At 42.1% G+C, this 72,089-nt stretch overlaps 2 protein-coding genes across 2 annotated transcripts in view; both read right to left on the bottom strand.

The window, feature by feature from the left end:
* The window catches only part of LOC137650936 (zinc finger BED domain-containing protein 5-like), a 28,332-nt gene extending 25,936 nt beyond the window's left edge, over positions 1 to 2,396 (bottom strand). Inside the window, exon 1 of the mRNA XM_068384080.1 lies at positions 2,250 to 2,396. Coding sequence (XP_068240181.1) covers positions 2,250 to 2,396 — 147 coding nt within the window. The remainder of the gene's footprint in view (positions 1 to 2,249) is intronic.
* A 23,544-nt stretch (positions 2,397 to 25,940) lies between these two features.
* On the bottom strand, positions 25,941 to 57,068 carry LOC137650591 (uncharacterized). Its single transcript, XM_068383798.1, has 5 exons — positions 55,706 to 57,068; positions 51,009 to 51,086; positions 46,074 to 46,247; positions 31,114 to 31,233; positions 25,941 to 27,432 (listed from the first exon to the last, which is right to left on the bottom strand). Exons 1-5 carry the CDS (start codon positions 56,777 to 56,779, stop codon positions 27,346 to 27,348), a joined length of 1,533 nt encoding a protein of 510 aa, XP_068239899.1. The 5' UTR covers positions 56,780 to 57,068; the 3' UTR covers positions 25,941 to 27,345.
* Between the last annotated feature and the right edge of the window lie 15,021 nt (positions 57,069 to 72,089).

Raw genomic sequence — 72,089 nt, 5'->3', positions numbered from 1 at the left:
ATCCTTTTATGATGTATTCAGACCTTTCTTCTTATCACACAATTTTATCCACGCAAATAGGAGTTATCAAATAACACCATATTTTATATAAATCCTAAATTTACCTTTTAATCTAAAACCACTTTTTAATAAAGGCAAATCAAATTTATGATAAAAAGAATAATTAAATTTTAGAATGTTTTTTCTTTTTTTTAGTGTGAGAGAGAGAGAGAGAGAGAGAGAGAGAGAGAGAGAGAGAGAGAGAGAGAGAGAGAGAGAGAGAGAGAGAGAGAGAGAGAGGCAAATAAAATTTATGATAAAAAAATCAAATTTTACTAAGTGTTTTCCCTTTTCTTAGAGAGAGAGAGAGAGAGAGAGAGAGAGAGAGAGAGAGAGAGAGAGAGAGGAGAGAGAGAGAGAGAGAGAGAGAGGCAAATAAAATTTATTGTAAAAAGAAAAATTAAATTTACTAAGTGTTTTTCCTTTTTTTTTAGAGAGAGAGAGAGAGAGAGAGAGAGAGAGAGAGAGAGAGAGAGAGAGAGAGAGAGAGAGAGAGAGAGAGAGAGAGAGGGGGGGGGGCAAATAAAATTTATTATAAAAAGAAAACTTAAATTTTACTAAGTGTTTTCCCTTTTTTTAGAGAGAGAGAGAGAGAGAGAGAGAGAGAGAGAGAGAAGAGAGAGAGAGAGAGAGAGAGAGAGAGAGAGAGAGAGATTGTTTAGTTGTGGTCAGTGGTTTAAAATAATTCTATTCTATCTACCGAGGCCCTTTTCCCAAATTTCTCAAACAAAAGGGAATTTTTCTTCTCTGTTCCTCCCAGCCTGATGAGGGATTCACTCCTATTTCTAGCACACTCTTTTGCATACTCTCACACTTATCCTCACATCACCTAAAGCTTTCTTCCCTCCACCCGTTCACTCCCTGGCCTTCCTCTTGTACTTCTCCATCAACTTGTGCATTCATCCCCTTCTTCAGCAGTTGGCCATTTCAAATTCACTTTATGTGGCCAAACCACCTCAACATATTCACAATCACTCTAGCTGCTAATTCCTTTTTTTACGCCCAGTCTCGTGCTCACTACTTCATTCCTAGCCCTATCTAATCGAGATACACTAGCCACACTCCTCAAATACATTCAATTTGTTTTTACATCACGTTTATTCCCCATAACTCCAAACCATACATTACAATTGGTACAATCACTTTCTCATACCAAACTCTCTTTACATACATTCCCAGCCTCTATTCTTTACCACTTCCCCCAGCACTTTACATCATTCACTCTCTGACGTACATCTGCTTCCACTCCACTATTTGATGCAAAAACAGACCCCCAAATACTTAAACTGATCTACTTCCTAGAGTAACTCTACATTCAACATGACATTCTCGTGCATCTCATAACCTAACTCTTACCAACATTAACTCTCAACTTCCTTCTCTCACACACCCTTCCAAACTTTTCCTCTGAGTCTGCAACCAATACATTATCATCCACAAATAACAACTGATTCACCTCCCACTCATGATCACTCACATCCATCAGTTTCAATTCTTGACCAAACACTTGAGAATTCACCTCTCTTACAACTCCATTATCAAAGATTGAAAAACCATGGCGACATCACACATCCCTGTCTTAGTCTCACTCTCACTGGAATCCACTCACTCACTTCATTTCCTATCCTAAAACACGCTTTACTGCCTATGTATAAACTCTTTACAGCTTGCAACAACCTTCCACTAATTCCATATAACCTTATCACATTCTGCATTACCAGATGCATAAATGCAACATACACCTCGTTACCTTTTGCTAAATTTTTCTCGCATATCTACCTAACCATAACTTACCTTTTCTGAAAATACCCTGCACTTCTAAGATTGCATACTCTGCTTTATCCCTACTGCTCAAACTTTTCCAATCACACTCAAACTAATACCCCTAGAATTACATCACTCACACACATCTCCCTTACCTTAGTATAGTGGAACAATACATGCACACACCCAGTCCACTGGTAACACTGACAACATAAAACATATATCAAACAATCTCATCAGCCATTCAAGTACAGTCACACACCTTCCTTTAACATCTCAGCTCTCACACCATGCCTATCAGGTAATTTGCTCTCTCTCTCTCTCTCTCTCTCTCTCTCTCTCTCTCTCTCTCTCTCTCTCTCTCCTCTCTCTCTCTCTCCTCTCTCTCTCTCTCTCTCTCTCTCTCTCTCTCTCTCTCTCTCTCTCTCTCTCTCTCTCACTAGTACCTCATCTGCAATAGCAGTTATATCTGCCTCCCTATTATCCTCAACATTCAACAACCTTTCAAAATATTCAGCAAATCTTTTCCTTGGCTCATCTCTTTTCAACAAGCTTCCATTGTCATCTTTCATTGTCTCCATTTCTCGATCCATCCTTCATAAATCTCTTAACTTCTTTCCAAAAATTTCTTCTCTTCATATGAACGACCCAATACTTGACCACATCTCCAGTCAGCCCTCCTCTTTGCACAAGCTATCTTACATTTTACTTTCAAAATTCACTCTATATCTTTCATACTTGTCTACACTATTACTCTACAGCCATTCTTCAAATGCCCTGTTTTTCTCTTTCACTTTCATCTTCACTCCTTCATTCCACCATTCACAACTCTTCCTCATACTGCCTCCAAGAATCCTCTTGCCACACACATCATTTGCAAGTCTAACAAAATTTTCTTTTACTAACTTTCACTCCTTCTCTGGACCACCAGCTTCTCTCATTTTCACACTGCCGTATATCGACATAACTTCCAACCTTTCTCGATATTCCCTTTTTACCTCTTTTTTTTTTTTCAATGCTTCAGATATAAAGAGTAGATTTTGTTTTGAATCTATGGCTAATAGGAAAAAAAAGAGTATTGAGTAGAGTTGAAAATATCTTATATTATCATTTTTTTTGTTTTTACATGGTTTCCATCAAAAATGCAAGTTTTTTTCATACAAAAGAAAGTTATTAGATCTAAAATTTTCCATAAACTCAATCTTTATGACTTATCCAATCTTATGATCAAATTCCAAACTTTTACTTACATCTCATAGAGAAATAGATATTGATATCAGTGATAACATATTTAAATATTACTTATTATGCATTAAATGGTCAAATATTTCATAATAGACATTGATATCAGTGATAACATATTTAAATATTACTTATTATGCATTAAATGGTCAAATATTTCATAAAAACAAACATTAACACATGCACGTGCAAACATACACACATTATATATATATATATATATATATATATATATATATATATATATATATATATATATATATATATATATATATATATATATATATATATATATATGTATATATATATATATATATATATATATATATATAATATAATATATATATAATATGATATATGATATATAATATATAATATTTATATAATATATAATATATAATATGTTATTTTTATAATAAAATAAATTTTTGAATATACTTACCCGGTGATTATAATAGCTGCAACTCTGTTGCTCGACAGAAAACTCTACGGAAAAAATTCGCCAGCGATCGCTATACAGGTTGCGGGTGTGCCCAACAGCGCCATCTGTCGTCCAAGTACCCAGTACTCAATGTAAACAAAGAACTCAATTTTCTCCTCGGTCCACTGCGTCTCTATTGGGGAGGAAGGGAGGGTCCTTTAATTTATAATCACCGGGTAAGTATATTCAAAAATTTATTTTATTATAAAAATAACATTTTTCAATATTTAACTTAGCCGGTGATTATAATAGCTGATTCACACCCAGGGGGGTGGGTAGAGACCAGCATTATATGTTTACATTATTATGAGCTAAGAATTTTTATTTCATTTTAGAAGTTATCAAAATAACAAAAACAAAATAAATAGGTACCTGGTAAGGAAGTCGACTTGAACAATTACTCTGCCTTTTTAAGTACGTCTTCCTTACGGAGCCTCGCGATCCTCTCAGGATGCTGAGCGACCCCTAGGATCTGAAGTATCAAGGGTTGCAACCCATACAACAGGACCTCATCAAAACCCCTAATCTAGGCGCTTCTCAAGAAATGACTTTGACCACCCGCCAAATCAAAGAGGATGCGAAAGGCTTCTTAGCCTTCCGGACAACCCAAAAAAACAACAATAAAAACATTTCAAGAGAAAGATTAAAAAGGTTATGGAATTAGGGAATTGTAGTGGTTGAGCCCTCACCCACTACTGCACTTGCTGCTACGAATGGTCCCAGAGTGTAGCAGTCCTCGTAAAGAGACTGGACATCCTTAAGATAAAAAGACGCGAACACTGACTTGCTTCTCCAATAGGTTGCGTCCATTATACTTCGCAGAGATCTATTTTGTTTAAAGGCCACGGAAGTTGCGACAGCTCTAACTTCATGTGTCCTTACCCTCAGCAAAGCTTGGTCTTCCTCATTCAGATGGGAATGAGCTTCTCGTATTAACAGTCTGATAAAATAGGATAAGGCATTCTTTGACATAGGCAAAGATGGTTTCTTAACTGAACACCATAAAGCTTCAGACGGGCCTCTTAAAGGTTTAGTTCGTTTTAAATAGAACTTAAGAGCTCTGACAGGGCATAAGACTCTTTCTAGTTCATTTCCAACCATATTCGATAAGCTTGGAATATCGAACGATTTTGGCCAAGGTCGAGAAGGTAGCTCGTTTTTGGCTAGAAAACCAAGTTGTAAAGAACATGTAGCCGTTTCAGATGAGAAACCTATGTTCTTGCTGAAGGCATGAATCTCACTGACTCTTTTAGCTGTAGCTAGACAAACCAGGAAAAGAGTCTTTAAGGTGAGATCTTTCAGGGAGGCTGATTGTAGCGGCTCGAACCTGTCTGACATGAGGAATCTTAGTACCACGTCTAAATTCCAACCAGGTGTAACCAAACGACGCTCCTTCGTGGTCTCAAAAGACTTAAGGAGGTCCTGTAGATCTTTATTGTTGGAAAGATCTAAGCCTCTGTGACGGAAGACTGATGCCAACATGCTTCTGTAACCCTTGATAGTGGGAGCTGAAAGAGATCGTTCTTTCCTCAGATATAAGAGGAAGTCAGCTATTTGAGTTACAGAGGTACTGGTCGAGGATACTGATACTGACTTGCACCAGTTGCGGAAGACTTCCCACTTCGATTGGTAGACTCTAAGGGTGGATGTTCTCCTTGCTCTAGCAATCGCTCTGGCTGCCTCCTTCGAAAAGCCTCTAGCTCTCGAGAGTCTTTCGATAGTCTGAAGGCAGTCAGACGAAGAGCGTGGAGGCCTTGGTGTACCTTCTTTACGTGTGGCTGACGTAGAAGGTCCACCCTTAGGGGAAGTGTTCTGGGAACGTCTACTAGCCATCGAAGTACCTCGGTGAACCATTCTCTCGCGGGCCAGAGGGGAGCAACTAGCGTCAACCTTGTCCCTTCGTGAGAGGCGAACTTCTGCAGTACCTTGTTGACAATCTTGAACGGAGGGAATGCATATAGATCTAGATGAGACCAATCTAGGAGAAAGGCATCTATATGAACTGCTGCTGGGTCCGGGATTGGTGAGCAATAAATTGGGAGCCTCTTGGTCATCGAGGTTGCGAAGAGATCTATGGTCGGCTGGCCCCAGGGGGCCCAAAGACTCTTGCATACATCCTTGTGGAGGGTCCATTCTGTTGTAAGAATTTGTCCCTTTCGACTGAGACAATCTGCCATGACATTCAAGTTGCCTTGGATGAACCTCGTAAGTAGCGATATGTTTAGATCTTTTGACCAGGTGAGGAGGTCCCTTGCGATCTCGTACAGCGTCAGTGAGTGGGTCCCTCCTTGCTTGGAGATGTACGCCAAAGCCGTGGTGTTGTCCGAGTTCACCTCCACCACTTTGCCTTGAAGGAGAGACCTGAAGCTTTTCAAGGCCAGATGTACTGCCAGTAGCTCCTTGCAGTTGATATGCATTGTCCTTTGACTCGAGTTCCATATTCCCGAGCATTCCCGACCGTCTAATGTCGCGCCCCAGCCTACGTCTGATGCGTCCGAGAAGAGAACGTGATTGGGAGTCTGAACAGCCAGGGGCAGACCCTCTCTGAGGTTGATACTGTCCTTCCACCATGTCAGGCAAGACTTCATCTTCTCGGAAATGGGAATCGAGACCGCTTCTAGCGTCTTGTCCTTTTTCCAGTGAAATGCTAGGTGATATTGAAGAGGACGGAGGTGTAGTCTTCCTAATGCTACGAACTGTTCCAGGGATGATAGCGTCCCTATCAGGCTCATCCACTTCCTGACTGAACATCGTTCCTCCTTTAGCATGTTCTGGATGCATAACAGGGCTTGGCTTGTTCTGGGGGCCGACGGAAAAGCCCGAAAAGCTAGACTGTGAATCTCCATCCCTAAATACACAATAGTTTGGGATGGGATCACTTGAGACTTTTCCATATTGACAAGGAGACCCAATTCCTTGGTCAGATCTAGAATCCACTTTAGATCCTTCAGACAGCGACGACTGGAAGAAGCTCTTAGAAGCCAGTCGTCCAAATAGAGGGAGGCTCGGATGTCCGCTAAATGAAGGAATTTGGCTACATTCCTCATCAGCCTCGTAAACACAAGAGGAGCTGTGCTTAGGCCAAAGCACAGGGCTTGAAACTGGTAGACAACCTTTTCGTAAACAAATCTCAGAAAAGGTTGGGAGTCTGGGTGGATGGGGACGTGGAAGTATGCGTCCCTTAGGTCTAAAGAGACCATCCAGTCTTCCCTTCTGACCGCTGCTAGAACGGACTTTGTGGTCTCCATGGAGAACGTCTGCTTTGTGACAAAGACATTCAGCGCACTGACGTCTAGCACCGGCCTCCACCCTCCTGTCTTCTTTGCCACTAAGAAGAGACGGTTGTAGAAGCCCGGGGTTTGATGGTCTAGGACTTTGACTACCGCTCCCTTTTCTAGTAAGAGAGACACTTCCTCTTTCAATGCTCGTCTCTTGTCTTCCTCTCTGTACCTGGGAGAGAGATCGATGGGAGACGTTGCTAGAGGGGGTTTTCGTACAAACGGGATCTTGTACCTCTCTCTGAGCAACTTCACAGATTGTGCATCTGCGCCTCTCTTCTCCCAGGTCTGCCAGAAGTTCTTGAGTCTGGCTCCCACTGCTGTCTGAAGAAGCTGGCAGTCAGACTCTGCCTTTAAAGGAATTGGTTCCTTTCTTCTTTCCACGTCTCCCTTCGGCACGAGCACCTCCTCTGCTGGAGGCTCTGCCACGAAAGGGCGGAATAAATCGGGACGCTGGAGTGTCCATCCTTGGTCTAGCTGACAAGGTAGGCAAAGGGGTGGCTTTGCGAGCAGAGGACGCAACCAGATCATGAGTATCCTTCTGTATCAAAGAAGCAGCAATCTCCTTAATCAGGTCCTCTGGAAAGAGGCACTTGGAAAGAGGAGCAAACAGAAGTTCGGATCTTTGGCAAGGTGTAACTCCAGCTGACAGGAAAGACCAAAGGTTCTCACGCTTCTTGAGGACTCCGAACAAGCAGCAAGCTCATGAGATCCGTCACGTACGGCCTTGTCCATGCAGGACATGATGAGCAATGAAGTCTCCTTCTCTGTCGGAGAGATCTTCCTGCTTAGAGCTCCCAGACACCAGTCTAAAAAGTTGAAGACCTCGAAGGCTCTAAATATCCCTTTCAAAAGGTGGTCCAGGTCCGAAGATGACCAACATATCTTCGAGCGTCTCATGGCTAGCCGGCGGGGAGAGTCTACAAGACTTGAGAAGTCGCCCTGGGCAGAGGCAGGAACTCCCAAGCCGAGAACTTCTCCCGTGGCATACCAGACGCTCGATCTAGAAGAGAGTCTAGCAGGGGGAAACGTAAAGGCTGTCTTCCCTAGACTTTTTGGACTGCATCCATTCTCCTATCACTCGTAAAGCTCTCTTGGACGAGCGTGCGAGGACGAGTCTAGTAAAGGCAGGCGAGGATGACGGCATACCTAAAACAAACTCTGACGGAGGGGAGCGCGGAGCCACAGACACAAACTGGTCCGGAAACATCTCTTTGAACAGTGCTAAAACCTTCCTAAAGTCCAAAGAGGGTTGCGTAGACTTAGGCTCGTCAAGATCCGAATGTGGTTCATCTACGTGTGCAGCACCATCATCATCAGAAAGACCATCATCCGAGTATTGAGGAGGAAGCGGCAATGGAGTAGGTAACGGCTGGTTAGCTGAGTCCGGTCTCACGGGTGCACGCGTGACTGAACCGGACGCAACGTCATGGAACTGTTGCCCAGTCTGTGAGCTGGCAACAACCATAGCAGCGCGGGGACGCACAGCGTCTACTCCAGACTGTCTAGCCTGATGTGGGTGAGCAGTGGCAACCACACTGGGTTGCGGAGGTTGACGCACCGCGTCAAAACAAAACAACTCTGACGGTTGTTGTCCCTCACGAACGTCAACGGAAGGCTCCGTGCGTCGCTGAACGTCAACATGCGGCTGGCAGGGCACACTGGAACGCATGGGTGGCGGAACTCTCTCAACTGGAGTGCGCAAGAAAGTCGCCTCAGCGTCCACAGGACGCACAACTGAGTGTGTGGTTGGTTGTAGGCAAGAGGCTGTACTAGCTGGTGCAGCAGCAACCTTCTCCGCACGCAAGTCCTGCATCAGAGACGTTAATTGGGACTGCATGCTCTGCAGCAAAGACCACTGAGGGTCTGCAGGAGCAGGTGCGGCGACAGACGGTGTAACTGTCTGAGGCGGTACCGCTTTGCCTCTCTTAGGAGGTGAGCAGTCATCGGATGACTGCAGCGAGTCCGAACTGACCCAGTGGCTACAACTGGGCCGTTGGACTTGCGCGGAAGGGACCGACTTGCGCTTCAACGGTCGTGAGACCTTGGTCCATGGTTTCTTGCGAGAAACCTCTTCCGCAGACGAGGTATAAATGGGCTCTCTCGTCTTTGTGTGGTGGGGGCGATCTTGGGTAGATACGCCCGAAACCACAGAGGGAACGTCTGTTCGCTGATTAAAGCCTCTCGAACCCATTTGTCGTACGACATTGCTTCTCCCCTGGACTTGGGAGCTTGCAAGAGGTCCCGGACTAGGAGGACGACAGGCACGAACAGACGAACCCTCAAGCGCAACACTATCCACAACACTATCACTCACTTTGTCACTTCCCACTGCACTTTTACACTTCAGCTCCTTGACATCTGCCATGAGCTGATTACGGTCACTAGCCAGTGACTCAACTCTCTCACCCAGAGCTTGGATGGCACGCATCATATCAGCCATCGAAGGTTCCTGAGTGCCAGAAGGGGGGTTAGAAGCAACCACTACAGGGGAAGGAATAGGTTGTGGGGCATGAGGAGAGGAAATGTCAATAGATCGAGAGGAACTTCTCCTAACTCTATCTCTCTCTAGCCTACGTGTATATTTTTGGAATTCGATAAAATCGAATTCCGAAAGCCCAACGCACTCCTCACATCGATCTTCCAATTGACAGGTTTTATCCCGACAATTGGAACAAACAGTGTGAGGGTCGATAGAGGCCTTCGGAAGACGCCTTGAACAGTCCCTAGCATTACACTTCCTAAATTTTGGGACTTGAGAAGGGTCAGCCATTTTGAATTGGTCAAAGGGGAAATCAAAAACTATCCAAAGTCATCAACAAATAATCCGTAATCAACAAGAATAGTGTACTTCACCAAATAGTTGTGAAAACAAATTCAGTTAGCAACAGCGAATTAGTAGGTCTTGCCGGTAGCACGACAGAGAGAAAATTGAGTTCTTTGTTTACATTGAGTACTGGGTACTTGGACGACAGATGGCGCTGTTGGGCACACCCGCAACCTGTATAGCGATCGCTGGCGAATTTTTTCCGTAGAGTTTTCTGTCGAGCAACAGAGTTGCAGCTATTATAATCACCGGCTAAGTTAAATATTGAAAAATACATATATGTATGTATGATAAATTTTGCACATTAGTAGAGTAGGAGTCATGCTTCCCCCCTCAGAGGAGCTTTCTTCTCCATCTCTTAAACCCTTAAACACGGTTGTTAAGAATACCTACAGGAACACGGTTTTAGGGTAAATTTCACCCCAATTTCGGAAAATTATCAAAACTAGTAGTAATCACAATTCAATTAATCTGAAATCATTGACAGAAAATACATTAATACTTTTATTTCTCCTGGTATCTAAGTTATTACTACGGTAAACTGAATCTGTTAGGGGTGACTAAAAAAAAGATACTAAAAATATAAAAATTTAATACATGGGTATACAAAATAATCTATGAAAAAAATATTACAGCTATATCTGTAGCGAAGATCCATCCTTACCCAGGTCAAACAAGCCTCGGGTATAGGAAGCACAGCCTCCTGGCAGCAGCACACACTGTATGGGAGAGAGTAAAAAATAGAGTGAAAAAAATGACCAAATTGCAAGCAAAAAATTCTTTACATTTTCTGATCACTAAGAACATAGAATGACCATAAATTACTAGTCTTATGTCCTGAGAGTCCAACAACAACATTTGAGAAGCAAAAAAAAAGTGTTACATTTGTTTATAAAAAAGAGAAAGATTACCAAAGGGGCGCTGGAGAGACATCACGGGCAGCAGAAGCAATGAGAGCACGGGCAGCAGCAGAGACAGCATGGGTAGCAGAAGAAAAAGCACGGGCAGCAGCAGAGACAGCATGGGCACCAGCAGAGAAAACACAGGCAGCTGAAGAGACAGTACGCAGGCAGCAGGAGTTATTGGTTTTGTAGCACGTTGAACATCCACACCACAGAGCCTTTTGTATTCCCTAGCAACAGCTGTCACAGCCAGGCTAGCAGAGGGAGAAGGCAGGGAGGGGTCTTGGAGTTGTGGGTTCATGGTGGAAGGGTGGTGTGCTAGGTCAACATGCTGGACACCAGATGGCTTGTGAGGTGTTAATGAATGTCTTTGTCTCTTACACGCACTACTCTGTAACTTCATTTCCTCGACCTCATCACTGGCAACATCAGATTCCAAGGGTTACTCTTAATCTTTGTCGGTATCAGAGTCATCCAAAATCTCGCTTTCAACATTATCATCTTCATTTTCAATTTCACTTGGCAACAAAGAACTTTTTTCTGACATGCTACTTATTCACATTATCACGGTTGTGGGGTAAAATCTACCCGAAGCACAATATACATGGCTCCACGACGGCTCGAACACGAAAACACTACCTTTAAGCATCAGAGCTAACAGCCAAATGAAGTTACAGAAAGACCCATTTGACTGCCTCCACCCATGTGGCTATGTGCACATGACACAAGTGGGTGTAGGGTAAAAATTACCCACAGATGTGTTCTAAGGTTAAAAGAGGTGATCATTGGATAACCAATCCTGTTGATTTTCACATCACTAACATATCTGCAATCAAACATTTCCTTGAGGAATATCACTGGCTTCATAATGGTGAACCAGTTGTCTGCATAGATGGCAGACTGGTGTGGTTTCATTAATGCCTTGGCAAGGATGATTACCATCACACTGCTGACCTGCAGGACTGAATCCTCTTCTATGAAATCCGTCCGATTGCTGGAGAAAGTTCTGCCCTGTGGTAGAGGTGGATGTCATGTATGTAGCCATCAGTACTTCGTTTTCACAACAGCAACACATAACATAAAATATATTACCCCAAGGATCATACCCTAGTACCCTTGTATGCCACTATGACCTCATCAACAGATGTGTTGTAGTCTCAGCCACTTTCTGGAACTCTTCTGGTTACAGCATTAAAGAGCGAGCGAATCCTGAAGAATCGGCAAGTGGTACTTTTATTATTCTCATTATTGTTGAAGTGTATTAGTGACCTTGTCAGTCATTACATACACACATCACCTGTATCATTCTCCAAATAAAGTAATCCTGTACACTAGGAGTATGAATTTCGCCTATACAAAGAAGACGTCAATAACCACAATTATCTTATGGATGTTGGTGGTAAAAGTAGTGCCCACATCCTTCTGCCTAGCATAAAGGTTTGCCCTGCTGGGTGCACGGCAGCGTCGCTATGTAATAACAAAGAGAAGAATTTTAAATGATGGACTGGAGATAAACAAATTAAACAGTACAAAAAATATTCATTGGAAACAAAACATTGTACAAATATAACCTAGACAATAAAAAAAGAATTAAGAAATAAATCTAGAAATAATTTGTATTTTTCCTATACATTTTTTCCACAATCCCCATAATAAACAACGAGCTCAACAATAGCCAGGTGTAAAAAAAATCCAAGAAAAGAGACTCCACTGGTTTTTAATGTAATGGGGAGAGACCAGGAGTATGTTGGGAGGAGGTTGTTGGAGACTGATGTGCCAGGTAGGAGGAAGGGGGGCGGGGGGACCAAAGAGAAGGTGGATAGTGTGTGTAACAGCAGTTACAGAGGAGAAAGATCTCACAGTGGAGGACATTGGAGATGGAAGAAATTGGAAATGGCTTTCAAGAAATAGCAACCCTGCATAGCGGAAAAAGCTGTAGTCAAAGAAGAGGAAGAAATCCATTATATAAAAATCTTATACTGGCAATATTAACCTTGGATAGGTATCATTATTTCCCCACCTTGGATAGGTTTCGATGGGTCGACCTCGACAAGAGGTTCCCAAAAAATTTCAAAGAATATTCTAATCTTCAAAAAAAGTAAATTAAAGCTAAGTCTAAAATAAATATTTATTACAAATAAATCAACAAAAAATTACTTTACAAAAATATTCACATAAATTTAAATATACTAACACTATTCTATGATAATTGAGCACCATTCGCTGAGATCCAGGGCAGGAGGAACCACAAGGGAGCGCTTCCTGAAATGAGAAAAAAAAGTATGTTTTTTTTTTTTTTTGGTCAAAAAAATCTATCCTCTTTTCAACATTTATTTTGGGTAGGTAAATGACATAGTTAGTGGCTGAAATTTTTATAAGATATTGTATTACTATCGTACAACAAAAATGTATAAAAGAATCTGCACTTAGATATTTATTGCTATATAAGGGCAATTTTTTTTTTTTTCTGGCTGAGTTATATTATGAAATTTTTCAATATCAGATATTTTATAAAAAAAAAAAAAAAAGGAATACATAGAGTTATGCCAGCTTACCTGTCGGATATGCTCAAAAACTGGCTGCCAACCACACCACCTTGTGAGGCCAAATCGGCTACCTGAAATGGAGAAAAATAGGTTTATATCAGCGAGTTATGTATTTATATAATTGTTCGAAGATTTACATAAAAATATTATGGTAGCTAGAATGAAGTTTATAGATTATTTTACAATTAAAAAATAAAATAATGATCATAATTAATAATGATCATAATTAAGTTTTCATAAAGGTACAAACTTACATAAACAGGAAAAATTATAAACTATTTGATAAAAACATACGGGGTAAAAAATATTTATAAACACTTTACAACAATCCTTTTTTATACACACCTAAACACTACTGCACATTCGATAATTATATAAAAGCTTTGATATTAAACAACTTACCTTAGTTAGGTATTGATGGGTCGAGCTCGACCCGAGGTATCTCAGAAATAGCACAAGGAAAATAGCTGGGATGAAATGCGTCCTGACCCGACTGCTGCGCACACTGAACTGAGGTCTCGCAGGTTGATATCACGCGCAACCAATGCGGATGAAAAATTATGGCAAAAAAAAGACTTTTTTTTTTAAAACCTCGTTGAGTCGTATACGACCCACCACACCTATCAAGGGTTAATTAATATCCCCATCTCACTATCTCGGATATACTTATGTCGTTCAAAGTGCTGTACTAAACTAAACTGCCGAGTATAACCAATATAGAATACATATACAGTTACTGTATATTGCTGGAGTAAAAACATGATACTTTCCAGTATGGTAACAATAATCATGAAAATCAGTGATGAAAAATCAAACCAATGCAAAATAACTATCACCAGCATCTGCAAACTATTTGGTGATAAGTCATATAATATAAAACACATATTGTATAAATATATCAGTAATGAAAATTTTCAAAAGAGGGTCCCAATACATACAAAATGCTCTATGTTTAGTAATACCTGATAATACAAATGCATGTTAAAAATGTTTCTATATATCAGTTATGAAAAGATTCCATTATTCTCTCTTTCTCTCTTTCTATATGAAATATAGATAAAACATTCAAAATCTAATGGTTCTTACAACATCATACACTTAAATAATTTTCTTTTAGATAAATTATGTTATTTCAGATTGACAAATAATATACATTTTATCTGATATTTTTATGTAATAATTCTTTGAACGAAAGATTTGGATTTTGTTAAAAGATATCAAAACATGATAACATAAGTTTAACTCTATTCAATGGAATTTTTATCATATTCATAATACTTTAATCTAAAGCAAAATATATATTTAAAAACAAAGTTCCTACATGAGAGCACAACCAATGACCAGACAAACAATAAAACCTGCAGACGGAAAACTCTGAAAAATAAGTTTAATCTCTCTCACTAAATAAAAAGAAGAAACTCTATCTAAAATGTAATTGCCATTTCATCATAAGTGATTAGTTTCCTTTATCAAAAGAGTGTTGTTCTAGATTAAAAGGTGAAAATTTATATAAAACATTTTACCTGATAACTTTATTTGCTTGGATAAAATTGTGAATTTTTTTCAGAAGAAAGGTTCTTTGCATACATCATAAAAGGATATTTGATGAATTCAACACTAAGCAACATTTTTCATATTTAAGTAAGAAATAGAGAATATAATTTAAAACTATCAAACCTTAGAATAGAGGAGGGGCTTTCCATTGGCTCTAGGAGAATGGTGATTAATCTCAGCTTCTTGAAGTATTTACTTTGCCAACTTTTCTTTTGGCCTTTTTCAAGTGAATTCATGGCCGCTGAATCCACATATAAAGAAATTAGACTCTAACTTACGTGTGTGTGTGTATATAAATAAATAAATGATATATATATATATATATATATATATATATATATATATATATATATATATATATATATATATATATATTACATATATATATGTGTGTGTATATATATATATATATATATATATATATATATATATATATATATATATATATATATATATATATATATGTATGTACAGTAGTTATATATGTATATATATATATATATATATATATATATATATATATATATATATATATATATATATATATATATATATATATATATATATATATATAGATATATATATGTTATATATAAGGGATTTTGACGTAAGAAAAATCTATTTCTGGGCGAAGGACCTGTTCCGCCCAGTGAATAAGCTCCATTTAGCACTTATTCTTAGGTAATTTACTGCTAAATATACCAGAGAAAAAATGTAAAGGAGTGCTAGGTTAACTAGCTCGCTCACCTATTGGTGTCGGTATAAAATTGGGCGTATATTCCAGAGGTCCCGCACTATTTAGATTAATCCACGACAGAGAACCCCAATAGAGGAGAGCCGTTCAACCTCACTCGGTACTACTAACAATGCATCCGCTCAGAACCCAACTCCTTAGCACCCAAAGTTTGGGGACTCCAAGGGAGAGGAGCTGGGAGGGTTCACTGGGCGGCACAGGTCCTTCGCCCAGAAATAGATTTTTCCTACGTCAAAATCCCTTTTCTGGGCTCGAACCTGTGCCGCCCAGTGAATCTATACAAGAGAAAAATGTCACCAAACTTGCAAAATAAAGGAAAAAACATAAGCGTAAGGGAAATACAGGATGCTTTAATCAGAGATGAGTACCAAAAAACAATTATAAGGGTATCTTAAATATGAACATAAATCCAATAAGGTAGGTATAATAATGCCGTGAGTGATAATATATACAGATACTCAGGAGCATAAAATTTACAAATATAATAACAGTATTCAGGTGCGAGACCAACGAATACAATAGGGTATAAATGAGGCAGGTAAGAGGGAGATAAAGAGTCAAGGCATTAACCTGTGAGTTACTTGGGAGTAACTACGCTCCCTGCGGCTACTGTAGAAAATTTTAGGGCTTCCAAATGTTTAAGGTAGTGTTTCTTGAACACTGACGGTGATTTCCACCCTGTATACCTGGAAAGGTCTGTAAAATTCATGTGGTGAAAGAAGTTCACCGAGGTGGCAACCGCCCTGATATCATGTGCAAGAGGAAAAGAGTCAGGGTTAGCTTGTTTAATAAAATACAAAATTTGTTGCCTGATCCCTTTAATAGTAATGGTACCGCCTTGTTCTCTAACGAATAGAGGCCCCGAGGAGTTAGAGGAGGTCCGGGATAAATGAGACCTAAGAGTAGTGACAGGGCACAGCGACGGATCTTGCGTGAGGGGAACAATTTTCCAGGAGGTCCATCTGTTTTGAGGGTCTTCATTCTTAGCCAAAAAGAATTAGTTAGGAGAAAGAAGGACCTCTCCTGAAGGCAGAAAGTCAATATGACCCGGGTCTCTCGACAAGGCTGCCAATTCAGAAATTCTTGCCCCGGAAGCCAAGCTCACTAGGAAAAGTGTTTTCCTGAGAAGGGGCATGTAATCACAAGAACTGTTAATGGTATCAGAAGCCAATTTGAGTACGTCATTAAGGAACCAGGTCACCGGGGTAGGACGAGTAACCGGTTTCAGTCTGGCACAAGCTTTCGGAATTGAAGCTAACAAAGAGTCGGTTAAGTCTATGTTAAAACCCACTAGGAAGATCTTTTTCAGAGCCGATTTAATAGTGGTGATAGTATTGGCTGCCAGACCTGATTCTAATAAAGATCTAAAGAAAGTGACTGTAAGGTTCAAGTTCATACAGTTCACGTCTGAGTCTATTAAAAATTTTGCCAACTTTTTAACTGCAGAGTCATACTGGCGGATGGTGGAATCCCGTTTATCCGATTCTAGGAACAAGGTGTTTTGAGGATCAATATTGGCACCATGCATAGCCGCAAACTTCATAAAGTCCATAAAGTTAGGGCGCTCTGAATGTTTGAGAAAGCGTACACAACGCGTGTTTGTACTATCTGAGACAGAACCGGATTGGGTATCGGGTGAGGGTATAGTCTCAACTCCCGCAGGAGAGGATACCAGTTGCTCTTGGGCCAGTTGGGTGCGACCAAGGCTACTTGTCCCTTGAAGGATCTCAGTTTGTCTAGAACTTTCAGTAAAAGATTCACCGGGGGAAAGAGATAAATCTTTTCCCAGTTGTCCCGATTCTGTGACATGGCGTCTGTGGCGTAAGCCTGAGGGTCTAGATTGGGAGCCACATATACTCTCAATTTGTGGTTGGATTCCGTGGCGAAGAGGTCCACTTGGAGACCGGGAACCTGAGAGAGAATCCACCGAAATGACTTTAGATCGAGTGACCATTCCGATTCTAGAGGGGAGGTCCGGGACAGGGCGTCTGCCACTACATTCCGGACTCCCGCCAGGTGGACAGCTGAAAGATGCCAACGGTTCGAGGCTGCTAGGGAGAATATGGCTACTAGAACATGGTTCAGAGGCCCTGACTTTGACCCGCCTCTGTTGAGGCAGCGGACCACCACTTCGCTGTCGAGGACCAGACGAAGGTGTTGTTTCTTGGGAAGAGCAAGACGTTTCAGGGTTAGAAGAACTGCCATGGCCTCTAGCACATTGATGTGAAAATGGCGGAACAAGGGAGTCCAAAGACCTTGAACTTTCTTGAGCTGAGAATAGCCGCCCCAACCTGATAAGGATGCGTCTGTGTGAATGATTAATTCCGGAGGCGGAAATCGAAGGGGAACTGACTTTGACAGACTGTTTGCTCTTGTCCAAGGAAGAAGTCTTTCCCGTAAAATGGGAGGAAGGCGGACTTTCCTGTCCCGGAGCTTCCGGTTCGCCCTCGAACGCCAGACACGATTGATATCTTTCAATTTTGCCTTCAGAAGAAGATCCGTCACTGAGGCAAACTGAAGGGACCCCAGAATCTTCTCTTGGAGTCGTCTGGAACTTACTTTGTCTTTGAGAAAGCGTTTGGTGTTCCTTGCAATCTCTAACCTCTTGGGTCTGGGAAGACACAGAGTATGAGATATAAGATCCCATTGCAGGCCGAGCCATTGGAACTTCGATTTTGGAAGAAGACGGGACTTCTTGAAGTTGATCTGGAAGCCTAGAGACTGAAGATAATGGATGACTTTGTGAGTGGCTTTTAGGCAATTTTGGGAGGTGTCTGACCAAATGAGCCAGTCGTCCAGATAGGCTACTACTTGAATCCCTTGATTCCTGAGTTCCTGAACAGCGACTTCTGCTAGCTTTGTGAAGATCCTTGGGGCGATGTTGAGCCCGAAAGGCATCACCTTGAAGGAGTAACTTTTGTCCCCTAAGCGAAAGCCTAGGTACGGACGGAAGTGTCTCGCTATCGGGACGTGATAGTAGGCGTCTGTAAGATCGATAGAGGTGGTGACGGCCCCACGGGGAAGTAAGGTCCGCACCTGCGAGACGGTAAGCATTCGAAACTTGTCGCATTGAATGGACAAGTTGAGAAGGGATAGATCTAGAATCACTCTTCTCTTGTCTGAATCCTTCTTCGGGACACTGAACAGCCGACCTTGAAACTTCAGATGTTTCGTTTCTTGTATGGCGTTCTTTTGTAAAAGATCCTGGACAAATTCGACCAGGTCCGGAGTGGAATGTTGACGAAATTTGTTCGGAGGAGGAGGTCCTTGAATCCAACTCCACCCCAGTCCCTTGGAGATGATACTGAACGCCCAGGGACTGAACCTCCATTTGTTGCGGAAGGCATAGAGCCTCCCCCCTACCTGCTGCACCTCAGTATTGGTTTGAGGAGTTGCCTCCACGTCCGCCTCGGAAGTTCTTTCCTCTGCGAAAGGCTCTTCCCCTGCCTTTGTTCTGGTTAGAGCCACGGTGGTAGCCTCTACCTCTACCATAACTCTGGGAAGAGCTATGAGCCTCGTAAGACTGGTTAAAGGCAGGGGAAGTGGCGGAGGCACCAGAAAGCTGGCTCTTAGGTAGCAGAACGGTGACATAGTCATCCGAAGGAGCCCGAGAGGTGGAAGGCTGTGCAGGGACAACAGAAGATGGAGGAAGAGGCAGCCGGAAGTTGGATGAAGCACTCTGTTGTTGCCTGAACTGGGTGGAGGTATATGGTCTAAGCTTCTTCCTACCCCGGGCTTGATAATTTGCGGGGTCATACTTGCGTTTAGGGGTCAAACCCCAACGGGCTTTAAGGCTCTGATTAACCCTAGTGGCCTCCGCCAAGACTTCCTCTACGAGATCCTCGGGGAAGAGATTTGAACCCCAACAGGAGGACCGGATGAGTATATTAGGTTCATGCCTAATCGTCGCCTCAGCTAGGACATGCTTGCGACATCTGCGTTTAGCAGTAGCGAAGTCATATAAGTCATAATATAAAGACTGTAACGTAGCCTTGTTGAGAGACTTAAAAATACTCTCCGTATCGTAAGTCAAGGCTATCGACTCCGTGGATGTGGCCAGGTTTAGAGTACGGCCCACACGTAGACGGGAATCATATTCCTGTTTAATGAGGGATTCCGGGAGACGGGGAAGCTTTTCACTAAACAAGACTGAGGCACAGTCTGCTGCAAGCTTGCCGGAGGTAAAGGTGGTATGGACGTTGTCCCAACACTCAATACCTGAGGGAAGAAGGAGGGAGATTGGATCCACCTCTCGGATGGGAGGCAAGGGCTTCTCCTCCAGAGCATATTGAAAGGCAAGCTCTGCCACCTTATTGACGCATGGAGTCAAGGTGTTCTTGTCCATTAAGAACATCATAAAGGAGCTTTTATAAGGCGTCAGCATGGTGTTAGTACAGCCGATGTCATTCAAAAATCTGGCCCAAACAGATTGGGCTTGCTCCTTCGGGAAGATGACCGTCTCTTTGGGGACCTTGTCTAATCGAACTAAAGCTTCCTCGGTAAGTCTGGCATAACCATGAAATGGAAATGCCAGACCAGGAGGAAAGAATTCAAAGTCCTCTAGAGGACGAGTGCCAAGGCCCTCCAGAGTCAACATTCCGTCCGAGAACGGGGAATGAAGAGCCATCCGCCAGGGGTTGTTCTTGGCAAACGGCGGGAGCTTAGAGGCATCCGGGATGAGAGAGCTTTGGACTCTCTCCGGAGCTCCTTGCTCTAAAGCCCCAATTCTCTGACCGAAGTTAGAGAACATCGAGTCCATCCTCGACTGCATCTCCGAAACCAACTTTGCCTGCATCTCCGACACGATGCGAAGCATGGCTGATTCGGAAAGGCCCGGGCTAGCAGCAGGAGGGGCGGAAGGAACTCCCGGGTCGTGAGACTTAGAGGAGGAACCAGAGGTCTTTGAAGACGGGTTCGTACAATGTTTAGAGCCATGAGAAGTCTTGTGAGGCTTGCGGGCTTTGGGTAAGGTCCTTGAAGTAGACTTATCCTTAGGGGGAACCGGGTATGAACGTTGAGACGAATCACGGTCCCCAGAAAATCCAAGAAAAGAAGAGCGATCAGAAGAAGAAGAAAGAGCGGGGCTGAGGATAGGAATCTCAGCGCCGGACACACCTGCCTCACTTACCACCCTACCTGTATCCGGCTCGTCTAGCAACATTGGTTCGACGTCCAGGTTCATGGAGGCAACATTATCCTCCAGACCTCCGGGGGCGTCCGATGGATCTTGCTCTGGGTCGATGAGACCCGTTATAGTGGCATCAATGTGGGCAATGATGGGAGCTGCCACATGCCTAGCCACAGCAGCTGAAGACTTGGCGTTGGGGTAAACCATGGTGCAGTAGTCCTCAGATAGGACGTACGGCCGCTTAGACTTCACATTCCGTGCAAACCCACCAACCCACACCTTCAGTGTGGCCCGAGCCGCAGACTTTTGCTCCGGGGATGCCTGAAATAATAGTGGGAATTATAAAAGGGAGACTCCCAATGGTCCTTCAAGACCATATATATCTTACTAATAGTAAATAAAATAAGAAGGCAATATAGCCAACGGGACTCACCGAGTCAGATCCAAGGGTAGTGATGAGGTCGAAGCAAATCACACAGTTATCCGGGTGCCATACCACAACGTCTTCCAGTTGAACCCCACAAGGGGCGTGAGATCGGCAGACGGAGTGGCCACAAGGCTGGTGCAGAACAGCTGCACAGGCCGGCGTCAGACAATGCACCATCTATAAAAAGAATAGTATATGAGAAACTGTAATTCTCTTAAATAGGGGCGGGTCCGGAGGACCCGGGCCTAACATAGGTCTAACACAAGATTAGAGCTTAACTGTACTATTCTTTAAGTAGGGGCGGGTCCGGAGGACCCGGGCCTAACATAGGTCTAACACAAGAATAGAGCTTAACTGTACTATTCTTTAAGTAGGGGCGGGTCCGGAGGACCCGGGCCTAACGTAGGTCTAACACAAGATTAGAGCTTACTGTTATTATTTTATTATTTTTTTTTTTTTTTTTTTTTTTTTTTAAGTAGGGGCGGGTCCGGAGGACCCGGGCCTAACATAGGTCTAACGCAAGGTTAGAGCTTAACTGTAATATTCTTACATAGGGGCGGGACCGGAGGTCCCAGGCCTAAACATAAGTCTAACTTGAAACTAAAGTATAGCCATCCATTCCGGTCAAGCCGGGAGCATAACAAAGGATGCAATAAAAAGGAATTAAGACACATGGTGTCTGATTTCCCGGGGCGGGGTAGACCCCGGGCCGGGAAATAAAGGTATATTCAATACCAATTCCTTTAGGGACTCCGGGGTAGTGATCTGTCATATATAATCATCATAGGAAATGTTATAAAATAATAGGGGGGAGGAACTGTAGCTAAGAACTGCCAATCGAACCCGGAGGGTTTCGTATAACATAAGCCAGAATGAAAAGTGAATATAAAATAGGGTGCACCGGGATCCAACTCTGTTGACCGGTGGCCAACCAGACTAGACAGAGACGAAACCGCCGGGCCACCCGGAGGACAAAGTCCATAAACACTTAACTACCCCCTCTAAAAGGAGGGAAGGCAACGGTCCCTTAGTGGAGGGGGGAGAAGCCTAGCCTCCCACCTAGCTAGAGGGGGAGCGTGGGGGAGGATCACGTGATACGAGGCAAGGCATGCAACATAAATAATTAAATCACAAAAGACACACCTGATGGCTAAAAATAACATTGCCGCCTTAGCACGAAGGTCGGCAGCCATAGCGATACGTAAATGATATCGGCCCAAAAATTGAACCACGAGGATTCTAAACGCTAAATAATGAATATTCACAATAACAAATAATATTTGATAATAAAAATAATACACATAGTAACACCGCAAGTGAAAATTAAAAGCTCACAAAAACAGGAGTACCAACTGTAGTGAAATCAAGCAAGATCGGTATGAACGAAGAGAATAAACTCCTATAATATAAATATTAAACGATCTAGGTTGCTCAAAACACAGTAAAACCCAGCTTGGTACTTAACTTAGACGGTGTCTCCTGGGAAACCGACGAAGAAGCCATAATTCACTAGAAAATAACCAAAATTCGAGAGCACCACAAAAATGCGGGTTACTTTACTCGTCGTGCTAAAAGGAGTTGGGTTCTGAGCGGATGCATTGTTAGTAGTACCGAGTGAGGTTGAACGGCTCTCCTCTATTGGGGTTCTCTGTCGTGGATTAATCTAAATAGTGCGGGACCTCTGGAATATACGCCCAATTTTATACCGACACCAATAGGTGAGCGAGCTAGTTAACCTAGCACTCCTTTACATTTTTTCTCTGGTATATTTAGCAGTAAATTACCTAAGAATAAGTGCTAAATGGAGCTTATTCACTGGGCGGCACAGGTTCGAGCCCAGAAATATATATATATATATATATGTTTTATATATATATATATATATATATATATATATATATATATATATGTTTTATATATATATATATATATATATATATGTTATATATATATATATATATATTATCTGTATATATTAGTAAAAATTTATATAAGTTATATTCTAAGACAAAAATTTACTGGTGAAAGAATAACAAAAAGGGTTACTTAAATTATTTCTTTTTTTGCATCCATTGAAATATAGTCGTCAGAGGTGAATGGTGTTTGGAAAAATGTAAACCTGGTACACAACTGAGCAGATGCAAGAACCCCTTGCAAAGAAAAAAAATCATACAGTAATTGAAAGTTGCCAAACTCCTAATATTTTAAACCTATACATTCAAGTTCCTCACTTCACTGGAATGCAATTCAATGCCTGCTACGGTTATAGATTATAGAGAAGGAAGGGCAAAGCATTTTTGGATAGAGAAAACAAAAAAAAAGGAAAATTTTTTCTAATGCTATCAGCCATGACTATATAAAACTGAACCATCCCTAAACAGAGACCTATCCACTGATGCAAAACTCACCATTTTTCCTAATCAGGAAAGATGGAAAATGTGGAAGAAATTGTTCTGGTCACCAAACCATTCCTGCCACTAATCTCTGAAACCAAGTATTGGTAGACAGCCTCACGGGGCCTAAGATAGACAATCAAGAGGGCCTAAAAATGCCTTTTACTCTAATGATACAGTGGACAGTCTTCTTGTGCTTAGATGAAATACATGGAGACTTGGGTGAACAGCTCTCGAAACAAGTGTGAAATGATTGGTTCTGCAAGGGAACTCGCTCATACTGTAGATTAAACCACTCTTTCCAAAGTTAAAAGGGAAGCATTAGTGTTATCCGGCTGTTCAAAGGCTCCATGAACTTACCTATCCCTGCCCAGACCTTGAAGAATAGAAGAAATAGATAAAGGTCCAGTTTTGCCCAGTCCTGAAACAAGTAATCCAACTTGCATGGCAAGGGATCCATACATACCAACATAAAACCTCAATCTTCCCATTGGGAAGTAATAATTTTGTCTACATTTGGGAAGGTGGCAACAGGCTGATACCTAGCAGTTTTATCTATGACTGCAGTCCTTACATGATGAGGATTCATGCCTCTGACCTTGGTGGGCCCTTCCTCTGAAGGCAGAGCAGAACAATTATCAGGCCTGTGAAAAACCTTCACACTTCTCCATCACTAATAACTTCTGAACCTATAGATCCCAAAATACTATAAACAACTCTATGCAGACTATGCAAGAACTAGACTGCTTTCCATTCAAATACCTAACAGGTGACTAACATACAAATATCTGGACATATACTATTGATTTTGAAACCATGAAATACTTGTCCCAAAAATAGACCTCACCAAAGTTCCTGAAAAGAAATAATGAAAAAAGTATTCCTCATTTAGCATACAAATACTGACAATGCCCCTTTTTCTCCAAATCAGAAGGAAAGGATAAAAACTTAGAATTTTGATAATGGTTCCCTAACTGAATTCTCTTATGGTGGTAAACAAAATTCCTGTGAGCCTAAGCACCATGATATCAAAAATAGAACAAACTAAAGACCTTCCCCATTAAATGAATCTTTTTATTAGCTCATCAGTTTACAGACACAGCATTCTTGCTTAATTTGCTAGAACAAAGTGAATTCTCTTATGAACAGATCTAATCTTCCACTTAGTCCAGGGCAAAGTCCACCAGATCCACCCAAGGTAACTCGAACGATGAATTCGATCAATGACTGAAGTTCTACGGTGGTGCCCCAGTACCTTCCCCAAGGTCATTGCACTCAAGTTAGAGTGCAAGGACCTTCTTTGGGCTCCTTACAGCAGTCCATATGACAAGAGTCGGAAACGTAATCTGGGCCAGAGATCGACCATACCAGTCAACGGTAATGAAAAGAGAACTCCTGGCATAGAAACCAGGAAAAAGAGAAATACCAGGTACTTCTCTTACTGTGGGTTGGAGCAGAGGGGATACCACAGCCCAGTGCAGCAAGGCCCTCCAATCCATATTCTTGGTCACCTAAAGTGTGTATGCACTCGCATACAGCCTCAAATGATGCTAACCTCTCTATGAACTGAGAAACTAAATATCAGTAGGAGGAGGAGGTAGCATTTTGTATCCAGGTAAAGAGAGGGAAGTTGCCAAACCTCCTCTATCAACATCAGAACAGAAAGTGTAAAAGGCAGTATACTTCTGTCCTGTCCAGCTACCAGAGTAGCTAGAGGCTCCGGAGTAATCAGGACCAGGGGTGGCCAAAACTTGAGGTCGGGAACCACTCGGGTGCTATCAAGGTCCCCTCGAGAGATTGGTGGTGTCATAAGAAGCCCTATTTGTGTGGTTCCAGGAGCCACTGCACACTGTCACAGGGGATTGGGTAGGCGCATTCAAAAGGTGCCACAATCACATAATGAGCTGGGACATAGGCACAACCACTGACACTGAGGGAGTACAAATAGGTTCAGGACTCCCTGGCACAAGGTCAGGATGAATAACACAGAGGAAGGGGGTGGAAATCACTTGCACTGGGCCAGGGAAACATCAGGGCCAGGGGCAACACTCCTCTTGACATTATTCTTTCTTTTATCTTTATTGTATTGGCTGCTCGGGACACTGCTTCCAACTCCAGCAACTTACCCAACTTGCGATATGTTTCAAGGAGTGAAACGTCAGGATCATTGGCACCGGGGGAACCATCACATCCTTCACTACTGGCATTACTGGGGACAGTTTAGGCATGGATAAATGCAAAGGAGGTAATGGGAGAGACATAGCTTTAGCTATCAACCCCCTTAACAAAGTCATGGAGGGCCTACCTAAAAGAACAAAGGAAGACCAAGACTTCCTTAAGTCAAGCTCGTTATTGGCACTGTACAGTCACACAATGGCCTCCAGTCTATAAATAAAAGTGCAAACAACAGGGGTTCTCCATGCACCAGCAAAAACTAAAACACCAGACAATGCTGATCTAGGTCTTCCTGACATCTGCAGTGTACCTCCTAGGGAAGCAATTACCACCACCCCCCCCCATCCCCCCGATGAGACAGAAGCACTGAGGCTTCCCTGGAATCATCTTGGGCATAGAACGGTGTGACCCTAACAAACGCTTCTTTCCATTCTTCCCCTAAATGGTTTACACCTACCAATACACCATAAGTTACGACCTGTTCTAAGGACAAACGAATGACTGCAAACAGTTATGCCCCTTACAAGATGCCCAGAGGGAGAGAGGGTCAACAGGCGGCTTAGCCATAAATTGGTTGCAACGTCTTCCCTTCCCTCGGCAAAAAAAAAAATTTCTGCTTCCACTTCATCTCTCATAACCATTTACTCCTTGCAAACAAAGAAAGAAAATTGCAAAGTTTTTTCAGTTGTCTGTGCATCAGTACTAGACATTGGCCTAAACAATAGTGAAGAATCTTCAACTGCAAAGGGGAAAGGGCTCCATGCACCGCACCCTAGCCAGTTAGAAAACTGCTGGTCATCTAACTTGAATGACAGAGTCCAGCTCACTTGCAGTGATATCCATAATTAAAGGACAAGAGTTTGTATGGCACATAGGAACAAAGGCGTAATTAGAACAAAATGATAAGCTAAGGGAAGGGGAGTCCAACACTTTGAACCAAAAATTTCTTGGATCTTTTAACTAAACTACAAATTCATGCAGAGCTGGTCATGCCACAAAAGGAAAAGTTCTGTCAATGAATTAAGAAATGATGAAAGCAGTAGTGCAACAGAGAGCAAGCCCAGAGAGGGGACCGAACACTGACCAACTTGGCACAATGCACAGCGTATACGACTGACCAGTACCAGTGTCTCTTTCAGAAGTAACGAAATACCTTGTGAAAGAAAAGGTAGTCTATCCTCTAGGTAAATGGTGAGGGAAGGAATTCCAGTTTGTCAATTTCTTAGTAGTTGATACAGGTGAACAGTGATTAGTCCTGCCGCCCTTCCTGGATGCGATCCATAGCACCAAGGGCATTTAGCTCTCTGAGAATAACCATGGGTCACATGCGATTGGCTATCAGTGCAGCTGAAGGGGAAAGGGTACAGGAACCAAAGCGGCTTGCCCTGATCCACACAGATTTTGGTTGTGGGTGGGATCCTTTCCTCTCCAAATAGATGAGAGATGGCTTGAAAGTATATTTTACCTTCTCTCTCAAGTTGGCTTATCCAACACTGTCCTCGGTGTCTCTCTTCTAAGCAGCTAGTGAGTATTTTGGCTGCAAATTCACAAGACCGGATACAGTAGTATGGGTTGCAATCTTTTTTTTTTAATTTTTAGACTTCAAGTTGCCACTTTCACTTAATAGCTTGTTCAATTCAGAAAGCAAATAATTATAATATATAATTCTCATAACAAATAGTGTATAGCTACCAACTTTAAAAGATCTATATCTATACAATAAAAATAAACATGTATTATATTAAGTAAAGATGAGCTTATGACATCATACAGACATAATAATATAATTTAAAAAAAAAATACTCTTCATTAAACAGCTGTTATTTTGTAAAACATTAATAATACTCCCATATGTTTATGGGCCATAAATAAGGATTGGAGATATTCGAGTCCCTCTCAAAAATTTTGTTCCTTTGTGATCCCTGTAAAACAAAAACAAAAATATATATCTTTAGAATACATAAACATTTAAAATACCTTAAAAATAAAATGCAGATTATACGTCTATGAAATTGGGTTGAACAAAGGAAAACCTATCTTTGGCGAGGTGCTGTGGAGTTTCCAAGGACTTTCCTATTACAGGCTAGAATGGAGAATCGAAAAATACATAGCTACTAACGAAATATTGTCTCCTCTGCTCTAGAGCCAGCTTTTCAACATTCGCAACTTGAATTAAATGTGTAAAAGGGAGACCTAGGAGTCTAGGGCCATTAAAACTAACACAGAACCTTAAATGCTGAATTTTTTTGGCAACGGATGAATGTCATCACCTAAAATAATACTACTTGTGCACTGATTTGTGCCAAGCTACCATTTTCCAAACTCAAAGTGAGAATAAACTATTCTCCCTTCCTACATGAGGCTAGGGAGGAGGGAGAGTCTTGGCGACCACACAGTATCTTTCCCCAAAAGAGGATTTTCCTCCATTAAAAACACATTTTTTGGGGGTTAGTATTCGGTGTGGTCTCCAAGGACTAATCTCCTGCCAAGCTTGATCGATCATTTTGAGGTATATGACAATATTAAAATGCTCCTTCCAAGGCGAGGTTTGTGCTCTCAATGATTTTGAAACATCTCTTGAAGAGATATTACGTTCGAAGAGGCATTTTTTTTCCAAATAAACCCCAGTCTTGTCACAATTGAAGACTTGCTGGGGACTGCAGCCTTCCCTGACAGTTAACTCGTCGAACATCTTAACAAACGCTTCGGCCGCTTTCGTGTCCGACCTTGCAGCCTCCCCAAGACGCACCACCGAATGAACACCTGAGTGTCTCTTAAATTTTTCAAACCACCCACAAGAAGCCTTAAACTCTGGGGGTTCCGGCTTCGATGTTACTTCTCCTGCGTCGGCTTCGGCCTGAGCATGCATGAGATCACCGAAAATGGCGCTGGCTTTCTAGCAGATTATCACTTCGGTGATAGTGTCTCTAGCCATTGCTTTGTCCTTTATCCAGACAAACAGCAGTATCTCCATATCCTCATGGAGGTGGCTCCTCTTGCTGGAGAAAACAGTCACGCCCTTAAAAGGTGTTGCTGGTTTGATAGATTCCTTCTGCTTCAGGATTGTTCCTATTGTAGATGGATTTCGGCCATATTTCTTCGAAAGCATACTTAACCGCATGCCGGCCTTGTATTTCTTGATTATTTCCATCTTCATCTTCATGGAAAGCATCATACTCTTCTTTCCCTTAACATCAGCGACTTTCTTAGGACCCTTGGCTAATGATGTATTGTAGGATCACACACGATAACAGTACGTACAGTAAAATTGTTACGAAAGCGAAATCACAAACACCAAGTCAATGCGTACGATACCGCTGCAGGAACGAAAAGACATAGGAATGCCAGTGCATAGATGCACAATGGGATACAGTACAGTAGATGTCGACCAATAGGAGAGCAGGATCTCATGGTGGTAACTAGCATCCAAGTAGGGAGAAAACCAATGGGAATGCAGGATGATGGTAGTGAGTTTACAGGCTGGCGGCGCGCGCATTTTAAAATCCGTCTCGGATACGGGTAGGCTCCCGCTCTGTGCCGCCTTTCATTGTCCGAAACATTTTTCATGATCCGAGTCATAAAATTCTTCACATCTCCTTTCGTGAGGTGAAAATTTCGTGAGCCGATTCTTTCGTAGATAGAGGTTTGACTGTACTATACAATAAATTAACAACTGTTAAAGATATGAAAGAGGTTTGTTTATGTGTGATAGAAAAGAAAGCTCTCTACAGAAAGGGTAACTGTAACAAAGTACAATACTGTATATTTCTCATATGTACAGCATTGTACTGTAAGTACTGTGTTATGGTAGTTTGTTATTAGTGCTTATTCTTAAAACTATTCTTAAATTATTCTAAATTGTTTATAATATTTCTTGATGTTATCAAAAGTTTTATATATCAAAATAGGCAGTTAAAAGATTGTTTAAATGACATTTGAAGTACAGTATTCACAAAGTTGCCCTTTTTGCAGGGGTTCTGGTCCCTAATCCCCCCAAATCAAGGGAGGGGGACAGTATATGAAAAATACATGATACGAAAGCCACTCTGGAACGAATTTTGTATCTAGAGGTATTACTAGGTTAAGACACTCAAAAACACAAAATCAAACACATAAAAAGTGAGCTATTGATAATGTCTCTGTCTGGTGATCACCAGACTGGGGTTCGAGTTCCACTCAAACTCGTTAGTTCCTTAAGCGACTGCAACCTCACCTTCCTTGTGAACTAAAGATAGGGTGTTTAGGGAGTCTATAGGTCTACCTGGTGAGTCATCAGCAGCTGTTGCCTGGCCCTCCCTAGTCCTAGCTTGGGTGGAGAGCTGGCTTGGATGCTGATCATATGTATATATGGTCCCTCTCTAGGCCATTGTCCTGCTAGCTAAGGCAATGTAAATGTCCCTTGCTTCTGCCATTCATGATTAGCTTTTATACAATTGCAAAGAGCAGGAATCAGCATGGCTTCACTCTTAGTGGACCAAGAAAAGTGATGTGATATACTGTGAACGTATTTTTGTTCGTGGGTACCAATTTTCGTTGTTTTATAAAAAAAATGTTGGTTCGTGGATTCATAAATTCGTGGATTTCCGTTTTGGAACTTTTACCTTTTTGGTTATTAGTTGAACCCCAATTATGATAAAGTGTTCATTTGCAATGCATTGATTTTATTCATTTATTAAAAATTTTAACAATTAACGCTAATTAAGGGATTACTCATCACTACAAATGGTTATAATGTCGCCGCCGAAAAAAAAAAATTACAGAACTACCCAATTTCTTCTAATATAGCATCCCAAGGTAAAACATTACTCAAAATCTTTTGTTGTTACTCAGTGGTAATTAACAGCCTTTAAATAGAGACGAGATAGTTAGTAGGCATATCACTTTCAAACATGTCGTTAACGCAGTGGTTGAAAACTGGCTCTGGCAAGACCAAAGAACCTACTTTATGCATATTAGTAGCTAATACTATTTTTGTTATGTAACGCATTGTTATTTATTGATGAAAATACTAAAATAAATATGAAATAAAAAACAATGTTTTTCATTTTATTTTTATTCAGAAAAAATAAAAATGTATGAAAAAATTCAATATATAGGAAAAAAAATTAAAAATAAATAATCTCTGAAAATGACTAAACCTACAAAAAAAAAAAAATATTATTATAGTGCGCATCAAAATCAAACATATTCACAATAACAAATAAAAATAATTAGTAATCCACAATGGTTTAGAAAATATAGGTCACCAACACAAATCGAATGTGTCAAAGTTCAATACCAAAATCTGACCGTGAATAGAAATTTTCGTTGGATTGGTAAATTCGTGGATTCGCCCACCCACGAAGACCATGTAAATTGGTACACCACGGACAAAAATACGTTCACAGTAGTAGGGCAGCTTGCTGAAGACATACTCCGATTAAAGGATGATGGTTTGTATTTGTGTAGGATCAAATATATCATAGGAAAGAATTTGTATCATGCTTTTATTGAATGTAAAAATACTTTGTGCTGAATTTATGTGTCACAAATTATACCTAAAGCTTTCAAAAGGTTTTCTTATTGTTAAAATTATCTATCATTAACTTGAAACAGAAGTTTACCTTTTTCCCCTTCCTATACGATGGTGGTGTATATTCATCACCGTCGTCTTCATCACTAGATGACATAAATGAATCATCGTCATCATCGAGAGGAAAATGGCTCTTAGGTTTAGAGTATTTCTGAAACAAAAATGAGTAGGAGTAAAATCCAGTCAATGCCCTAGGCAAAACCATGCTTACCATATACAATAAACCAGCCTTTTCAAAATTATTAACATGACAAATTCGTAGATAATTTGTATTTTTCCTAACTATACAAACCTTAGCTATTTATTAGGGGTTATACTTTCGCCGGAGCTGAAATGACGAGCCATTAAAATTTAGGGAGGGTTAACTACCCACATCGCTAGTTAGCGGGGGTAGAGGGGGGTAGCTTGCTACCACTCCCGTTCACACACCTGTGATTTAGTCCCTTTGCTTGGAGGTAGGACTTCAAGAGGGATAGGGATGGCGGGCACGTTTGTATAAATAGCTAAGGTTTGTATAATTAGGAAAAATACAAATTATCTACGAATTTGTCATTTGTTCCGTAACTGGAATACAAACCACGCTATTTATTAGGGGTGACTCACCCATTAGGAAGGATGGACGTCCTTGCTAATTTAGCTTTTGGCTTTGCCCGGGGACTCCTTATCTGGGTATGTTAGTGCTCAAAAATAAGGAGTCCCTGCCCTCGCTAAACCTTGCTACGCAAGGTCCACAGCCTACGCAAGCTGTGTGTTGAGACGTGTAGAAGTGTGACTGTCCAGGTAAAGTTATTCCGAGTCTACGTAAGAAAAACCTGATGTAACCAAGACTTCCCAATACCACCTCGCCAGGGTATGGCGACGCAACAGTATTAGCTTAACACTAGGTACACAAGGGAGCATGGTTTACCTACAGTGGTTTGAGTCAGCTTATGCAGAGAACCCAGGATGCTGCTTTCCCCACGAGAGGGTAGGATGAAGAAAAGCATAAGAGCCAGTCAAATCTTTTCACTCACGCAGACTAAAACCGGGTAACAGTGCCCTCAACCTTCTGCTACTTGTCTAATAAGGAGCTTGAGGTATACAACCAACTGTTGTGCAGTCATCACCAGACCGATAGAGATCGTATCGAGTTCCTGTGGATCACGTCTTGCAGGAGAAAGGTTGTGAGTCACCTGGAGCATTCACACCCTTTCTTGTAAAACCTGCGTCACAGAGTAATCTGCTAAGAAGGACCAGGGGCATAGTTATGCCCCTGACACTGTGAGTCGTCATGTCGAGATGATGTTTCGGTGATCTTCCTCTAGTCTCTCCCAGTGCTGACAAATAGGAGGGACCAGGGCACGCTGTTGCCGCTTTCTTTAGGTAAAGTCTCATACCTTACCCTGGGTACAGTAATGGATGATATGGATCGTTCCTTACCTAGTTGAGACTTGTTTAGGATCCGTCACCTCTGGAGACTGTGTCTGGTGACATACTCAGGGACGAAACTAAACATCGTCTTTCGCCCTTCTCAATAATGGGCGATGTCGAAAGAGAGACCATGAAGTTCCTTGACTCATATGGTTGCTGTCTGAGTGTGTAGGAACTTTGTATTCTTAAATCAGAAAATTTGTTGCCTGGTGAAGTGGAACACAAGGAGGTCCCTTTAGGGATCGAAGATTTGAACCATGTTCTGAGAGGAAGGTCTCAATTCCGACTGGGGAAAGGCAAGTTGTAAGTCCGTATGAGTTAGGAAAAGTCTATCGATGAGAGGGTGTCCCTTTCTTTCAGATTGAAGGTGAAGGATCAAGGTTGAGTGATCATCTTTACCTGTCAAAACTGATTAGGGAGTCTTTTCCTCTTGCATTTACTCGAGGATTCCGCTATTGCTGGAATCGAGGTATCGAGTGGAGAGACACTTTCACATGACGCCAACCACACACAAGATACTGCCTGGTAGACTGTTGGTGAAGAATTCCTCAGATATCTAGACAACCTTTTCGCATAGAGGTATTGGGTAGTTTTCAGGCGTACAATCATAGCAAAGCTATAGCTTGTGGTAGGTGTCGAAGTGGGTTGTCTGTTATGTGGAGAGGGTTCTCTTGGAGGCTCTATCAGGAGCTGCAAAAGGTTTGGAGACTTCTGCATAATGCCATAGCAGAGCTAGGAGAGTCCTTGAGAGGTTGACCGATGTTCTAGCCTTGTTGAGTGCCCTTCTCCAGATAAAACAGGGACACGACGTAAACGTCATTGTTGTACCCACCGTTGTTGCCAGGGAGTCTTGTGGTCTAGGGCTGGTGAGCAACAGTAGCCTGAGATTCAGGAGCATTGCAAACTGACTCCCTAGTTGGAGGACCTCGTAAAGTCGGGACTTTGTTGGCTACATGGCGATCCAAAGTCCATTCGGTATACCTTATCTGAGATGCTGTGCACAGATTGTCGGCGAGCACGTTCTTCCAGTCTGGAATGAAGCGGGCTGATAGCGGTACCGAACGGACTTTGGCCCACCTTAGTGTTTTCACTATTAGATGGGAAGAGGCTACAAGCCAGTTCCTACTTGCTTGTCGATGTGAGTCTCTATGTGGTGTGTGGTGTGTCCTCCATCACATCACTGAGTGGTCTGTTAGAAACCGATGAGATTGCTGAAGGACCAGAAAGTTGGCCTTCATCTGTTAAGAGGTTTAAGTGAAGGTACTTTCGGGCTCTGTACAGAGGGCTGAGGTCGTGTGGTGCAGCATTATGGTCCCTCCTTTCTTCTTTTTCTGACTCAAGTCTCCTGGAATGGAAGTCGTTCTTGTTTCGAGAAGGTTTTTGTGGAGATTGGTGTTTAGAAACATTCCCAGATACTCCAGTCTCCTGGGAGGGAAGTAGGGAAGATTTCCATAGGTTTACCCTGATCATTGAATCTTGGTAAAAAGACTTCAGAAGTTCCAGTGTTAATGCAAGGTTGCCACTGAGTCTGCTAAGGTCAGTCAGTCCTCCCGAGAGAGCGGAGACAGAAGCTAATCCTGTGAGACCAGGATGTGTGTAGTGAAAAGACCAAAACACAGTGCCTTGAACTGGTGTTTCTTGTTTGTCTAGTCTGAATCTTCCAACCTTCTTAGATGGATGGTTTGGACCTGTGAGTAAGTGTCCTTTAGGTCCAGTGTGCAAATGAAGACCTGAGGTCTTAGCCCTTGATCGAACTCCAACATGGTGTGGACATCGACCCAAAGGGACAGCTCCTTGGTGATCCTTTTGCATGGAAGATTGTCGACGCGATTCCCAGTGTAAGAATTCTTCTCTGAGAGAGAATTTCTTTAAAAGGAAGGCCACGCTTAGCCTTAACACGCATCCTGATGGGATTGATGCTATTCCTTAGAATAAAATCAATCTGGTGAATGTTATTCAATGGTTAACCGTTGGGTATCGTGGTTACTGTGCAGTTGGAGAGTGCTCGCAAGTAGTTCCCTGTTGGCAAGCCGTTGATGAGGGTTGTCAAACGTTTACCGATCACTTTAGTGTGATGGCAAACGGCCAGTAACGAGAAGTATGTTGTATAACTTCTGATCTAGGAACTACAGGAAGCGGTTGAATAGTAAGTTCGAGTCACGAACTGCTGGAAAATAAGCGATGACCGATGAATCGGTGGTCTGTGAGCTGATAGTGAGTTCGAGATCAGCAAGCTGATTATGGTCCCACCAGGTTAGTCAGAGATCAGCAAGCTGAAGATGAGCTTGTCAGAGATTAGCAAGCTGAGTTCAATGATCGAAGAAAGATGAGCTGCCCATCGGTGATCTAATGATCAGCAAGCTGATAACTGGTTATTTACTAGCAATCGGTGATTGGAAATGCTACAAATTGAAGATCGTTAGTCATTGGAGGGACTAGAGGTCAAAGATCAGCATTGAGTTAGCAATTGGCGATCTGGTGATCGGCGACCTAGCGATCAGTAAACTGTGAACTAGCCATCAGCAAACAGTGATCTAGAGATCAGTCTGTTGATGCTTTCCTGTTTGCTGGTGGTGGTCTGTCAAGGAAAAAAGAAACTTCAGAAGAGACAGGGACCAAGGATTCTCCGTTTCGATTCCCTTGTTGGATGGAATCTTCGGGATCTTGAATCCTTCTATGGAGCCTTATTCCTCTTTTCCCGGTGGCAATGTTTATGTGTTTGCGGGGAGGAATGGGGCAATGGTGACCTGTCCAAAATGTTTTATTCCTTTTTACTGACAATTGCGCGAGTGTGTAGGTGAGTCTAGAGCGATGACACACAGGATGATGCTGGTGCTTAATATCTTCCTGGAGAGCAGGCAAGCGCTGGTTCTTAGGTAAGAGCTGATGCATTGGATCTGCGAGCCTTGACTCTTTGGCAAGAGCTGGCGCATGGATCCAGGACTGTAACTGCGCTGGAGGGCGCAGGAAAGTGAGGAAGAGCGCTGGTGTGCAGTAAGGCACTGTGCAGTTTTGTGCATTCTCCCTAGAATGCACCGAAGCGTGTTACTGGTTGCGAAATAGTGGAAGTATTGGTGCGTACGTGAGAGTACTACGTGGAGACTTGGCGCGTGCGTGCGGAAGACCATCGGAGTCCGCATGTAGAAGACCGTCGGCGCGCGCGGAAGGCTGTGTGCACGCAGTCAAGATTATTAGAGCGAGCATGCGCAAAGGCCATCGGCACAGCGCGTGAGGCCGTCGGTGCGCGTGCGCGGTAGACTGTTGGCGCACATGCAGGATACCATCAGCGCCCGCGCGCAGAAGAAAGTCGGCACGCAGGAGACCATAGGCGCCCGCGCAGTGGAAGAAAGTCGGCACGCATGGGCGAAACTGTTGCCACGCGCGTGTGCAAGACTATTGGCGTGCGCGCAAGAGTATTGGCGCTTGTGCGCTTGGAAAATCATCGGCTCGCATGCGGGAGACCAGCGGCTTCCGTGCGCAGAAGATCGTCGGCGCACGCAAGAGCATTGGCGCTAGCGCGCGTGGAAAATCATCGGCGGGCGCGCAGGAGATCATCGGCGCCTGCACGCAGAAGATCGTCGGCGCGCGCGCACATACAAGACTGTTGGCGAGCGCTTGTAAGACTACTGCTGCACGCAGAAGACTATTGGCGCGCGCGGGGCAGACCATCGGTACCTGAGCGCGGAAGATCGTCGGCGCTCGCGTGTGTAAGAATGTCGGCAAGCGCGCGCGGGAGACCATCGGTACCCACGCGCAGAAGATTGTCGGCGCTTGCGCGCGTAAGAATGTGGGCTAGCGCTCGCGCGGGAGACCATCCGTACCGGCGGGCGGAAGATCGTCGGCGCTCGCGTGCGTATATAAGAGCGCACGCGCGAGACCATTGGTACCTGCGCGCGGAAGATCATGGGCGCTCGCGCGCGTAAGAATGTCTGCGAGCGCGCGTGTAGGTATGTCTGCGAGCGCGCGTAAGAATGCGAGCGCGCGCGCTGGAGACCACCTATACCCACGCGAGGAAGATCGTCGGCGCTCACGCGCGTAAGAATGTCGGCGAGCACGTGCGCGAAAGTAGCGCTAGTAGGTTGGCAGGTCAGCTGATAGGATGACCAGTGGCAGGACGATCAGGAACTGGGATGTGCCCTTTAAAAAAAGGCGAGCATCCACCGATGGGGACCGTAAGCAAGTCTGCGTTAGAGTCCAGGACCGAAGTCCTTTGCAGTGCAAGGTTGTGCTGGTAGATCGGTAAGTCAGCTGGCAGGACGATCAGGAACTGGGATGTGCCCTTTGTAAGGGTGAGCATCCTTCGATGGGGACCATAAAATGTCCGTGTTAGAGTCCAGAACCGAAGTCCAAAGGACTACGTTGCAGCACAAGGTTGCGCTGGTAGATCGGTAGATCAGCTGGCAGGACGATCAGGCTGCACTGGAAGGTCTGCTTGATTCTCCGAAGAGGTGTCTCTATGAGAGGCCTCTCCCGCGAACGAGAGAGGTGAATACTTCGTAGAAGAGACTTGAAGACACCCGTGATGACGCCCCTTAGGGCGGGTGGATCAGCAAGCTGACCTTAGCAGTAGCGATCCTCCAAAGAGGAGTCTCTATGAGTGGCCTCTCTCGCGAACGAGAGAGGTGAACACTTCGTAGAAGAGACTTGCCAAGACCGCGCCCCGCCCCTGAAGGAAGAGAAACTAAGCAAGGGGGGAGAGAAGTCTGGCCAAAGGGCAGCAACAGCAGTCGGAGATGATGGATTTATTAAGATATGGGAAGTTCTCCCTCTGAATGGAGAAACAACCTCACACCTGGGGAGGAAACCTCCCTCGGAAGGAAGTTGTCCAACCCCTGGAGGCGAACCTCCTTTAGTGTTCTAAGATGATCTGAAGTGCTGGCCATGTTGTCACAGGAGTACTTCTAAGAGAAGGAATGACGCCCATGACGACGTCCTCCAAGGGACGGCAGTGACAGCAGATTCCCCACGCATGAACAGAACAGCTCTGCTTCGTTGGCACTCTTTATTCGAACGAAGAAAAACTGCATAGTTAACTGGGAAAATAAAACTAATTATTTTACAGAAATTCCCTAGGGAGGAACTCCGAAGAGGAACCCCGAGGGAACAACATAAAATAAGAATTAAGTATTGCGCCCTTCCTTCCCCAGACGACATCCACGGGAGAATGGGGGGGGGGAGCGGAGTAACTGTAATAAAAACAGAATTATAGTTATTCAAATCAGCTAAGAATATTCACTTATAGTGAGAACCACTGATCCTCCGAAGGGAAGTGTTCCCCACGGAGAAAGCTGAAAAGTTAAAATACAATTAGATTTTCACTAAAAATAATTGAGACAAACAAACGGAAGAGAAAACTAACCCGCGCACGGAAGAGGAGCTTCCCCAATATTACGATGTTGTATTAAAGGTGAACGACCTCGAGAAGAGAGAGACCGTAGTCAATCTTTGAAAGGCCACATTCGCTTCGCTCAGAATCCAAGTTTCCCGTAGGAAAAGAGGAAAAGGCAAAGACAATAGTTGAATGAAGAGGGTCCAGGCGATGGCGATTCCCCTGCGGTGGCCGAGTTAATGGAAATATGCCAACGGGAAGACCGATGGACCAAAGAGGGAGAGGTCGTTCCCCACGAAGTGGAACTGTGCTGGCCTTGCTACTACGCAAGTGTCGTTGTCGTATATGTATCACACACACAGCACAAATACTGAAAAGGAAACTTACCACATTTCTAGACACATATATACATACATAAACATGAAGACTGTTTATATATACTGTATATACAAGTATAAGAAAAAGTAAGTTAAAGACAAAAATTAATGGCAGTCCAAAATAGGCAAGGAGGGAGAGAAGAAACAACCGCTCTCGCTCCGAGCCAAAAGTAAAGTAACTAAATCACAGGTGTGTGAATGGGAGTGGTAGCAAGCTACCCCCCCCCCCTACCCCCGCTAACTAGCGGTGTGGGTAGTTAACCCTTGCTAAATCTTAATGGCTCGTCATTTCAGCTCTGCCGAAAGTATAATCCCTAATAAATAGCGTGGTTTGTATTCCAGTTACGGAACAAATAAAAATGTTATTTTCCTTAGTAAAATGAATTTTTGAATATACTTACCCGGTGATCATGTAGCTGCAACTCTGTTGTCCGACAGAAAAAACCTACGGTCGGGATACGCCAGCGATCGCTATACAGGTGGGGGTGTACAACAACAGCGCCATCTGTCGAGTAGGTACTCAGGTACTTCTTGTCAACAAGAACCAATTTTCTCCTCGGTCCACTGGGTCTCTATGGGGAGGAAGGGAGGGTCCTTAAATTCATGATCACCGGGTAAGTATATTCAAAAATTTATTTTACTAAGGAAAATAACATTTTTCAATATTAATCTTACCCGGTGATCATGTAGCTGATTCACACCCAGGGGGGTGGGTGGAGACCAGCATACATGTTAACATTAGAAGCTAAGTATCCCGTATTTCATTTTAGCAGTTATTCAAAATAACAAACATAAAATTAATAAGTACCTGGTAAGGAAGTCGACTTGAACCATTACTCTGCCTTTTTAAGTACGTCTTCCTTACTGAGCCTCGCGATCCTCTTAGGATGCTGAGCGACTCCTAGGTGCTGAAGTATGAAGGGCTGCAACCCATACTAAAGGACCTCATCATAACCTCTAATCTAGGCGCTTCTCAAGAAAGAATTTGACCACCCGCCAAATCAACCAGGATGCGAAAGGCTTCTTAGCCTTCCGTACAACCCAAAAACAACAATAAAAAGCATTTCAAGAGAAAGATTAAAAAAGGTTATGGGATTATGGGAATGTAGTGGCTGAGCCCTCACCTACTACTGCACTCGCTGCTACGAATGGTCCCAGGGTGTAGCAGTTCTCGTAAAGAGACTGGACATCTTTAAGGTAAAATGATGCGAACACTGACTTGCTTCTCCAATAGGTTGCATCCATTACACTCTGCAGAGAACGGTTCTGTTTGAAGGCCACTGAAGTAGCGACAGCTCTAACTTCATGTGTCCTTACCTTCAGCAAAGCATGGTCTTCCTCATTCAGATGAGAATGGGCTTCTCTAATCAAAAGTCTGATGTAATAAGAAACTGCGTTCTTCGACATCGGTAAAGAAGGTTTCTTAATAGAACACCATAAAGCTTCTGATTGTCCTCGTAATGGCTTCGTACGTCTTAAATAGTACTTGAGAGCTCTTACTGGGCATAGTACTCTCTCTTGTTCGTTTCCAACCAAACTGGACAGACTTGGAATCTCGAACGATTTGGGCCAAGGACGAGAAGGGAGTTCGTTTTTAGCTAAATAACCAAGCTGTAAGGAACATGTAGCCATTTCAGATGTAAATCCTATGTTCCTGCTGAAGGCGTGTATCTCACTGACTCTTTTAGCTGTTGCCAAGCAAACGAGAAAAAGAGTCTTCAAAGTGAGATCTTTAAAAGAGGCTGATTGAAGCGGTTCGAACCTTGCTGACATCAGGAACCTTAAAACCACGTCTAAGTTCCAACCTGGTGTGGCTAACCGACGCTCCTTTGAGGTCTCAAAAGACTTCAGGAGGTCCTGTAGATCTTAGTTGTTGGAAAGATCTAAGCCTCTGTGGCGGAAGACTGCTGCCAACATGCTTCTGTAACCTTTGATCGTAGGAGCTGATAGGGATCTTACCCTCCTTAGGTGTAAAAGGAAGTCAGCTATCTGCGTTACAGAGGTACTGGTTGAGGATACTGAATTCGCCTTGCACCAGCTTCGGAAGACTTCCCATTTTGACTGGTAGACCTTGATAGTGGATGTCCTCCTTGCTCTGGCAATCGCTCTGGCTGCCTCCTTCGAAAAGCCTCTAGCTCTTGAGAGTCTTTCGATAGTCTGAAGGCAGTCAGACGAAGAGCGTGGAGGCTTGGGTGTACCTTCTTTACGTGCGGCTGACGCAGAAGGTCCACTCTTAGAGGAAGAGTCCTGGGAACGTCTACTAGCCATTGCAGTACCTCGGTGAACCATTCTCTCGCGGGCCAGAGGGGAGCAACCAACGTCAACCTTGTCCCTTCGTGAGAGGCGAACTTCTGCAGTACCTTGTTGACAATCTTGAACGGGGGGAACGCATAAAGGTCTAGATGGGACCAATCCAGAAGAAAGGCATCTACGTGAACTGCTGCTGGGTCCGGAATCGGTGAGCAATAATTTGGGAGCCTCTTGGTCATCGAGGTAGCGAACAGATCTATGGTGGGCTGACCCCACAGGGCCCATAGTCTGTTGCAAACATTCTTGTGAAGGGTCCATTCTGTAGGGATGATCTGACCCTTCCGGCTGAGGTGGTCTGCCATGACATTCATATCGCCTTGAATGAACCTCGTTACAAGCGATATCTTTCGATCTCTTGACCAGGTGAGGAGGTCCCTTGCGATCTCGAACAACGTCATCGAATGAGTCCCTCCTTGCTTGGAGATGTACGCCAAGGCTGTAGTGTTGTCGGAGTTCACCTCCACTACCTTGCCTAGAAGGAGGGACTTGAAGCTTCTCAAGGCCAGATGAACTGCCAGTAGCTCCTTGCAGTTGATGTGTAGTGCTCTTTGATCCGGATTCCAGGTGCCCGAGCATTCCCGACCGTCGTCGCACCCCAGCCCGTGTCCGATGCGTCCGAGAAGAGAAGGTGGTCGGGGGTCTGAACAGCCAGTGGTAGACCTTCCTTGAGAAGAATGCTGTTCTTCCACCAAGTCAGTGCAGACTTCATCTCTTCGGATATAGGAACTGAGACCGCTTCTAGCGTCATGTCCTTTCTCCAGTGAGCAGCTAGGTGATACTGAAGGGGTCGGAGGTGGAGTCTCCCTAACGCGATGAACTGGTCCAGCGATGAAAGTGTCCCTATTAGACTCATCCACTGTCTGACTGAACATCGGTTCCTTCTCAGCATGCTCTGGATGCATTCTTGGGCTTGACTGATTCTGGGGGCCGACGGAAAAGCCCGAAAAGCTTGACTCTGAATCTCCATACCTAGATAGACTATAGTTTGGGATGGGACGAGTTGGGACTTTTCTATATTGACCAGGAGACCCAATTCCTTGGTCAGATCCATAGTCCATTTGAGATTCTCCAGACAGCGACGACTTGACGCAGCTCTTAAAAGCCAGTCGTCCAAATAGAGGGAGGCTCTGATGTCTGCCAAATGCAGGAATTTGGCAATATTCCTCATCAGTTTGGTAAACACTAGAGGTGCCGTGCTTAGGCCAAAGCACAGGGCTTGGAACTTGTAAACCACCTTCCCAAAGACGAACCTTAGGAAAGGTTGGGAGTCTGGGTGGATGGGGACGTGAAAGTACGCGTCCTTTAGGTCTAACGAGACCATCCAGTCTTCCTTCCTGACCGATGCTAGTACCGACTTCGTCGTCTCCATGGTGAACGTCTGCTTGGTGACAAAGACATTTAGAGCACTGACGTCCAGCACCGGTCTCCACCCTCCTGTCTTCTTCGCTACTAAGAAGAGACGGTTGTAAAAGCCCGGGGATTGATGGTCCCGGACTATGACTACCGCTCCCTTTTGTAGCAAGAGAGACACCTCTTGCTGTAAAGCTAGCCTCTTGTCCTCCTCTCTGTACCTGGGAGAGGTCGATGGGAGTAGTTGCTAGAGGGGGCTTGCGCAAGAATGGAATCCTGTACCCCTCTCTGAGCAACTTCACAGACTGTGCGTCTGCACCCCTGTTCTCCCAGGCCTGCCAGTAGTTCTTGAGCCTGGCTCCCACTGCTGTCTGGAGAAGAAGGCAGTCAGACTCTGCCTTTTGAGGACTTGGAACCCTTCTTCTTTTTGCCACGTTGACTATCGGCACGGGTACCTCCTCTGCTGGAGGTTCTGCCACGAAAGGGCGGAATGAACCTAGACGCTGGTGTGTCCATCCTGGGTCTAGGCACGGAAGGTAAAGCTGTGACTTTACGTGCGGATGACGCCACCAGGTCATGGTTGTCTTTCTGGATCAACGAGGCAGCAATCCCCTTGATCAGCTCTTCAGGAAAGAGACACTTAGATAGCGGAGCAAACATCAGCTCTGACTTCTGACATGGTGTGATCCCCGCCGACAAGAAGGAGCACAGGTGATCTCGCTTCTTAAGAACTCCAGACACGAAAGAAGCCGCAAGCTCGCCAGACCCATCCCGAATGGCTTTGTCCATGCATGACATGATGAGCATGGCAGAGTCCTTATCCGAAGGGGAGGTCTTTCTGCTTAACGCTCCCAAACACCAGTCCAGGAAGTTGAAGATCTCAAAAGCACGAAAAACTCCCTTCAAAAGATGGTCCATGTCCGAAAAGGTCCAGCAAATCTTGGAGCGTCTCATAGCCAGTCTGCGGGGAGAGTCTACCAGACTTGAGAAGTCGCCCTGGGCAGAGGCAGGAACTCCCAAGCCGAGATCTTCTCCCGTGGCATACCAGACGCTAGATTTGGAAGCAAGCTTGGTCGGTGGAAAGATGAAGGATGTCTTCTCAAGTTGCTTCTTGGACTGCAACCACTCTCCCAGTACCCTTAAAGCTCTCTTGGATGAGCGCGCGAGTACGAGCTTCGTAAAGGCAGGAGCTGCTGACTGCATGCCTAAAGCGAACTCAGAGGGAGGTGAGCGCGGGGTTGCAGACACAAACTGGTCCGGATACAACTCCTTAAACAGGGCAAGGACTTTCCTAAAGTCTAAGGAGGGAGGCGTAGTCTTGGGTTCCTCTATGTCGGAGTGTTGATCGTCCAAATGCGCAGCTTCGTCGTCATCAGAGATTCCTTCATCCGAATGCTGAGGAGGAAGCGGCAAAGGAGGAGAAGAAAGCTGAACGGCTGAATCCGGCAGCACGGGTGCATGCGTAGCTGCACTGGATCCAACATCATGCCGCTGCTGGTCAGTCTGAGAGCTGGCAACAACAAAAGCGGAGTGATGGTGCGTGGTGGGGACTGCCGTGGGTTGCGGAGACTGCCGCATTGCGTCAAAACACGGCAGCTTGACAGCACCTTCCCACTGCTGATGCGGTAGCTCACGCATGTCAACGGAGGGTGCCGCACGTCGGCTAACGTCAACATGCGTCTGGCAGGGTCGACTGCGCATCGGTGGTGGAGCTCTCACAGCCGGAGTGTGGGAGCAGGCAGCCGCAGTGTCTGCTGAGCGCACAACCGTGGCAGGTTGTAGGTTAACGGGTGCAGTGTCAACCTTCTCAGCACGATACTCCTGCATGAAGGAAGCTAGCTGAGTCTGCATAGACTGCAGCATAGACCACTTAGGGTCTACAGCGGTTGGTGCGGCAACAGACGGAGTGATTGCCTGCTGCGGAACCACTCTACCTCTCTTGGGAGGTGTGCAGTCTTCGGAAGACTGCGGCGAGTCCGAACTGACCCAGTGGCTACACCTGGGCCGTTGAACTCGCTCGGAAGGGACCTTGCGCTTGAGAGGTCGTGAGACCTTGGTCCAGCGTTTCTGACGAGAAACTTCTTCCACAGACGAGGAATGAATGGGCTCACTCGTCTGTTTGTGGGTGGGACGATCTCTGCAAGATACGTCCGCAACCACTGAGGGTACATCTGTACGCTGATCAAGGCCTGTCGAACCCTTTGGTCCTTCGACATTGCTTCTCCCCTGGGCTTGGGAGCTTGCAAGAGGTCCCGGACTGGGAGGACGACTGGCACGAACAGATGCACCCTCATGCGTAACACTGACACTGACACTTTTCACAGCACTTGCACTCACTACACTTCCCACTGCACTTTTCTCCTTCAACTCTTTGACATCGGCCAAGAGTTGATTGCGGTCATTCGCTAATGACTCCACTCTGTCACCAAGAGCCTGAATGGCACGCATCATGTCCGCCATCGAGGGTTGCTGAGAGCTAGTAGAAGGGTCGGGAGTCACCACTACAGGGGAAGGAATAGGTTGTGGGGCATGGGGAGAGGAAAAATCAAAAGAGCGAGACGAACTCCTCCTAATCCTATCCTTCTCTAGCCTACGTGCATTCTTAAGGAATTCATTAAAATCGAATTCCGAAAGCCCAGCGCATTCCTCACATCGATCTTCCAATTGACAGGATTTACCCCTACAATTGGAACAAACGGTGTGAGGATCTATAGAGGCCTTCGGAAGACGCCTAGAACAGTCCCTAGCGCTACACTGCCTGTACTTGGGGACTTGAGTATGGTCAGACATCTTGAATTAGTCAAAGGGGGAAATCCAAAATCTATCCAAGTCGTCAACAAATAATCCAAATCTAATAAAAAAAGCTTGATAAGGTAATGATAATAACTCCTGTACAGCGAAAGCTAATATCTAGAGAGAATACACCACCAAATAGCGTGAAAATCAACTCCAGAAACAACAGCGTATCAAGTAGGTCTTGCCGGTGGCACGACAGAGAGAAAATTGGTTCTTGTTGACAAGAAGTACCTGAGTACCTACTCGACAGATGGCGCTGTTGTTGTACACCCCCACCTGTATAGCGATCGCTGGCGTATCCCGACCGTAGGTTTTTTCTGTCGGGCAACAGAGTTGCAGCTACATGATCACCGGGTAAGATTAATATTGAAAATTTATAATTAAAAAGAATACCAATGTTATTTAAGGTCATTACTGTGAGAAATATGAAAAAAAAAAAATAAAATTACAGAGACTTACCTTGAAGTATATTACAAAAAACTTCCAAACCCAAAATTACAATAATTTTAGTAATTTTATCAGATATAAAATAGGCCTATTGGTGAACTGAACATATTGTAACCTATATTCATCTAAAATCAATATCTAGTTTGTCAGTGTTAGGAACTAAATTGGGTGATACAGTGTCTCAATTGTGCAGCTCCACTAGTGAAGTACTTTATTGAAGGTGCTGACCTTAACAATAAGAATTCCCAGAACATGTATGGTACTAGGTTTTCCAAAAGACTGGGAAATACATTTTTGACAGTAAAAATTGAAAATAGAACCTCTGTCATACTACAAGCCTTGTAGCAGTCTACTGATAAATTTGCTCTCTGCTTCTTTTGTTGAAAGTAGGAGGAATCCAATGAATTTCTTCTTCTTAATGAGTTGGTTATAAGAGGATCTTAGGGATGCAGTGGCTTTGAGTGACATGGGTACTGACAACTAAGTATCAGGGCAAGGTCCTACCACTAAGCCATTAGTATTAAGTTTGTAACTCTTAGACGAGTATAGACGACAGAATGCGTTTAACAAAACCATTGCAAATATGTTTCCCTGATCTTTCTTTGGAGCCATTACAGGGATTACAGCAGTAAGGGTAAGAAAAATGAACAATATGGAAAGAATTAAAAAAAAAGATTGCAATGATAAAATATTATGGAACGATAAATAGCAATAATTATACTATTACTTATTACAAGTCTGCCTAGGAAGACCAGTGGGGGGCAGCATGATGAAGACATACTCCTATTAAAGGATGATGGTTTGTATTTGTGCAAGAGCAAATATATCACAGGAGAAAATATGTATCATGCTTTCATTGAGCAAGTACAATTCCACTGTTGAATTTATGTATCATGAAATCATATCATTAGCTTTCAAGAAGTTTTCTTTATTGTCATAATCACCTACAATGAACTTAAAACAGAAGTTTACCTTTTTCACTCTCAACCTAAGATTCATATTTTTATACTTGGAAGGTATATATTCTATTTGATCTTCTTTGTGGAGTTCTACCCGATCCTCTTCAGGATCCTCTTCGTCACTTGATGGTATGATTAACCCATCATCATCGCTCAGATCAAAAAAGCTCTTGGGTTCTGAGCATTTCTGTAATAAAAAAAAAATGAAGAGAATTATCTTCAAATAATTCCAGTCAATATCACTGGCAAAACCATGCTCTGCATTTACAGTAAAATGGCCTTTTCAGTCTTAATATACAAATTAAAATTAAAAAGAATATTAATGTCATTCAAGGTGATTCATGTGAGAAATATGAAAAAATAAATTAGAACTAGAGGTTTATCTTGAAGTATAATACAAAAACTTCTGAGCACAGAATTACAATAATTTTTGTAAATTTATCAGATAAAAAATTAGCCCTACAGGTGTGTTGGATCTAATGTAACCAATATCAAGTTAAAAACAATATCTAGTTTGTCAGTCTCAGTATCTAAATTGGGTGCCGGAAGTGTGTGGCTCCACTGTCACACTACACAATTTGAAACCGTCTGCTAGTAAATTTGATCTTTTCTTCTTGGGTTGCAAGCAGCACAATAGTTTCTTCTTGAAAACTCGGTTATAAGAGGTTCTTGGGATGCAGTGGCTTTGAGTGACATGGGTACTGACTAAGTACACCAGGGCAAGGTCCTGCCATCAGGTTATCAGTAGTAAGTTTATAACTTTAGGACGAGCAATCACGACAGAATTGGTTTAACAAAGCCACTACAAATGTGTTTCCTGTGCACAGATCTTTCCCCGGAGGTATTACTCGAGGGCTGTGGCACCCCTAGCAGCACCAGCCGAACTCGGTTGAGTACCTTGTCAGGCTGGGAGGAACGTAGAGAGGGGAGGTCCCCTTTTTTTGTTTCATTTGTTTGATGTCGGCTACACCCCCAAAATTGGGGGAAGTGCCTTGGTACATGTATGTATATATTACTCGAGGATTACAAAATGAGTAAGGGTAAGAAAAATGAAAACTAGGAAAAATTTTCAAATTGCTCCTACTGTATTAAACTCCTTGATTTGTTGAATTTTACAACTCTTTGATGTAAAGCAAATAAGAATTACAGGACTTTATTCTAACAATTAGAATCAATTGTAGTTATCATTTAAATAAAAAGCCAAGAGAATTGTAAGAGGAGTACAATGATATATAATCATGGAACTATAAACAGCAGTCACTCCACTAGTTATTACAAAACTGCCTAGGAAAACCACGGGTCCAAATGAAAAGCTATTGTCAGTAATGTAAAAGTACTAGTGAAGACTAACAGAACTGTTAACAGTATAAAAGGTGCTGATAGCTTAGTTTTATTATGTGACGTTGCATGGTGAGAGAGGGTTTATTGAACTTGCCTTTTTTTATTGCCCGGTCCACAGATTGCTGTGTGGACAACTCGATCGTTCCCTATACATTTTGTGCCTCTTTTGCTCCCTTTATTTACCACACCCATCCATTCCTTTTCTTTCCCAATACAATTTCAGATCCCAAATTTCCTATAGTCTCCACCTTGATATTAACATGTTCATGGTCCAGAAAAAATCTGTGGCACTATTAATCTAGCTTAGTAATATTCTCTATCTTTGGTGCATCTGATGAACTTGTCTAACTGAACGATCCATAATAGCACTATTGAGATAAAAGCTTAGCCAAAAATTATGACTAACTATTCACAAACAATGAATGCAGATGACACAGAACTGAATCAGGCTTCAAGGGGTTGGGTGTCGTAAATTCGATCGAGGCCTGATGAACGGTCTAGACCTACCCCCTCGAAAGGGTTCCTTCTGCAAGGGAGATTCCGAGGCGGTAGTCGTCACAGTCGAGGGTTTAACCTGCTTAGAAGACTAGGCAAGCAAGTCATTAGTTGACTTCTTTTCCACCGCGGAGAGAATCTTGGCCACTATTTCTTAGGGAAACAGATGATCCTTGTCGAGAAGAGAAAACAAAAGTGCGGTCTTCTGAGGCGAAGCGACTCCTTTCGAAACAAAAGAACACCAGAGCTGTCTTTTCTTGAGAGTCCCGAATGCAAAGAGAGAGGCCAGCTCATCGCAACCATCCCGAACTGATTTGTCAGCGCATGACAAAACCCCAAGCCAGTACGATGCCAGATCTTCCTGTAGAGTAGGGTAATCCTCTATTTTCATAGCGCGGGCTCTGATCGTCCAGTCCAAGGAACTCATAATTTCTAAAATCTTGAAAATATTCTTTACTGAATGGTCCAACTCGGGCCATGTAAAGAATATTTTAGCTGCTGCAAACGCGGACCTTCTAGTTGCATCCACCAACCCAGAGAAGTCCCCCTAGGAAGAGGCAGAAACTCCCATAGAGGGGGCTTCTCCGGTTACATAGAACTTATACCTCTTCTTAATAATCTTCGACAAAGGATAGGCGAAAGTTGCTTTTCCGAGTTCTCTCTTGACCTTCAACCAATCTTCTATACGTATCACGAAGGGAATGTTTAGCAGCCTTGGAAAGAACGAGCTTTGGGAGAAGAGTATCAAAATTCTTCCTTCTCATCAGGAAGATAGAAGCAGGCGACCTGGGAGCGGCTGCTACGAAGTAATCCGGGTATATGTCGAGAAGGTAGCGTAAAAGTTTCAAATAACATGAGAGAGGGATAGAGTCCGCTTCTAAGTCCTCCTCGTCATCCGAAGAGATAGGCGACAGAGACAGTTCTTGATCCGACTCATTATTCTTCGTACATTGTTTGTTTTCTTTTATCCAGTTAATCAGCTCCTGCAACTGTCGACGTAATGGAATCAGATTCTCGTCTTCTTGAGTTGAAGTCGAAGCAACTGGGGTCGTGGATTTCGACACGATAGCCACCAGAGGTCTCGAGCCAGTCGAATTATCTGTCGCATGCGAAGTCGAAGGAAAGGTTTCGGCAGCTTGATGAGTCGAAGATCTCGACGAACTCAGAATCGGTCGCTCCACAACCGAGTCGCAGGCAGCTGTCGCTGTCGTAAGAATACGAGGCGAAGTCCATGTAGTTACACTACACGACGGGCGAGAGATATCTACTTCTCTGTTCCTCTTCACAGGAGGCGGAGACAGCGTCTCTTCAACGGATGTGAGACTGAAGAATCACGTCACTTACGACGTCTAACCTGCGACGAATCACTCGACTCTGTCAATAACTGATTACCAAACGACACACCTTTCCAATGGTGTTTAGTCGAATCCTGCTGTCGCACCACAGGATTGATGGAGGAAGCGACTGTCTGTGGGCAAACCCCAACAGTCTCCCTTGGACCTCCGGTATGTCTTTTCCCCGAGGCGGGGGAGCGGGACAGTGACCTTCGTCTAGGAGAACTATCGGGACAAACAGCCACCACCTCAGATTGCACTGCACTGACACTTTTCACTTTACTAGAAGTCTTTCTTATGAAAGACTTTACAGATAAACCTAACTGCCTCACTGTATTAGCTAATACATCAAATTTCTTTTCAAATTTAGACTCGAGGCTGGCAATGGTGTCAGGAGAAACTCCACAGGAGCGAAGGAGTTACAGGAGCAGGAGTAGGAGGACTCAAGATTGAAGTCATAATAAGAGGAAAAGGAGAAGGAATAGGAGCAGGAGCTTCAATAGAAGAAGCTGAAGAAGCTAAACTAGTCTTACTTTCAGCTCTGAGAGCCGCCTTCCTCTTCCTATCCTTAATTATCTTCCCCGAGTGAGAAACAAAAACTTTCCACTGTTGTTCCTCCAATCCTTGCATTCATCACAAGTAGATTCTCTAGAGCACTCAAAACCACTAAACTTAATGCACTTAGTGTGCGAATCATAAATTAATTTAACTAACCTAGTTTTGCACCCTCCGGCACAAAACGTAACTACCGAAGGACTAGAGTCCAACATCATGTTAAGACCACAAAATTGCAGAAAAGAAATTCAGCTTCAATCCTACAAACACAGAGTTGAATACTTCACCGATATTGGAGAGATAATACTTCCCAACAAATGAAGAAAAAAGTCTGCACCGACCACCGATGTTCACCAGAAGCCGGCAGAGAATAAATTGATGTTACCTGGACAGTTGTACTTGTAGCTCCCTCGAGTAGAGGGAGATAACGTCACCTACATCAGCGATGGCGGCGCCACCGCGGTAGTTTTGAATCTATTGTCTGCCATTTGTAGGGAACCTACAGCTGTATAATTGTTCGGTAAGACACTACAATAAAATTGTCAAGTAGTTTGACGTAATTCTGTCCATGCACACACACACAGAAATAAATAACTGAACCAACTCGATTGCATAATCTGCTTGGTGGATGTAGTAAGAAGATTTGGCACGTAGCCGAAATATAACACAAATTTGAAAAAACAAAACGGCTCTGTTTTAAGGGAACAAATCTCCCCCATTGAAACTATTATTTTGGGGTTACTGTATTTCAATCTTTTTTTGCACCTCAGCCAATTCTCATATTTCAAAAACCATATTAAAGATAATTATATAAGATACTTTTTTATAGAATTGATTTTTTATCAGTCCTTATTTTCTTTATATTTATTGTTTTAAGCTTATTGGGAATGTTTATGAAGATGGCCATTTTCTTAAAATTCCTCCTATACATATTTAAGACACAAGATTTCCCATATTTTCTTATGTAAATGGTAAATATTTGCCATAAACAAAAAAAATAAGGTTTCATTTTTCTCAGTTTATAATCCATTCTGCAGCCCTCAAACACAACTTGAAGCATATAGCTATATGAAAATTTGGAAAGAAGCATTGAAATAATCGTAATGATTATAAAACCCTGCAGTAATCTATATTTAGTAAAATCTTTTTTATAAGAGAATGGAAGAATATAGAGGATTGAAACTTATAACAACCTTAAAATTAACGATAAAACTGTATATTACCATGGATGATGTTCCTGTTGCAATGGAGTCCGTATTAACGTTAGTTTCCAGAAGTGGTGGCTCAGGCTCCTTGTTACACTGGAAAAAACAAATGTTTAAATCAGACTACGACAAAACCACAACTGTAAACATTTTAAACTAAAACTGTAACTATGACTTGTTCCGAATTCAGAAAATTTCAATGCTTGCCTAAATCAACCGATAATCATACTTATTGGAATTTATTGATTTTTCATTTTTCTATTCAATATAGAATGGCTTTTTATAAATCAGATAAATAATCGACAGAAGTAAATGGTTTAAACAAATCATACTGTAATTCTTTAATATTTTAAATTTTCATTCATGTGTTACCTATAACCTTTTTAGCAGAATGTGTTATCCATCTTAATTGGAGCAAGAACAGCTTAGTCGGTCTAAATAGTGAAGCAACTGCTTCTTGGAAGAAGCTAGAATTAGTCCATCATCAAGATACCTCATCAGATGTACTATGTTTAATTGGGCTCAAGATGAGATCAGATTAATCACTTTTGTGCACACTTAAGGAGTGGCAGACAGTCTGAAGCACAGGCTTTTCAAGTAGTGCACTACTCCCTCAAAGATGAAGAAGATACTTTTGCAGGACTGATGAACAGGTAATTGAAAATATGAGTCTTTTAGGTCCACTGAAAGATGAAGTCTTCCTTTCTGATACCAACCGAGTTTGATGAACAAGCGGGTTCAGGGACAAAAGGTCGTGACTGGGCTCCAGGCCCCTGTCGATTTCTCCACCAAGAAGAGTCAACTGTAGAAACCTAAAAAAACAGCCTTGAATAGTTACATGCAAATTGTTTTCCTTTATCATTTGTGCCTCCACCATCAAGGACAGAGCTTTCCAAGATTTTGGAGAGTACCTCTGGAAGTCAATAAGGGTGTAATTGAGGGGAGAACGAAGATTTACTAAGGGCAGGGGTTATCCAATCCAAAAAAAAACTTCTACTACCCATGGCTCTATTACATGCTGCTGTCATATTGGCCAACGACATGACAGGAAATCTTCACAATACTGGCACCTGGAGTGGACTAACAATTTCAGTCTTCTCTTCCTCCCTTCTTACCTCTACTAACCCTCCCAAATTGGCCAAGTTAGGCACAAAATGTGGAGCATTATCAGCACTTTTCTAGTAAAAATATGCACCTGGAGGTCTTAATTTGACTTTGGAAGCAGCTAGTGCTTCCTTCAAAGCCAATCTTGAAGGTGTGAGAGAGACCGGAGGTCTCATCGCTGCTGTCTTTGAAGAGCCTGGACCTCTGAAGGTAACTTCACAATAGATGAGGGATTTTTAGCTAGCATTCCTCCACCTCTCAATCTTCGCATCTACGTCCTCTTGAGGAGAGAGAAATATAATCTCAAGCACCAGGGAATTCAACTTGCTTGTAAATTCAGAAAACGGCCACACTCCACTTCATTAGGACCCAGTTGGTTTGCTAACACATGTTCAAGATCACTGCCCATGATCCAGACACAATCAACTTACAGTACTTTGCTAATGTTTCAGTATTTGACAAATCTGAGTAGTGGTGAAGTAGGTAACTATACCAAAGCACAGGCCAATCTGTGTAAAATCCAGTAGGAAGGCCATGGAAGAAGAGGTTTACATGACAGCAGTCAAAAGCTAAGAAGACTGCATCCTTTGTTTAGTCTCTACATGCAAGCTCACTAATGCAGACACTATGGGATTGATGACAAAGTACACAGAGTAACTTCCTCTGGCACAGAATCTATTCTGTTGAGTGTGTGCTAGAAACGATCTTGCTCTGTTGGCTAGACTGGTGTGAATTCTCAGGCTAGGAGATCCAACAATTCATTATGTCCAAGGATTTGCAAGCCCTTTCTGACCATGGTAACTCAAGTGATTGATTGATTGATTGATTTAAAGTTTTCAGGCATCCTGATAACTCAAGTGAGGTCTTTGATTTTTGAAGGGCGCTGATATGCCGATCAATGCTCCTTAAACACATTTTCCCAAAATCCACAATAGCCTCTAAAAACATTTATAAACGAGCATTTGTTTTATGGATATTCTGCTTTCGCCGGTGCTGGACCGGGGTCGGGCAACCAGAAGACTCTTCTCTCTCAATCAAGTTCACTTTGAACAGGACCAGCGTAAAAATAGTCCACATAAGCTCAAAAGCGGATATATGCCCAAGAAAACTGCCAACTTGCCTGTCCATATTATTACTAGCTAAGCTACATTCCTAGCTGGAAAAGAAGGTTGCTATAAGCCCTTGGGCTCCGAAAGGGATAATAGCACAGCGAGGATAGGAAATACTTTGATACTGTGCCTGAGTGTACCTTCAAACAAGAGAAATTTAATCAAGCCAGTAAAAGACCATGGTACAGAGGTTTTGACACCATCCATGGCTGAAAAACAATAGCTTGATTTTGGCGTTTCACTCCCTATAAGCACTGCTTACCATAGCTAGTCTCTCTTCTACCCTTGAGTGAAGAAGAATTTTTCGGTTATCTTTGTGCAGTCAGGCATATGATGAAAGAAGATAATGTGTAAAGAAAATGTCTGACTATTTTATGTATGTGTAGGAAAAGGAGATACGAGCAGTAACAAGAAAGTGATCCAGTATGAAAAAATCTGACCAGTCAAAGGATCCACTAACTTTTTGGTGGTAGTATCTAATCACGCCATTCACCATTCTGAAGTTGTAAAATTCCCTATTATTATCATAAGCTAAGCTGCAATCAACAAAGACTTTGGGATTCTCACCTTTATTCATGGTTGTGTAAGATCTACTGCATTTTAGTGTGTTTTTGTTATCATACATACCCACACGGCCCTCATTAGCCAAGGGCGACATTCCCTATACTAGGCATTAGTCCAGTCCCCCAGCTTAGAAATGAAGCAATCTTTACATCTTACCCGACCACCAAATACCAGCATACACAATCAAATTAAATAAAATTAAAAATTCTCTGAGATGTAGATGTCACTCTACCCTGCTGCCTCCAAATATACCAGCCATGCAAGTTGTTGAGAGCTGCTGTTTGGTAAAATCCTATCACAAAATGCTACCTAAAATCCCACTTAATTACTTCCATAAAATATATAATTACCTGAAAATGTCTCAATTCCTATCAAACTTTCTCTTGCTTTGTTAGATATTTCCCAAATTCCTCTATAATTTACTTGCAATTCACAGATCTTGGGAAAATCCTAAACATCGATCCCTCTGATCGCATTTGTAACCCTGATAGCCCTAGGCAGGATGATAAACAAGATTTATTTTCTTTTGTTATTTCCATCCTTATTTTCTCAACTATCATATCTACAAAATAATATTTTCATGTCTTAGATGTATATTTTATATTATCAATGTCCATTGTTTTTGTGAGTAAAAGTTAGCCTACTGTAGTTATCTTAATCTATTGGCATTGCATGCAGTATCTGGCATTAAGAGTGAATTGTGCATTTCCTATTTCAAAGCCCATGAAATACCCAAAACCAGAATTATCCAGTTCAAAGATCAATGAAAGCCCATGTCACACGCAAGGTAGGAGACCCGAAGAACAACCAACTTAAAAATGTACTTAATTCTGGTCCATAGTAACCCTAAAGTCCCCTGCAAGAGGATCGCCACCAGCCCAGAAATTCTTGACTCTGGTGCAGAGGAAAGTGAAGAACTTGTACCCCCTTCCCTTGTCACATTTTGTTCCTATTTCATGTTATTATTTGTAAACTTCTCTTGTAGTGTACTTCCTTATTTCCTTCCCTCACAGGGCTATTTTTCCTGTTGGAACCGTTGGGCTTATAGCATCCTGCTTTTCCAACTAGGGTTGTGGCATAGCAAGTGGTAGTAGTAGTAATAATAATAATAATAATAATAATAATAATAATAATAATAATAATAATGATGATCGATCAGTCTGATACCCTGGAAGGATCAGCAATGTACCAAATCCTCTCCCTCGGGAAGGCGTTGAGGCAAGAGGTACAGACAAGCCCCTACCAGTCACCAATCTTGCAAGAGGGGAGGCCTGAACATTATCAATCAGGATACAGAGCCCTTCTCTATGCCTCTCTTGCCCAGGAGTGTTCCCGGGTCCCTTTAATGACTCCTCTGCGAGCATGAACATTGCTACCTGCACTAACTTCAAAGGATACCCTTTGGGAGATCTGCTAAAGGCTTTGAGTCCTCCGAGTGGCCCTCTTGCTCTTGCGAGCAATGAGAACCTTCCTTTTATGTGCAATTGTGAAGAAGGTAGATAAGGATTCCTGTCGTCCACCCTTTACAACAGACTACCTGACAAACAACAGTTACCCATGATCACCTAGACCGTCACAGGCACCATTCTCACCACTCTTACGATCTCCATTCTCACAAACACCTCCTTGAGTGCAATCTCTACCATTTGTACTAACCTCTCCAAGCAGATGATCGTCATGCATCATATCCCCGCGTTTTAGGTCTCCAAAGGAAAATAATCTTCATACTCAACGTATAAGTAATATGAACCAACGACTATATTCATCAAAATTATTGTTTTTTACAAAAGATTTATAAGTAATGTGACCCAAAGGTAAGAGCCATCAAAATGACATTTTTACATATGCTATTAATAAAGCATGAGGTGATTTAATATCTATGTCATAAAATTTTTTTACGGTATAAAGATAAAAAAAAAAAACTCATAATTACAATACCTGGCTTGGTTGTCTTTTGAGTATCTTGGCCCACGATCTTACTATGTGCAATGAAGGGTGCCATGAGCCTACAGCTTGTGGAAACTTAAAGACAGGCAATAACTTGATTTGTAAATCATCATCAGAACCTTCATTGTTGTGTAACGACTCTTCCTGGACTGCTTGTGTCTCTTCTGCAACACTGTCTTCATGATTTTCCTGGACTGCTTGTGTCTCTTCTGCAACACTGTCTTCATGATTTTCCTGGCCTGCTTGTGTCTCTTCTGCAACACTGTCTTCATGATTTGCTTCTAGAGTGGGAAAATCATTCAATTCTCTTTCATGTAGTAGCACTGGGTTAGTATCCTCATCAAAACTTATTTTCCTTTTGTTAAACAATCTTTTAGGTCTCCCGACCTTTTTTAGTCTTATTATTCTAGGCCTTCCACGGCCACGTCTAATAGTTTCTGGTTCACTGATATCAAAGACATAAGATGGCCCTGGTTTTTCAATAGTTTCCATACTTTTATCTAATAACTCCTTTTTTCTATCTTTAGAGATCTCGAGTGAGTTGGATTTTTTTGAACTTTGTGTTTTCTTTGATTTTGTATTGTCTTTCTGTTTTCCTATTTTTGTAGTGAATTCCTGTGATATATATGTTTCTTTTGCTTTTCTACTCGATATTTTGGGCCTTAAACCTGTTTGTTTTGATTTTATCAGGCCATCATGTTTTTCTGTTCTATGCAAGGAAGCTTTTTTTGGCCTTCCACGTGTATTTTTTATCTGGCCATCTTGTTTTTCTGTTCTACACAAGGAGGCTTTTTTTGGCCTTCCACGGGGATTTTTTGTCTGGCCATCTTTTCTTTCTGTTCTACACAAGGAGGCTTTTTTTGGCCTTCCACGGGGATTTTTTGTCTGGCCATCTTTTTTTTCCGTTCTACACAAGGAGGCTTTTTTTGGCCTTCCACGGGGATTTTTTGTCTGGCCATCTTTTTTTTCCGTTCTACACAAGGAGGCTTTTTTTGGCCTTCCACGGGGATTTTTTGTCTGGCCATCTTTTTTTTCTGTTCTACACAAGGAGGCTTTTTTTGGCATTCCACGGGGATTTTTTGTCTGGCCATCTTTTTTTTCTGTTCTACACAAGGAGGCTTTTTTTGGCCTTCCACATGGATTTTTTGTCTGGCCATCTTTTTTTTCTGTTCTACACAAGGAGGCTTTTTTTGGCCTTCCACGGGGATTTTTTGTCTGGCCATCTTTTCTTTCTGTTCTACACAAGGAGGCTTTTTTTGGCCTTCCACGGGGATTTTTTGTCTGGCCATCTTTTTTTTCTGTTCTACACAAGGAGGCTTTTTTTGGCCTTCCACGGGGATTTTTTGTCTGGCCATCTTTTTTTTCTGTTCTACACAAGGAGGCTTTTTTTGGCCTTCCACGGGGATTTTTTGTCTGGCCATCTTTTTTTTCTGTTCTACACAAGGAGGCTTTTTTTGGCCTTCCACGGGGATTTTTTGTCTGGCCATCTTTTTTTTCTGTTCTACACAAGGAGGCTTTTTTTGGCCTTCCACGGGGATTTTTTGTCTGGCCATCTTTTTTTTCTGTTCTACACAAGGAGGCTTTTTTTGGCCTTCCACGGGGATTTTTTGTCTGGCCATCTTTTTTTTCTGTTCTACACAAGGAGGCTTTTTTAGGCCTTCCCCGAGGATTTTTTATCTGGCCATCATGTTTTTCTGTTCTACACAAGGAGGCTTTTTTTGGCCTTCCCCGAGGATTCTTTATCTGGCCATCATGTTTTTCTGTTCTACACAAGGAGGCTTTTTTTGGCCTTCCCCGAGGATTCTTTATATGGCCATCATGTTTTTCTGTTCTACACAAGGAGGCTTTTTTAGGCCTTCCCCGCGGATTTTTTATCTGGCCATCATGTCTATTCTTTTTGATAAACTTCTGTGGTTTTCCAGGAGACTTTATCTTATTGTTTCTTATCCCAATTACTGTGGACTTTTTCCATCGTTTATTTTTTTCCTTTTCTTGTGATTCACCCTCTATTCTAGATTGTTGGGGCCTATCTTGGATTCTCTTTTCTCTAAATCTATTAAATCTTTCCCAATTCCCTTCCTTTCTCACATTTTTCCTCTTTTCAAACCTACTTTGGATTTCTACCTTTGCATACTTCAAAGGCTTACCATCATTCAACTCCTTTAAGACATAATCGTCAGATAGTCCTAACTCTCGTTTGCGTTTAGGAAGAGTCTTTTCAATCTCTCCTTGAATAGAATCTTCACATACAACATTACTGTTGTTTCTCAATGAGTCCACTGAAGTCATTTTTTCATAACTTTCTACATTTTGAGTTTCATTAACAGAGCACTTCTTTTTAACTGGCTGGTTAAGACTTTCATCAATAGAGCTTTTCCTCTTAACTGGCTGATTAACCTTTCGACTTTCATTAACAGAGCACTTCTTTTTAAGTGGCTGGTTAAGACTTTCATCAATAGAGCTTTTCCTCTTAACTGGCTGATTAACCTTTTGACTTTCATTAACAGAGAACTTCTTTTTAACTGGCTGGTTAAGACTTTCATCAATAGAGCATTTCCTCTTGACTGGCTGGTTAATGTGACGAGCCACAAATGCAAGTGCAATTGGAGATAGTCCAAATAAAGCTTGCATTTGATCTGTAGAACTTATGAATGGAGAATCCTTTACAATTTGATCTTCTTCACACCTATCACGCGAAATATGTCCCAACTGAAAAGAGAATTAACAATGTTACAGACTTAATATATATATAAATATTACATAAATATACATATAATAAATCAAATTCTCCAATCAATTTGTATTTTTCCTAACAATGCAAACCTGAGACCTTTAATAGGAGTACGACTTCAGTGAGGCTATAAATAGCCATTAAGCGTTTAATGAGGCCAGGGTGGGGGAAACCTCCCATCCCGCCCCCTACCCAACGGGTAACACTCACAATCCCTTTGACCTTTGGCCTAGGAGTAGTGAGGTGGTTGAGGTGTGTAGTATAATAACGTTCATAAGTGACGATACAGTGCATTTTCATTTTTGGACAAACTGCCAAACTCGAAAGCAGCATCTGACAACTACAGCCGCTCAGGCATCAAGTTCCCGTAAAGTAGCTGATTCAGAGGGGCATGTTATCTTTCAAATTATCATATGGCTTACTTGTAATTTCAGGTTGGTATTTTCTACTGAAAAAAATATTAAAAGGGGAAAACTAAATCATAAAAATCATATTTGTGGCTTCATTTTTCAAGCACTCATTAAGAATTAAATCTCAAAACTAGATCTATTGGCCTGGAAATTTTATTTTAGACAAAGAGCTTACTTGACTTGCATATGATAATTATTGATAAAAATATATAGTTATTTAACTAAATGATGAAGGATAAAATTAATAAAAACAGGATAATCTACTTATCAATGATGTGATTATCCTGCTCTCAAGTAGTGCATTGGGACTGTCCTTTTCTAGGCCAATACTTGAGGTCATCGCCTTCGTTAAAGCGCTTGATCCACATGAATATTGGTGTCTGACTTATATATAATTTACAGCTATTTTCAATGCGGAAGACATGATTTCTATGCATCTCTATTATGAGTGTATAGTTTCTGAAGTTTTGTCTTTCAGCTTTAGAATTTATGTTGCCCATAAATAAAGGACATCAAATAAATCCTGATGCTCCATCATCTTAACGGCAGCTAAGCGAGAAGTACTCTAAATACTGAATGTCATCGTATGTTATCTGACAAGTTGTAGCAGTTTCCACAGCTTTTCAAGCATGTCAGACCTCAAAAGTCCAGGAGGTAAATTTTCTCCTGCTGTTATTGCTTAGGAAGCTTGCCTGTGAATGGTACACACATACATACATATACCAATGCACTTCCCCCAATTTAGGGGGGTAACCGACATCAAACAAATAAAGCAAAAACGGGGACATCTCCTCTCTATGTTCCTCCCAGCCTGGCAAGGGACTCAACCGAGTTTGGCTGGTACTGCTAGGGTGGCACAGCCCACCCTCCCACATTATCCACCACCGATGAAGCTTCATAATGCTGACTCCCCTACTGTTGCTACCTTTGCGGTCATCCAAGGCACCGGAGGAAGCAGCAGGGCCTACCGGAACTGCGTCACAATCGCTCGCCATTCATTCCTATTTCTAGCATGCTCTCTTGCCTCTCTCACATCTACCCTCCTATCACCCAGAGCTTCCTTCACTCCATCCATCCATCCAAACCTTGGCCTTCCTCTTGTACTTCTCCCATCAACTATTGCATTCATCACCTTCTTTAGCAGACAGCCATTTTCCATTCTCTCAACATGGCCAAACCACCTCAACACATTCATATCCACTCAAGCTGCTAACTCATTTCTTACACCCGTTCTCACCCTCACTACTTTGTTCCTAACCCTATCTACTCAAGATACACCAGCCATACGCCTTAGACACTTCATCTCAAACACATTGAATTTCTGTCTCTCCGTCACTTTCATTCCCCACAACTCCAATCCATACATCACAGTTGGTACTGTCACTTTCTCATACAGAACTCTCTTTACATTCATGCCCAACCCTCTATTTTTTACTACTCCCTTAACTGCCCCCAACACTTTGCATCATTCATTCACTCTCTGACGCACACCTGCTCCACTCCACCATTTGCTGCAACAACAAACCCCAAGTACTTAAACTGATCCACCTCCTCAAGTAACTCTCCATTCAACATGACATTCAACCTCGCACCACCTTCCCTTCTCGTACATCTCATAACCTTGCTCTTACCCACATTAACTCTCAACTTCCTTCTCTCACACACCCTTCCAAATTCTGTCGCTAATCGGCCAAGCTTCTCTTCCGCGTCTGCAACCAGTACAGTATCATCCGCAAACAACAACTGATTTACCTCCCCTTCATGGTCATTCTCGTCTACCAGTTTCAATCCTCGTCCAAGCACTCGAGCATTCACCTCTCTCACCACTCCAACAACATACAAATTAAACAACCACGGTGACATCAAACATCCCTGTCTCAGTCCCACTCTCACCGGAAACCAGTCACTCACTTCATTTCCTATCCTAACACATGCTTTACTACCTTTGTAGAAACTCTTCACTGCTTGCAACAACCTTTCACCAACTCCATATAACCTCATCACATTCCACATTGCTTCCTTATTAACTCTATCATACGCTTTCTCCAGATCCATAAACACAACATACACAACCTTACCTTTTGCTGAATATTTCTCGCATATCTGCCTAACTGTAAAAATCTGATTCGTACAACCCCTACCTCTCCTAAAACCACCCTGTATTTCTAAGATTGCATTCTCGGTTTTATCCTTAATCCTATTAATCAGTACTCTACCATACACTTTTCTAACTACACTCAACAAACTAATACCCCTTGTATTACAACACTCATGCACATCTCCCTTACCCTTGTATAGTGGTACAATACACGCACATACCCAATCTACTGGTACCATTAACAACACAAAACACATATTAAACAATCTCACCAACCATTCAAGTACAGTCACACCCCCTTCCTTCAAAATCTCAGCTCTCACACCATCCATACCAGATGCTTTTCCTACTCTCGTTTCATCTAGTGCTCTTCTCATTTCCTCTCTTGTAATCTCTTTCTCATTCTCATCTCCCATCACCAGCACCTCAACACCTGCTACAGCAATTATATCTGCCTCCCTATTATCATCAACATTCAGTAAACTTTCAAAATACTCCGCCCATCTTTTCCTTGCCTCCTCTCCTTTTAACAACCTTCCATTTCCATCTTTCACTCTCTCTTCAATTCTTGAACCAGCCATCCTTACTCTCTTCACTTCTTTCCAAAACTTCTTCTTATTCTCTTCATATGAATGACCCAATCCCTGACCCCACCTCAGGTCAGCTGCCCTCTTTGCCTCATGTACCTTGCGCTTTACCTCCACATTTTTCTCTCTATATCTTTCATACTTCTCTACACTATTACTCTGCAGCCATTCTTCTAAAGCCCTCTTTTTCTCTTCCACTTTTACCTTTACTCCTTCATTCCACCATTCACTGCCCTTCCTCATGCTGCCTCCAACAAACTTCTTGCCACACATATCACTTGCAATCCCTACAAAATTTTCTTTTACTAACTTCCACTCCTCCTCTAAATTACCAATTTCTCTTACTTTCACTTCGTCATATGCCATTTTCACCTTTTCTTGATATTTACATTTTACCCCTGGTTTTATTAGCTCTTCAACCGTCACTAGCTCCCTTTTACATCCACCTACTCTATTCCCCAACTCTTTTGCTACAACTAATTTTCCTTCCACCAAAAATGATCAGACATACCGTTAGCCATACCCCTAAACACGTGCACGTCTTTCAATCTTCCAAACATTCTTTTAGTTATCAACACATAATTCATTAACGCCCTTTCTACTACTCTTCCATTTGCCACTCTTACCCATGTATACTTTTTTTTATCTTTCTTTCTGAAAAAGCTAGAACTTATCACCATCTCTTGCTCAACACATATCTACCAGTCTCTCACCACTCTCATTTTCACCTGGTACGCCATACTTCCCAATGACACCTTCTACCTCTCCAGCGCCCACTCTAGCATTTAAGTCACCCATGACAACTACATAATTCCTTCTACCCAGTCCTTCTACACACCTAGTTAATTCATTCCAGAACTCATTCCGCTCTTTTTCACTTTTCTCACAACCTGGCCCATACGCACTGATAAAAGCCCAACATTCCCTACCCAACCTAACCCTTACCCACATTAACCTAGATGATATCTCTTTCCATTCCACTACTTTACCTGTCATCCATTCACTCAGCAATAAAGCCACACCTTCTCTTGCTCTTTCCCTTTCAATCCCAGACTCTCTACCAGACATTTCATCGAACATCACTCCACCTTTCCCTTTTATCTTTGTCTCACACAAAGCCAATATATCCATCCTTCTATTCCTAAACATACTTCCAATCTCACATCTTTTACTCTCTCTCGTACTACATCCACGCACATTCCAACACCCCAAAACTAGAGTGCGGGGAGCAGTCACTCTTCCCCCAGCTCCACATGTGAATGGTAGCCCTGATTTTATCATTCATATTTCAAAATGCTTTGTTTGATTTCAGGGCATAATACTGAAGATAGCAAAGTTCTTACTAGTGAAGATTTTTTACATTTTATATTAGATATATTCTTGATATACAGTATGTACTGATTTATTCTTATAATTTAAATAGATTTAATGAGAAAACAGAAATAATTCTTTTCACTTGTGAGCTATAGTAAAAATACACAGTATCGTCACTAATAAATATGATCGTACAACTCAAAAGTATGATTGAGAAAAATACAAATTTATTAAAAAACTTGCGATTTGTTCTTATACGTAATAAAAGCCTTTGATCTTTAATTATCCTGAGTAATTGCAAGTCCCTATATGATTAAACTAGCTGGTTTCCTGACCTGGGGGAGGACACTGTACTTTGGTCCTGAAGAGGAGTGAAGTCAAGACTCCACTTAGACCTTTTAACTAGGCTTCCCCTATGTAAAATGGACGGTTATGGGAGAACATCCATCCAGAAGGATTTTGTTTCTATCATATTGCATTTATAAAATTGATGGAAATGCATACATTTTTCCATCCTTTCACTTGTAAAGAAGAATGGAGGATATTTCAATAAAACCAATGTAAAGTAAGGATGTTTGTATTAAAGTACCTTACCTGTCTTGATCATCCATTCCAGCTCCATAAGATGCAGCTGTTAGAACTCCAAGGGATGGGAAGAAAGATTCTAGGATTTATGCCTTAATTGCTATCTTAGACAAGAAGTTTTTTGTCCATCAGAGGGAGATAGGCTCGCTACAAAACCTGTTGAGCATCTACCACAGGCTAAAAGGAGAATGTGTTTCCGGACTAGTGGGTATACTTCCAGAGGTAGTGGGTAGTGAAGAATGTCCAGCATTTCCAGACTTGTGCCTTCATTATTGGGTCCGTGAAATAATACTTAATGAAGGCAAGGGTGGAGACGTTTGTTGTCACTTAGTGGGCTCGCACTCTCAAAGGACCACCAGCAGTTATTATTATCATCATTACTTCCTAAGCTACAACCCTAGTTGGAAAAGTAAGGTGCTATAAGCCCAGGGGCTCCAACAGGGAAAATAACCCAGTGAGGAAAGGAAACATGGAAAAATAAAGTATTTTAAAAAAAGTAACATTAAAATAAATATCTCCTATATAAACTAAGAAAACTTCAACAAAACAAGAGAAAGAGAAATAAGATAGAATAGTGTGCTTGAATGTACCCTCAAGCAAGAGAACTCTAACCCAAGACAGTGGACGACCAGGGTACAGAGGCTATGGCACTACAGAAGACTAGAGAACAATGGTTTGATTTTGGAGTGTCCGTGTCCTAGAAGAGCTGTTTACTATAGCTAAAGAGTCTCTTTTACCCTTAACAAGATGAAAGTGACCACTGAACAATTACATTGAAGAAACCCCTTAGGTGAAGAAAAATTGTTCCGTAATCAGTTTTGTCAGATGTATGAAGACAGAAGAGAATATGTAAAGAATAGGCCAGACTATTCGGTGTGTGAGTGTAGGCAAAAGGAAAATGAACAGTAAGCAGAGAGGAGAGCAGGATCCAATGTAGTACTGTATGGCTAGTCAAAAGACCTCATATCTCTCTAGTTGTAGTATTTCAATGGGTGGCTGGTGCCCTAGCCAACCAACTACCTCTGTCTCATGGTTTGACGAAGCCAGAAGGTGCAAAAAGATTATCAGCCCTAAGGTGATTAATTTTACAAAGAAGATTCAACTACTAAACAAGCTGGGTGGATAGAAAGACTGATGAAATTCCATATAAGTGGTTTTGACAACTTATATTGGAGACTGGGTACTCGAGATAGCATCTTAAGCGTCCTTGCAGAACAGAGCAGCAAGACATTGCGATTACTAGTTGTCTTCAAGGGAGACACAGAGAAAGATTCAAACTTAGGGTAGTGGGTTGCTGGGTTTAGTGCCATCTACATGCATGAAGGATATTGAAATCTCCTTCCATGCCTTGTAATGACTAATGACAAACAAGGTGACATGACGTTCGCCTTAAAGGTCCAAGTGGAGAGAACTGCTTGAAACTCCCCATAAGCATGTACAGTTCTCAAGAGAAGGAAAGGTCCAGGCCTTTCAGTCTATATACTTGCTTAAGGTTGAACAGTAGTCGTTGACTCCATACTGAGGGGAGGTTCTCTTAGCAATACCAGACGTAGAAATCACCTATTAGTTGCAGAGGGCTCGAACCAGAGTACTGGCTCATATGTGACACCAATTGCATAGGGTGACTTACTTTACTGGTAGACAGCTACAGAGGATCTACCGCGATATCCAAACATCTGAGCGGAGCCTCACAAAAAGCGCTTAGCTCAGATGATATGTTGGATTTTCTCCACCATTGAAGTGATGGTGGCACAGACCAAGCTCGCCATTTCCATCCTGAATGAAGTATGTAGAACAGACTTGTTCAAGGGAGAGAAATCGTTTACCCGTCTTTATCCACACGTCACTTTGTCTTACCTGAAAGAGATGGCTGTAGAAGCCAGGAGAGCCATCTTGGACGACTTCTGCAAGTCTTTCTCAAGCATTGCCCTCAATTTATTCTAGATAATGAGGAGTTTCACCCATTCCTGAGGATGTGACGGGAACATCATCTAAAAGTGAGTGAACGGAGGGGGAGACTTGATGAACAGATTTGAGATTGATTTGAGGTTTTCTGGCATCCTGACATCTAAGGTCATTGATGCCAATATCATTTATTATAAATAAAGAATAAAAGAATGTCCAATTGAAACCATAATAGCAAAGATATTTTTAAAGTTGAATAACTTTCAGAAGACCTGCTACTGAAGTAAAGCTAAAAAGGTTGCTGGAATTAAAAAGTTCTAAAGCTTGAAGGACACTCCTTGCATCACTAAAAATGGTAAACCTGCCCTCCACCTCTAACACTATTTTCTCAATGCCGGTCAGTATGCCATACATTTCAGCAGTAAATATGGAAGCTGTTAGAAGAAGTGCACCTCTACAATTAAAAGCATTATTATATACTCCAAATCCAACGTCATTATCAAATTTGGAGACATCAGTATATATAAAAGTCGATTCACTATATTCTGCAACATATTCCATAAAAAGGGACCTGACTTTCTGAGTCAGTCATATTCTTTTTAACTAATAAAATATTCACAAAAAGATACCTCCGATAATTTCCATGGTGGTGTTGATGAAACCTTAAATGGAAGCACCATACTTCTAATTATATCAAGTCTGTGTATCAACTGTTTCCCCCAAAAACCAAAAGGTTGAAGAGATTTTGGGTGCAACTCAAAGTATGTTGTGTGCTTTACAAGACTTGCAGTCTGACAGGCTAAAGAATTAGGAAGTCTTTGCAACTTACACCAATACCGAATTACAAAAAGACATTTGGTAAAGGTCTAACTGTAATTCTCCAGTATCAGCAAGGAGGCTTGGATAGGTGGAGTTCTAAATGCTCCTGTTGCCAATCTGATAACAGTATGGTTAATAGAATCTTTATCTTTAATTTGTTTGGGGTGGCTGAAGAGTATATTTCACACCCATAACTAATTTTTGAAAAATTTAAGGCCTTGTATAGCTTTAAAATAGTTTTGCAATCTGCCCCCATTATATTTGGGACAAAACTTTTAAAGGCTTCAAAGCATCAAGACATTTTACTTTTAGTGCTTTTTAGTGAGGAATCCATGTCAACCTAAATCAAATATCAATCCTAAAAACCTAGCTTCACTTACACATGATCCGTTGTCCTTTGATGTATAGATCCGGGTCTGGATGTACTCCCAAAATACAACAGAAATGGACAACAGTACTATTGCTTGTTGAAAACTTAAATCCATTCATATTAGCCCACAGAATAATTTTGTCAATTGCGAGTTGTAGTTTTCTCTCAACCCTTCCCATTCTAGCTCCAACAAATGATATGGAGAAATCATCCACAAAGTTTTAAGAGAATATATTGGGGAATGATGGAGGATATTCCATTATTGACTAATGCAAACTGGGTTACACCTAGCACACTACCCTGGGGAACTCCTCTTCTTGACATTCCCTCTCTGATAGTTTACCCTACTCTCACTTGAAAAAATGTGTGAAATGTTTGAATGAATAATGGTAGCTCTCCTCCTAACCCCAATTTATGAATGGTTTCAGGTATACCATATCTCCATGCAGTATCACATGCCTTTATAAAAAAAAAAAAAAAAAAAAAAAAAAAAAAACTTACATTACACTATCTGAAGGCAGAGGCTTCAACAAATAGAAGATTTCAGTCATATCATGATATCAGGCTTTGAATGCATTTTTTAAATCCGCAGTGGATAGGTGATAAAATACCCTTCTTTTCCAGGTACCACATTAGATCTGCATTGACCATCTTCTACATGATCTTACATAAGCAAGATGTCAATGCAATTGTTCTATAGTTTGCTACTAAAAATTATCTTTACCAGGTTTTAAAAAGGCTAAAATAATAGCTAGTTCCAAAACAATTGAATAATTATAATCATGTCATATTCTGTTAATAATGCTTAAAATAAATAACTTGGTATTAACAGGTGAGGTACATGTTTAGTCATTGCATATGGAATTCCATCAGGTCTGGGGATGTACCATTACAAGTAGCAAGTGCAGAATCAAATTCTCTATCTGTAAAAGGAGAATTGTATGACTTCACTTCCTGTTGTAAGATTTAAAACTTTCTTTTCTTCCATTCTCCTATACTGGTGACTAGGATCTACTTCACACTTGCATGATATATTTGAGAAATGATCAGTAAGGGCATTGCTAACCTCAGTTGCTGAAGTCGCATACTGATCATTCACGTCCAACACTGGTGGTGGGTTGGGGGTGAATTTGCCTGTTGCCTTTTTAACTTTCCTCCACACAGAAGATAATGGTGTTCTACTGTTGCTTGAGGGTACACTCAGGCACACTATTCTATCTGATTTTTCTTCCTCTTGTTTTGTTAAAGTTTTTATAGTTTATATAGGAAATATTTATTTTAATGATGTTACTCCTAAAATATTTTATTTTTCCTTGTTTCCTTTCCTCACTGGGCTATTTTCCCTCTTGGGGCCCCTGGCCTTATAGCATTCTGCTTTTCCAACTAGGGTTGTAGCTTAGCAAGTATCAATAATAACAATAATAATAGGAAACAAAAGATACCCAACACTGGCACCTAGCTTGTTTTATGACATGACGGCACTGTGCTCTGCATTTCTTGTATATAATCAAATTCTCCTCCGTACGGCGTCTGTGGAAACGAGTTAAAGACGGTCTTGTGGCTCTGTGCAGGGAAGCCAGTTCTGAAGACAACCAGGGGACTGGTCGGCGTTTGAATAACCCCGATTTTGGGGAATCAAATTGATTCCTGCTGTATAGAGGCTTCCATTCAGTAAGTCTACGGCATCATCAACACTTTCAAACTCTTCTGCACTTCCCTCGATTTCACTTAGCTCACGAAATTTAACTCAAGTCTGCCTTGTCAAGATTCCAACGTGGCGATCTTTGTTGATGTTTATAATGATTGGTGCATGATCACTAATATGCCAATCATCTGATGTCCTCCAATTTAAATCAAGAAGGCAGTTAGAGCTTGAAATTGAAAGGTCAATGCATATAAGAGTTCCTGTCTGAACATGAAAGTGTGTGGGTTATCCTGTACTAAGGAGTCTGACATCCTCGTTTTCCACAATTGATGACATATTGCCACTGGTGATTGCTAAAAGATTACCCCATTAAAGATGTCTCCCATTCAAATCTCCAAGTATAACAAAAGGTTGCGGGAGTTGTTGAATCACCTCTATGACATTTTCATAAGAAATGTTACCCTTTGGAGGCAAGTACATAGAGCAAATTGTATATTTTCTCCCTAAATCAATATGTACAACCTCTGCCTGCAGAGATGTACGAATAGACAAAGATATTTGGGAAACATCTTGACGAACGTATAGGAGATTTCCACCAAGACTCCCTATTCAGTGATGACATGGTGTACTATAACTAATATATTCGTAAGGACAAGTAGTATTATCATCAAGTTTGCTCTCCCATAGACACATAATCATGGGGGATGTTCATGAATGAGGAGCTTGAGTTCTTTCTATTTGGCCATTATACCCTGACTATTCCATTACAAAATGGAGGAAAAAACTATGGTTTCTTTTTGGAAGACCCCTTGGACGAAATTTTCCCAATAGCAATTTTTGATCTAACACTCTTTACTGGTGGTTTTATTAGAGAGGACCTTGAGAGATTGGGTTTTGTGTTTGTGATTTTCTTTTTGTCCTTTTGATCTAATTGTACAGGAGGATGGTAGACCTCAGTCTAAATTTCTGATTTATCTAAATTGTCTTCTGGCTGATCAGATACATCAACAGACAAATCATCATATTTATTTGATGTCATAACTCTGATTCTTCTTATGGAAAGGGGGGATAGAGATGGAGGTATCTCTCTTTTCCAATTAATAGGTGGTGAGCTACCAGGTTTTTGCACCTTATCCACAACAGGTGCAACAGGTAACTTAGTTTCAAGTAGAACTTCCATCAAATATGGCAAGAACATGCCCTGAGAGAGATTAGTACTATTATTGGTAATGAGGGACGAGGGATGTACAGAAATGAGCAATGCCCCAGTTTTGATACACAGTGGCAAAGCTTCGGAAGGCAAAATGCTTATCTCAACATACAGTACTTTATTATTAAAATACTTATTTCTTTTCTTAGAACTACTGGCAATGCAAGGTGGGTTTGATGTCTCTTGTGGTAAATTTATTTTTGATTTTACGCCCCTGCATAGCTAATTGATTTATTCAGCAGTCTTTTTGCATGTCCCACACTTGTGTGTTTTAAACTGGATTTGTTGAGGGCAGCTTCCTTCAACTTATACATTTCGCATTTCCGCGTCTCATATCAGCTGATTTATGATTTTAGGTGCAGTTTAAACACCTGGCCTCAAGTGTACAGTCTCCATGATAAGATTTGGAATAAATGCTACACATTTTTCATTTTTATAAACTTTGGGTGTCCAAAATCAAACACTTAAAGCATTGTAGTGGCTTCTACTGAATGAACGAACTTTAATCCTTTTATTTTTAATGGTAATATGAAAATATACATCAGCATCCTGGAAAGTAAGTATAATAATTGATGTTCCAGGAACCTTATGCAATTTCCATACATTTAGTGGACACATGGAAAGAATCTCCTTCTCTGTAAATTCGTACAGATCTTTATTGAAGACTATTCCCCTTCCACAACTAGAATTTATATAGGGTTTCATTTCTAATTTAATTTCCTCACTGCTTCTCTGTGGGTTAGATAGTATTGCAGACTGCGCCGATGATTTGGCATGGATGAGGTAACTATTTTTCCCAAACCGAGATATATCACCAGATGCGATAGTTCCTATTTTTTCCTGAATCAATTTGCATATTTTAAAATAATTTCTTCGTGATGACAGAGTTCATTCAATACTCTCACATGTAGCTTTAAATGTAAATACCTCCCAACCATGATACCTTCTGCCATTCATCGAAGAAAGCAGCAGTGACGGATGTAGAAACATCCATGCCTGTCATGGGTAGATACAAAACTTTTAAAAATGGTATTTTTATTTTAAAATAAATTTTTCAATATACTTACCTGGCAGTTAAATATGTATATAGCTTAATCTCGCCGATTCGCCGCGTGCACGGCAGAAATTCAAATTTTGCGGCAATCACCGTCAGGTGAGCAAGTGGTCATACCTGTGCGCCCTCTAACATTCCTCAGAAATTCCATGCCCCTGTTTTCAGAGGGGAGGAGGGAGGTACCTTTTATATATTTAACTTCCCTGGTAGTTACATATATATAGCTGATTGACACCATTGGTGGCGGGTTAGAAAACCTCAACCCCGTCGGGAATTCGTATAATTGTTAATAGCTACAAATTAGCTGTACCAATAATCTGGTTCTTACCTGATAAGGGTGCTGGCTTCATAGTTATCCTGCCTCATTGCCTGCATTCCTTAATAGACTCAGCAATCCACCCAGGGGGCTGTGAAAGTATCTGTGGGGCTGCCACAAGGTCCTCGACCTTAACGTGGCTAGACCTCCACCCTTGCTATCCTGGCATACCTGATAAGGAAGCTGGCTTCATAGGTTTTTATGCCTCATTTGCCTGCATTCCTTGAGAGACCCAGCGATCCAACCAAGGGGCTGTAGAAAGTCTCTGTGGGGCTGTCACACGGTCCTTGACCTTAACATAACTAGACCACCAACCTTGCCATCTTGGCATAGCCATGGACAATGATCTGACCACCTGAACCATTAACACACTAAAAAACACATTCCATAAAACCTAACCTAGACTTACAGCCCAGGCCGTGGAAGGTTGCAGCAACCTTCACAGACGACCTATGAGAACAAGTTCAAGAAAAGGTAAGGGTATAAACAATGTTATAGGTTAGAGGCAATAGTACCTTCTCCAAGTACGGCGCCGGAGGCAATGTACGGACCCAGGTAACAACAATCCTCATATTGGGTCTGTACCTATTTAGGTAACAATTTGCTTCGCCAGAATATCGCTTCCAAAATAGTTTTTATAGACTTGTTGTGTCTATAAGCCATCAAAGTTGCCATAGCTTTTGCTTCGTGTGCTTTGACTTTGAGGAATGGGAAGTTTTCTCGTCACAACTCTGGTGAGCTTCCCTTATTAAATCCTTGAAAAAGAACGCCAGTGCATTCTTTGACAAGGGTAGCGAAGGCTTTTTTACCGAGCACCAGAGGTTATCTGCCTGTCCTCTCAGGTTTCTGGTACTCTGCAGATAAAATCTTTTAGGGCTCTTACTGGACAAAGGTCTCTCTCCTTTTCCCGTCCTACTAAATGAGATAACCCTGGAATGGTAAAGGATCTGGGCCATAGTTGCAAAGGATTCTCGTTCTTGGGGAGAAAACCTTGTCGTAGAGAGCAAATTGCATTCTCTCCATTGAAACCCATCTTTTTGCTAATGGCTTGCAATTCTTCTATTCTCTTGACTGTCGCCAACGCAACCAGGAATAGGCTCTTCTTAGTAAGATCCTTCCATGGAGCCTTGTCAAGAGGTTCAAACCTGCTCGAGGTTAAAAACATCAGGACTACATCCAAATTCCAAGAAGGGGTTGGGTTGTCCTTCCTCTAAGCAGTCTCAAAGAATCTTATAAGGTCCGAGAGATCCTTGTCTGACACGTAAATATGTCTGTGACGGAAGACGGAGGCTAGCATACTGCGGTATCCCTTGATGGTTGATACTGTTAGT

This window comes from Palaemon carinicauda, chromosome 12 (assembly GCF_036898095.1).
Source record: "Palaemon carinicauda isolate YSFRI2023 chromosome 12, ASM3689809v2, whole genome shotgun sequence".
In the NCBI taxonomy this organism is placed as follows: domain Eukaryota; kingdom Metazoa; phylum Arthropoda; class Malacostraca; order Decapoda; family Palaemonidae; genus Palaemon; species Palaemon carinicauda.
This window is presented reverse-complemented; position numbering and strand designations above follow the sequence as displayed.

Coding starts and splice junctions, on each gene's coding strand:
- LOC137650591 (XM_068383798.1), bottom strand. CDS start 56,779: ATGCCAAAAAAAGCCTCCTTGTGTAGAACAGAAAAAAAAGATGGCCAG. Junction 51,087..55,705: donor TCAAAAGACAACCAAGCCAG/GTATTGTAATTA, acceptor TGTTTTTTCCAG/TGTAACAAGGAGCCTGAGCC. Junction 31,234..46,073: donor TTAGGTTGAGAGTGAAAAAG/GTAAACTTCTGT, acceptor TTTTTGTTTCAG/AAATACTCTAAACCTAAGAG.